The sequence below is a fragment of the Bombina bombina genome, chromosome 1 (assembly GCF_027579735.1).
Source record: "Bombina bombina isolate aBomBom1 chromosome 1, aBomBom1.pri, whole genome shotgun sequence".
Lineage (NCBI taxonomy): Eukaryota > Metazoa > Chordata > Amphibia > Anura > Bombinatoridae > Bombina > Bombina bombina.
Window position 1 is genome coordinate 1447674462 of NC_069499.1, and position 72089 is coordinate 1447746550.

The following is a 72089-nucleotide window of genomic DNA, read 5'->3' on the forward strand; positions in this document are numbered from 1 at the left end:
GTTCTTATACAAAACATTTCTTTAAACAGCCCTAAAAACAGCCCTGACATATGTATTTTTCCAATGTGTCCCTTTATAAAGCGGCAATATGGTCACCCTAATTTATACTGTATATACTGTATATATATATATATATATATATATATACATACACATATTATACTATATATATATATATATACACACACATATTAACACATAAATATATATATATGTATATCTATACTATAATTATCTTTGTAAGCGTCTGTCGACGTCGACAGTAGCACACGCACCCTCACGGCGACAGACAGCTTCAGGAGCTCCAACTCTCAGCTGTAACTTAACAGCTGAGAGCTGGAGCTTCAGGTAACTACCGCATATGGAGCTGGAGTGCAATCGGTGCTCCGTCTCCATATGAGGCCAGATGCCTGATCGTTACAGACAGTGACACTGCAGGGAAGGGGAGGGGAGGCAGTGGGAGTGCCCCAGTTAAAAAAAGTACAGGGGGAGAGAGAAAATAGAAGGGGGAGAGAGCAAAAGAGAGAAGGGGGGAGATAGCAAAAGAGAAGGGGGAGAGAGCAAAAGAGAAGGGGAGAGAGCAAAAGAAAGGGGAGAGGGAGAGCAAATACGAGTGGAGAGGGAGAGCAAAAGAGAGGAGGGAGAGAGCAAAAGAGAGGGGGGTGAACGCAAAAGAGAGGAGGAGAGGGAGAACAAAAGAGAGGGGGGAGAGAGTGCAAAAGAGAGGGGGAGAGAGAGAACAAAAGAGAGGGGAAAGAGAGCGCAAAAAGAGGGGAAGAGAGAGAGAACAAATGAACGCTGGAGAGAGAGCAAAAGAGAGGGGAAAGAGAGGGGAAAGAGAGAGAAAAAGAGAGGAGAGAGAGAGAGCAAAAGAAAGGGGAGAGAGAGAGCAAAATAGAAAGGGGGAGAGAGCAAAAGAGAAAGGGGGAGAGAGCAAAAAAGAAGGGGGAGAGAGCAAAAGAGAAGGGAGGGAGCAAAAAAGAAGGGGGGAGAGAGCAAAAGAGAAGGGGGATAGAGCAAAAGGGAAGGAGGGAGAGAGCAAAAGAGAAGGAGGAGAGAGCAAAAAAAGGGGAGAGAGAGAGCAAAAGAGAGAGGAGAGAGAGTAAATGAGAGGGGGAGGGAGAGCAAAAGAGAGGGGAGGGAGAGCAAAAGAGAGGGGGAGAGAGCAAAAGAGAGGGGGGAGAACGCAAAAGAGAGGAGGAGAGGGAGAACAAAAGAGAGGGGGAGAGAGAGTGCAAAAGAGAGGGGGAGAGAGAGAGCAAAAGGGAGGGGGAGAGCGCAAAAAGAGGGGAAGAGAGAGAGAGAGAAATGAGAGCTGGAGAGAGAGCAAAAGAGAGGGGAAAGAGAGAGAAAAAGAGTGGGGAGAGAGAGAGCAAAAGAGAGGGGAGAGAGAGCAAAATAGAAAGGGGGAGAGAGCAAAATAGAAAGGGGAGAGAGCAAAAGAGAAGGGGGAGAGAGCAAAAGAGAAGGGAGAGAGCAAAACAGAAAGGGGAGAGAGCAAAAAAGAAGGGGGAGAGAGCAAAAAAGAAGGGGGAGAGAGCAAAAGAGAAGGGAGGGAGCAAAAAGAAGGGCGAGAGAGCGCAAAAGAGAGGGGGAGAGAAAGAGAGCAAAAGAGAGCATAAAAGAGAGGGGGAGAGAGCAAAAGAGAGGTAGAGAGAGCAAATGAGAGCTGGAGAGAGAGCAAAAGAGAGTGGAGAGAGATATCAAAAGAGAGGGGGAGAGAGAGGAAATGAGAGGGGAGAGAGAGAGCAAAAGAGAGGGGGAGAGAGATAGAGAGAGAGAGAGCAAATGGGAGCTGGAGAGAGAGTAAAAGAGGGGGATAGAGAGCAAAAGAGAGGGGAGAGAGAGCTAAAGAGAGGGGAAAGAGAGAGCAAAAGAAAGGGGAGAGAGAGAGCAAACGAGAGGGGAGAGGGGGATGATAGAGCAAAAGAAAGGGGGAGAGAGAGAGAGCAAAAGGGGTGGTGCAAGAATCCACCTGGATGGCAGGGTGGTTAAAGAATCCACCTGGATGCAGCGAAAGCTGCATCCAGGTGGATTCTGAAAATGGCAGGGTGGTGAAAGAATCCACATGCATGCAGCGTAAGCTGCATCCAGGTGGATTCTTTTACCACCATGTCATTTTTTGAATCCACCTGGATGCAGCGTAAATGGCAGGGTGGTTCCATCACCACAATAGAACGCCCTTCCAAAAATGGCAGGGTGGTTCCGTCACCACAAAATACTGCCCTCTTTGTAAGCGTCTGTCGACGTCGACAGTAGCACACGCACCCTCACGGCGACAGACAGCTTCAGGAGCTCCAACTCTCAGCTGTAACTTAACAGCTGAGAGCTGGAGCTTCAGGTAACTACCGCATATGGAGCTGGAGTGCAATCGGTGCTCCGTCTCCATATGAGGCCAGATGCCTGATCGTTACAGACAGTGACACTGCAGGGAAGGGGAGGGGAGGCAGTGGGAGTGCCCCAGTTAAAAAAAGTACAGGGGGAGAGAGAAAATAGAAGGGGGAGAGAGCAAAAGAGAGAAGGGGGGAGATAGCAAAAGAGAAGGGGGAGAGAGCAAAAGAGAAGGGGAGAGAGCAAAAGAAAGGGGAGAGGGAGAGCAAATACGAGTGGAGAGGGAGAGCAAAAGAGAGGAGGGAGAGAGCAAAAGAGAGGGGGGTGAACGCAAAAGAGAGGAGGAGAGGGAGAACAAAAGAGAGGGGGGAGAGAGTGCAAAAGAGAGGGGGACCTATTTTGTAACTCTTTTTTTATATAAAAAAAGAGTTACAAAATAGGTTGTTTCTACATCTGTAGCTTAAACAAAAATTAGACTGTCCTTTGGGCAGGCTTATCGACTAGTAAGCATATAAAAGAACAATTACATTAACTGGGCAGTAATGTACATGGCCCTCCAGTCTAAAGCACATAAAGCAAAAAGAGAGCGGCAATAAAGATGCAGGTAAGCAGGATAGAACGCTTGATTGTAGCGAGCACAAAGGCAAAGGACATATATGGCGTATGGTAGACAGGCATGCATCATCAAGCTGCTTGAAGCGATATATTTAAATAATTCCAGACCAGCCGGGTCAACAGGGACACACTGGAAAAGAGATGTAGAGCTTACCAACCCGGCAACCGGCTACGTGACGATCCCCTGGGTGTAGCTAGGCCTCGATTCTCGGTCCACACACCTCCTCCTGAGACTGGTAGATGTGCAATCCTGATAAAATGTTTTTACGTAGCCGCTCACGCTCCTTGCCACTTCGTTAATCACTTTCTCCATTCAAATCTTCCTGCTCTCTGCTGTAGCCAGCTCCCAATATGACAAACGTCCCACCTGACCAGTGAGAACCAATGAAAGTGACTCAATATTATTCCAGAATCTGTAGTCCTTGTGAGGTGCCCGGCAGGGGAGAAAGTTCATGTATACAAAAAGGAACAGCCGGCACTCTCCTGAGTCAGTTAAAAGTCATATATTTATATTGAATCACTTTAATTGGTGCTCTCTTTTTGCTTTATGTGCTTTGGACTGGAGGGCCATGTGCATTACTGCCCAGTTAATGTAATTGTTCTTTTACATTGAATAACAAATTGGATGATTTTGTCTTTACATTAACTGCTGTGCTTCTGCCGGACCCTTTGTTTGCCTTGACCAGCATTATTTTTTAGCTTTATTTGCCTTGTGACTTTGATTCCAGCATTCATTTACCAGAATATCACTTGTTTCTGGACTTTACTTTATTTATAGAAGTATTAGCTTAACACTGTTATCATTATTATCACTCATAACAGATATTCGGCTAGATATTACGAGTTATTACGAGTTTTGCGGTATGAGGGGTGCGTTGCTAACTTGCAGTTTATTGTCACCGCTCACTTCCCTGCAGTGCTGTTATTACAGGTTTTCTGAAACCCGGCGTTAAAAGGCAAGAAGTGAGTGTAGAGCCAAATTTTGCTACAAACTTCACTTCAATACCAGCGCTGCTTAAGTCAGCGGTGAGCTGGTTGTACGTGCTTGTGCACAATTTCCCCATAGACATCAATGGGGAGACCCGGCTGAGAAAAAGTCTAACACCTGCAAAAAAGCAGTGTTTAGCACAGTAACACAGCCCCATTGATTCCTATGGGGAAACACATTTTATGTTTACACCTAACACCCTAATATGAACCCCGAGTCTAAACACCCCTAATCTTACACTTATTAACCCCTAATCTGCCGCCCCAACATCGCCGACACCTACATTATACTTATTAACCCCTAATCTGCCGCTCCGGACACCGCTGCCACCTACATTATACTTATTAACTCCTAATCTGCTGCCCCCAACATCGCTGACACCTACATTATATTTATTAACCCCTAATCTGCTGCCTTCAATGTCGCTGCAACCTACCTACATTTATTAACCCCTAAACCTAACTTAAATATAATTTAAATAAATCTAAATATAATTACTATCATTAACTACATTATTCCTTTTAAAAACTAAATACTTACCTATAAAATAAACCCAAAGCTAGTTACAATATAACTAATAGTTACAGTCTAGCTATCTTATGGTTTATTTTTATTTTACAGGCAAGTTTGTATTTATTTTTAATAGGTAGAATAGTTACTAAATAGTTATTAACCTACCTAATCTGCCTACACTTAATAACTTTAATAACTACCTAGCTAAAATAAATACAAATTTACCTGTAAAATAAAACCTAACCTATGTTACACTAACACCTAACACTACACTAGAATTAAATAAATTAATTTAGCTAAATCACAAAAAAAACCCACTAAATTATAGAGCATAAAAAACAAATCACAGATCTTTAAACGAATTACACCTAATCTAATAGCCCTATCAAAATAAAAAAGCCCCCCCAAAATAAAAAAAAAAACCTAGCCTAAATTAAACTACCAATAGCCCTTAAAAGGGCCTTTTGCGGGGCATTGCCCAAAAGAAATCAGCTCTTTTTCCTGTAAAACAGTAAAACCCACCACCCCCAAACCTAAGATAGATACAATGTAACTATTAGTTATATTGTAGCTATTTTAGGGTTTATTTTATAGGTAAGTATTTAGTTTTAAATAGGAATTATGTAGTTAAAGATAGTAATTTTATTTATATTTATTTAAATTATATTTAAGTTAGGGGGGGTTAGGGTTAGGCTTAGGTTTAGGGGTTAATGTCCGGAGCCGAAGATTAGGGGTTAATAAGTATAATGTAGGTGACGGCGATGTTAGGGGTGGCAGATTAGGGGTTAATATTATTTAACTAGTGTTTGCGAAGCGGGAGTGCAGCGGTTTAGGGGTTAATATCTTTATTCTAGTGGCGGCGATGTCGGGAAAGGCAGATTAGGGGTTAATAATTTTATTTTAGTGTTTGCGATGCGGGAGGGCCTCGGTTTAAGGGTTAATAGGTAGTTTATGGGTGTTAGTGTACTTTTTAGCACTTTAGTTATGAGTTTTATGCTACGGCGTTGTAACATAAAACTCATAACTACTGACTTTAAAATGCATTAGAAATCTTGTCGGTAGAGGGTGTACCGCTCACTTTTTGGCCTCCCAGGACAGACTTGTAATACCAGCGCTATAAAAGTCCCATAGAAAAAAGGGTTTACAAAGTTTACGTAAGTCGTTTTGCGATAAGGCCAAAAAAGTGTGCAGTGCCCCTAAACCTGCAAGACTTGTAATACCAGCGGTAGTAAAAAAGCAATATTAGGACATGTTAACGCTGCTTTTTCAGCTACCGCAAAATTCGTAATCTAGCCGACTGTTATTTAATTTATTTGCTTATTTCTCATATATCTTGCTTATCACTCATATATCTTGCCTGAATCTGTACTTATATTTCAGCGATATAGATGTATAAATGGTAACATATACCCTATAGATATATCTTGCCTGAATTTATGCTTATATTTTAGTGGTATATAGGTATTAACGATAACATACACATTATAGATACATCAGAGGTAATATTTACCGATATATGGATACTTTTACCCTATGGATACATCTTGCCTGAATTTGTGCTTAAATATTAAATGAAATACCAAAGCACTTGGTCAGTCTGCTCTATTTAAATAGTTAAATATTTTAATATATTATTGCTTATGTACTTATTCATTTATCTATGTACATTTATGCCTATTCCTTTTTCTGCCTAAGAGAGTAGGCCTGTTTGACATATGATACACCAGAGTATTCGGTCAGTTTGCAGCATTTAAGTTCAGTCTTTGTGCTTATATTTCAGCGGTATAAACATATTAATAATGATATTAATGATAACATATACATTATAGCTTTATCAGTGGTAACGCTTACCCCTATGTTGATATATATTAAAATGTATTTATTTATTTATGGATGTATATTTATGCCTATGCCGGTTTTCTTCTAAGATCAATGGGGTTCTTTGACACATGAAATATCAGAGTGTTTTATGTATCTTTTTATTTATCTATGTACATCCGTGCCTATGCCTTTTTCTTTCTCTTTCTAAGATAGTTAGGTTATTTGACATATGACATACCTGAGTATCTGGTCAGTTTGCTGTATTTAAGTTCAGAATCTAGTATTCAAGTGTTATACTTCCTCAAGTAAACAGTATTCTAGTATTGTTTGTCTGTTACCCAGCCCTTTCCATTATTTCAGTCTTGTGATTTGTACTCTGTTTTGAACTATTTTGCCTATCCCAATTTTTTACCATAAGTGGTTCTTTTACGTTTTTACCAAATATGTCTCAACAAGGTGCTAATGAGCAGTCTGAATTTTACTCTTTAATCTCAATAACTAATTTGGATGAGCAAGAACTAGATTTTGAGAGAATCTTTAATGAAACCCCTTGGGATTCCAAAATATGGAAAATCTCATGAAGAAAGAAAGAAAATGGGATAAATGGATGTTGGAACGCTATATCCATCTTAGAATCATCCCCAGGGGTTTAAGACTAAGGAAATGTCCCACCTTTAGTACAGAAGACAAGATTTAATAGAAAAGTGGAACAATGCCTTGTCTGATTGTTCATTTAAGTTAATGGAACTAATTATTGAATTCAAGGATGAACAATTGAGACTTGTGAGGGAACAAATAGAAACTTTACAGTTAGAATTGGATTTATGCAAACTTGAGACAAAATACAAGGAGTATGACTTAATTCTTAAAGATACTATCTGATAAAAATATTAATAAAAATATTAATATATTTTTATATAGGGGTTAAAAGGTATATGATATGTGGCAAGGTGACTTGACATTTATATATATTTACAGGGGTTGAAAAAAAATGACCACTTTTTTACCTCCAAATTTTCACACTGTCATATGTAAAAAAACATACACCTAGATTACAAATTTTGCATTGTGCCTTATAATTACAAGACTTGTAATGGCTGCGCTGCTGTTTTAATGCTGAAAATGCCATATTTTCACGTTAAAACAGCAGCGCAGCCATTACAAGTCTTGTCAGCATAGCTGTACCGCACACCTTTTAGCCTGTACCGCACTCGTAAAAATTACGTTTTTTTCATGGGATTCCCATAGCGCCGATATTACGAGTTTTACATACTGGCTAAAAAGCGAGCGTTACAGCTTAAAAACGAGAAGATCTGTACCGCAATCTAAAGTCAGTAGTTATAAGTTTTACGCCAAAAAGCTGTAGCATAAAACTCATAACTAAAGAGTTAAAAAGTACACTAACACCCATAAACTACCTATTAACCCCTAAACCGAGGTCCTCTCGCATAGCAAACAATATAATACATTTATTAACCCCTAATCTGCCGTTCCCGACATCGCCGCCACTAATAAAATGCATTAACCCCTATTCTGATGCTCCCCGACATCGTCGCCACTATAATAAACCTATTAACCCCTAAACCGCCACCCTCCCGCATCGCAAACACTATTTAAATATTATTAACCCCTAATCTGCCGTCTGCCCACACCGCCGCTATAATAAACCTATTAACCCCTAAACCGCAAGCCCCCCACACCAATATAAACTAAAATAAACTATAAACCCCTAAACCGAAAGCCAACACAACAAAATAAACTAAAATAAACGATTAACCCCTAAACCGAAAGCCCTCCACAACAAATTAAACTAAAATAAACTATTAACCCCTAAACTGAAATTCCCCACAACAAATTAAACTAAAATAATCTATTAACCCCTAAACCAAAAGCCCCCCACAACTAAATAAACTAAAATAAACTATTAACCCCTAAACCTAACGACCCCTAACTTTATATTAAAATTACAATTTCCCTATCTTAAATTAAATTAAAACTTACCTGTCAAATTAAAAAATTAATTTTAAACTAACAAATAAACTATTATAATTATTAAACTAAAATTAAACTAACTACCAATTAAATAAAACTAAACTACACATTAAAAAATCCTAACACTACTCTAAAAATTACAAAGTATCTAATTACAAAATAATACTAAGTTAAAAAAATAACAAACACTAAATTATGGAAAATAACAGATGAAATTATCCAAAAAAAAATTACACCCAATCTAATAGCCCTATCAAAATAAAAAGCCCACCCAAAATAAAAGAAAACCCTAGCCTACAATATACTACCAATGGCCCTTAAAAGGGCCTTTTGTGGGGCATTGCCCCAAAGATATCAGCTCTTTTACCTGTAAAAAAAATACAAACACCCCCCAACAGTAAATCCCACCACCCAACCAACCCCCCAAATAAAAAAACTATCTAAAATAACTTAAGCTAACCATTGCCCTGAAAAGGGCATTTGTATGGGCATTGCCCTTAAAAAGGGCATTTAGCTCTTTAACATTGCCCAAACCCTAATCTAAAAAACCTAACACTAACCCCCGACGATCCACTTACAGTTGTTAAAGTCCCACTTGAAGGATCTACCCAGTCGGCGAAGTCATCATCCATGCGGAAAGAAGTCTTTATCCAGGCGGCCTCTTCTATCTTCATCCAGCCGGCAAAGTCATCATCCATGCAGCAAGAAGTCTTAATCCAGGCGGTCTCTTCTATCTTCATTCAGCCGGCGAACTCCTCATCCATGCGGCAAGAAGTCTTCATCCAGGTGGTCTTTTCAATATTCATCCAGCCGGCACGGTGTGGGTCCATCCTGAAAACATCCGGTGCGGAGCATCCTCTTCATACGGTCACCGCCGTATACTTCAATGCAAGTGACGCAATCCAAGATAGTGTCCCTTGCATTCCTATTGGCTGACAGATTTAAATCAGCCAATAGGAATTAGAGCTGCTAAAATCCTATTGGCTGATTGGAACAGCCAGTAGAATGAGAGCTCAATCCTATTGACTGATTTGATCAGCCAATAGAATAAGAGCTCAATCCTATTGGCTGATTGGAACAGCAAATAGGATTTTAGCAGCTCTAATTCCTGTTATTTTGTGTAATGTATATTTTTAGGGGGTGTTTTATTTTTTGTAGCAAAAGAACTGTTTAACTTAAGGGCCCCTCAAAAGGCCATTTTAATTGCCCTTGGTAGCTTGGGAGCTCCTTTTGGAGCTGTTTATCTCAGGGCAATGCCCTACAAAAGGCCTTTTTAAGGGCCCCCAAAAGGCCCTTTTAAGGGTCCTTCATAGTTTGGGGGTGGGGGTTTGTATAGTGTTAGGGGTGTTTGTATTTTTTTGGAGCAAAAGAGCTGTTTAACTCAGGGCAATGCCCTACAAAAGGCCCTTTTAAGGGCCCCCCAAAAGGCCGTTTTAAGGGCCCTAGGTTTTTTTATTCTAGATTAGGCTTTTTTGTTTTGGGGTGGATTTTTTTTAAGGGTATTAGAATAGGAATAATCTTTATGTTTTTGGTTAATTTCATTTGTTTTGGGTTTTTTAAATGGTAGGGTTTTTTTTTATTTTTTTGTAATAGGTTATTTTATTTTTTGTAATGTTAGTTTTTAGTGTAAGGCAGGTTAGGCTTTATTTCACAGATAAATTTGTATTTATTTTAGCTAGGTAGTTAGTAAATATTTAATAACTATTTACTAACTAGTCTACCTAGTTAAAATAAACACAAACTTACCTGTGAAATAAAAATAAAACCTAAGCTACTACAATGTAACTATTAGTTATATTGTAGCTAGCTTAGGTTTTATTTTACAGGTAAGTATTTAGTTTTAACTAGGTATTATTTATTTAATAATTGTAAGATTATTTTAGATCTATTTTAATTTTTTTAAAGTTAGGGGGTGTTAGGGTTAAGGTTAAGTTTAGGGTTAGGGGTTAATAGTTTATTTTAGGTTGTTGTGATGTGGGGTGCTGGCAGTTTAGGGATTAAAAGGTTTATTTAGTTAATAATTAAAATAAATAATAAGGAAAGAGGTGCCGTATGTGTGAATCCATGACAACCAGCATCAAAAGAATGGACAAGTGCAGGGTACTCACAATATAGAAAGGCACTCAGATGTGCCTGTAGTTGCAGGCTGGTATTCACAGCACACCAGATAGCTGTGCAAGGCACTCCAGGGAATCCTAAGGTAGAAGTCTGTATATCTTAGCAGACTGTGGATAGTCAGTCCAGCAGTAAAAGGCTCAGGAGCTAGGTACAAAGAAAAAAAGGGCGCACAAACTGTGTGAATCTGTAAGGACCCAATAGTCAGTTTACAACCAGTGCAGGGTACTCACATTCTGTAGAGGCACTCAAATGTGCCAATAGGGGCAGGCTGGCTTTCACAGCAAACCAGCTGGCTGTGTCAGATATGCAGCAGGATACTCCACAGCAGACAGGATACAGGATCGACAGGTAGCTCAGATGATATAATAATCAACAGAAATGAGGATATATGATAAAAAATGGATTTAATAATAATAAAAACAATTAAAAAATACATATATGACTCATGCATTATGAGTAACAGCATGCAACGCGTTTCTCGGTATACACCGTTTCATCAGGCATGATGCCTGATGAAACGGTGTATACCGAGAAACGCATTGCATGCGAAAGCCTGTGAAAGCCAGCCTGCCCCTATTGGCACATTTGAGTCCCCTCTACAGAATTTGAGTACCCTGCACTGGTTGTAAACTGACTATTGGGTCCTTACAGATTCACACAGTTTGTGCGCCCTCTTTTTCTTTGTATCTAGCTCCTGAGCCTTTTACTGCTGGACTGACTATCCACAGTCTGCTAAGATATACAGACTTCTACCTTAGGATTCCCTGGAGTGCCTTGCACAGCTAGCTGGTGTGCTGTGAATACCAGCCTGCATCTACAGGCACATCTGAGTGCCTTTCTATATTGTGAGTACCCTGCACTTGTCCATTCTTTTGATGCTGGTTGTCACGGATTCACACATACGGCGCCTCTTTCCTTATTATTTATTTTAGATTTGCTGACCTTTGGAGGGTGAAGATCGAGTGCGGCCTAAAGTTCCACAGAATACATACACCAGGAATTATACTGGACTTTCTATCATCTTGTTGCTATTTATCCATGGTTTAGGACTCTGGTTTTTAGAGGTGCATGTATATTCACTTTTGCAATGTTGTAATATATAGAAATTGCTGATTAATACAGGTAATTATATACATATATGTGTGTATGTATATGTATGTATATGTACCCAACATTTGTATTGTAATTTTTTATAAAAACACAGTTGTCAAGTACATATTGCATACCATAGCGCCCCCTATTGGGTTTCATTACCCTGGTTATTATCGTGTTTAGTTAATAATTGTAAGTTTAATTTAGATCTAGTTTATGTTAAAGCTAGGGGTGTTAGGGTTACGTTAGGGTTAGGGTTACGTTAGGGTTAGGGGTTAATAGTTTAATTTAGGTTGTTGTGATGTGGGGGGCTGGCAGTTTAGGGGTCAATAGGTTTATTTAGTGGTAGTTATGTGGGAGGCCAGAGGTTTAGGGGTTAATAGCTTTATTTAGGTGGAAGCGATATTGGGAGTGGTGAAATAGGGGTTAATAACTTTAATATAGTTGCATCGATGTTGGGGTTCGGTGGAATAGGGGTTAACAACTTTAGTATAGTGGCAGCGATATCAGGAGCAGCATATTAGGGGTTAATACCTTTATTTAGGTGGCGGCGATATCAGGAGCGACAGATTAGGGGTTAATAACTGTAGACAGGCTTCGACGATGTCAGGGGCAGCAGATTAAGGGTGTTTAGAATCAATGTTTATGACAGGGTGTTAGTTTTAAACTGTAGTTTATTTTTCCATGTAGACATCAATGGGGCTGCATTACGGAGCTTTTGTTTCTGTAAATGCAGGTGTTAGTCTTTTTTTTTGCCGGCTCTCCCTATTGATGTCTATGGGGGAAGCGTACACAAGCACATTTAACACAGCGCTGCTTTTGTGTGTAGTATGGAGCTCAACGCAGCCATATCGCCTGCACAAGCCGGGTTTTTTTAAACTTGTAATGGCAGCGCTATAGGGGGTTAAATAATGCATCTTTTGTGGCGTTCTTTACTTTCCCTATAGCACTCAAAACTCGTAATCTAGGTGAAAATTTATACTTACCTAAATAAATAAATAAATTTCTTTCATGGGAATTATCATTTCTTACCACTAGGAGGATGCATAGATTCCCAAACCAAACATACAGCTAGATTATGAGTTTTTGCCTTACGACTTTTAACGCTGAAAAAATTGCAATTTCAGTATAATGCCAGTAACGCAGCTATTGGTAGTCGTGTTGGTAAAGCTATAACGCAAGCATTTTAGCCTGTAACGCAAGGTTCATTCCCACTCAAAAAAATTATGTTTTTGCGTGGGATTTTCATAGCGCCGTTATTACAGGTTGTGCCGTGAGCCTAAAAAGCTTGCGTTACAGCCTATACTGACATGATTCATACCGCCATCTTTCATACCACTATCTGAAAGCAGTAGTTATGAGTTTTGCGCCACAAAAATGTTTCACAAAACTCATAACTAAAGTGTTACAAAGTACACTAACACCCATAAACTACCTATTAACCTCTAAACCACCACCCTCCTGCATAAAAAACCTTATATTAAACCTATTAACCCGAATTTGCCACGCACATTGCGACTATTAAATAAATTTATTAACCCCTAATCTGCCGCTCCCGACATTGCCGACACTAATAAAAATTATTAACTCCTATTCCGCCGCTCCCTGACATCACCACCACTATAATAAAGTTATTAACTCCTATTCCGCCACTCCCCGACATTGCCGCCACTATAATAAAGTTATTAACCCCTAAACCTCCGGCCTCCCACATCTCCGTAACTAAAAAAAACTGTTAACCCCTAAACCTCCGGCCTCCCACAGCTCCGCCACTAAATAAACCTATTAACTCCTAAACCGTCCCCCCCCCACATCACAAAACACTAAATTAAACTATTAACTCCTAAACCTAACACCCCCCTAACTTTAAATTAAAATTACAATATAACTATATTTAAATAAATAAAAACTTACCTGTGAAATAAAAATAACCCTAACATTAAACTATAAATTAACCTAACCTTACTATTTAATAAAATAAAAAATACTACCAATCAAAAAATCTAAATTTAAAATTTAAAAAAACCTAACACTACGCAAAACTCGTAATCTAGGTGATAGTGAGGTACAATAAAGGAATAAGAGTCATAAAAGGATCAGGGGAAAAAGGATGTGCTAAAAAAAAGAAACTAACCCTAAAAAACCTAAATGGGGTTTTGTGGACTTTATCAGGTAAGCAGAAATTATGTCGTTTTTATAGGTGGTGAGAGTCCAGAATTAATTAATCCTGGATAATAAAACCCAAGCTGTGGAGTCCACAAGTAATAACATAAAGGGAGAACTTTAAAAACATCTTTTTACACTGAGAAATTAAATCCACACCCCCAATAAAAAAATTCTTAGATGCACATAAAGATGTAAATCAATCAGAAATGAACAAATCAAACTCAAACAACTGCCTGAAGGATGTTTCTATCAAAGATTGCCTCAAAAGAAGCAAAAAGATTACAATTTTTTAAAACTATTCATAGAAGACCAAGTACCTGCTTTGCAAATTTTAAGTCAACTGAAGCCTCATACTTGAAAGCCCAAGAAGTGGCGATTGACCTTGTAGAATGAGCAGTAATCTGTTGCAGTAGAGGCTGACCTCCAGCTAAGAAATAAAAACACAACTAAATGGAGGGCGCTAATTAAAGCAAAACACTCAAAAAACACATATATCAATATATATCTATATATATATCATTTATTTAACAAATGGCTAAAAATAATTTTGCTATCTAAAATGGATGTCTACCTTCAAAGTTGCAGCTTCCAACCAAATAGGCAACCTCTCAATAAAAGTCCAAAACATTGTCCCAAATATCTGAAACTGTTTCACCTAAAAAGATAACTTATTAAAACAGTTTGAGGGATCCAACTCGTATGAAGTTTAGATTATATATTGAGCAACTTGACTTTTGATATTTCTCCTGTATATGGCAAGATCCACTATCACAATGTCAGCAAGTATTCAAAAGGCAGGAATGGTCTCTAACTTCTATCCGCCGCTAGTATTTTACCTCTGTCGCTCCTGTTACTCCCGCCAGTCTATACCTTACACTGCAGCCTGTCCGACTGACCGTTTTTCACGGCCCGTTAGATCTGGCTTTAGATTCAGTTCCAGACTCTTGGCATCTTTATCGAGTGTCCTGGGAACTCCTCACTTGTTCTTCAACTAGCGGTTCTATTGGTCAACTCTCCAAGCAATCCCTAATTGCCTTTTCCTTTTTTTTAAAGTTGAGAAAACTTCAAGAAAAGTATTTGAAGTCACAGTTCTTATATCCACAATATCTCGTTAACGTGTTTCGCCCTATTAAGTGGGCTTTATCAAGATATATTCGCTGTGGATTCCTGTTCCCTATATAGAGCATCAAATGATCCCATTAGTCCTCCTAATCACATGATCATTAAAGGTGGTATAGTTCAATATCAAACTTTTCGTTCTCCCCTTAAGGTGGTCAGTTTGTATAATATAAACTTACAACATCTATGCATAGATAAAAATGGTTGACAATAATTAACACACAATATATATTTCATATTTATAGTGAATATAGCTAAAACGCAGAATTAAAAATATTTTTTTCCAAAAAACACTTTTTAAACATCATATTTAAAAATACATCTCCAAAAGTGCACAAAAATATATATAAAAGATATATGCATAAAAAATATGTATAAAAAATACATATATGTGTGTGCACAATCTATTAATTCAATACACGGGATTCCCCTGTAGGAGATATACTGTATGTACATGATATGAGCACACAGTCTCTCAATCCATTGCACATACAGATATTTTCAGTGTAAATTCCTAAATCTATAGATTGTTCCCATTATATTATGAAACAATCTAGCTTTTTAATCTGACTTCATAAAAGGGTGTTTGAGAATGGGTCTATAAGAGTGGGCTTAAGTCTATACTAAACTGTTTAACCCCTATCCCGCCGCTCCCGGACCCGCCGCCACTAAATAAAGTTATTAACCCCTATCCTGCTGCTCCCGGAGCCCACCGCCACAACTAACTAAAGGTATTAACCCCTAAACCTTTGGCCTCCCACATCACAACCATTTTCTAAACCTATTAACCCCTAAACCGCCAGCCCCCCACATCGCCATAAACTAAATTAAACTATTAACCCCTAAACCTAACATTAATTTAGTTGCGGTGGGCTCCGGGAGCGGCAGGATAGGGGTTAATAATTTTATGTAGGTGGCGGCGGTGTCGGGCGGTAGATTAGGGGTTAATAAGTATAATGTAGGAGGCAGCGGTATAGAGGGCGGTAGATTAGGGGTTAATAGGAATAATGTAGGTGGCGGCGGTGTCGTGCGGCAGATTAAGGGTTAATAAGTATAATGTAGGCGGCGGTGGTGTAGGGGGCGGCAGATAAGGGGTGTTTAGACTTGGGGGTTATGTTAGGGTGTTAGGTGTAAACATAACTTTTATTCTCCCATAGGAATCAATGGGATATCAGGCAGCACATGAGCTTTCGCTGCTTTCAGACTCCCATTGATTCCTATGGCATCCACCGCCTCGAAGGGCGACAGATTGAAAAGCAGGTAAGCTGGGCCGGGATAGTGGCGAGCGTACCTGGTAGGTATTTGTTAACTAGCAAAAGTTGTCAGATAGTGCCAAATGTGCATTCGGAACATCTGTATTGACGTAAGCATCGATCTGTGTCGGACTGAGACCGGTGGATCATATGTTACGTCACAGATTTAAATTTTTGTCGGTCTGTAGGCTTTGATAAATAAGGAGAATCAGGCTTGCGACAATTACGCTGCGAAATTCCAGCGTATTTGCGGTTGACAGCTTGATAAGTAGGCCTCAAAATATCAGATTAGCCCACCTATACAATAGTTTATCCTCATAATTTCCCCCCTCCAGTATCTATTTGCCTTACATACTCCCCAGAATTTCAGATCTTTCTTATTGTTTCCATGTATTTCCCTAAAATGTTTGTATATGCACGTATCTAGATCTCCTCTACATATACAGCTTAGATGCTCTCTTATTCTATACCTCAAAGATCTAGTTGTTTCTCCTATTACTTCTTACATGAGCATTCAATCATATATACTACTCCCTTGTCGCAGCACCTGATCGTATCCCTATAACAAACGTTTCTTTAGTTTGTTCTGAGATAAACTTTTTTGTTTTACTCCATGCTGGCATGCTTTGCACATAAAACAAGGAAAGAAACCCTGTAATTTGTTCCCCCATATATCCTGTTTTTTCATTGTAGATATCGCTCTTTAGAATTCACTTGGGGCTAGTATCCTGGCTTTCATATAAACAATTCTTGGATAGGGGTTCACCTTAACTCCTATAATAGGGTCCTTTTGTACCAAATGCCAGGGGTTCCTCATAATTTTGTTATATGTTGCTACAAAACGGGTATTAATACTGGACTCATCCGCATCTGTATTCTTTTTCTCCTTATCATTTATCAGTTTTTCTCTCCCAGTAAAGAAACCTTTCATAGGATAGTGTTTAATGCATATATTTGTAGGGGGAAAATTATGTTTCTAAACAAAAAAGATCAATTGTTGTGTTAGCTCATAACTATAGATTCATTTTCCAGGTAATCCAGCATAGGTTAAACAGTATTAAGCTCTCCATCCACTCACCCAATTATTGGTGCAATTGTTAAAAAAAAATAAAAAAATGTAATAATCAGTGAATGTCAAACAGCTATTAAACTTTTCTTTACTGTGAATATATATCAGTATAAAAATATGTAGTCATAAGCAGCTAGGAAGCTAGGGAAAAAAAAATTGTGAAAAAAATTCTTAACATCTCTCTGATCTCTCTCTCTCCTCCCTTCTCTCTCTCTATCCCTCTCTCTCTCCCCTCTCTCTCCCTCTCTCCCCCCCCTCTCTCTCTCCTTCCCCTTTCTCTCTCTCTCTCTCTCTCTCTCGCCGCTCTCTCTCTCTCTCTCTTCTCTCCCCTCTATCTCTCTCTCCCACCTCTCACTCTCTCTCTCTCTCTCTCCCTCCTTTCTCTCCCACCTTTCTCTCTCTCTCCCCCCCACCTCTCTCTCTCTCTCTTTCTCTATCTCCCCCCCCTCTCTCACTCCCCTCTCTCTCTTTCTCTCTCTTCTCTCTCTCTTCTCTCTCTCTCTCTCTCTCTCTCTCTCACTCTCTCTCTCTATATATATATTTATATATAATACAATATTTTCTTTTAAAAAAACAAACAAACAAACAAAACAAAAAAGCTTTCACAGGAATAAAATAATAAGAAAATAATAATTGCCTTATATATTTTACAGAACAAATTTTAATCTGTTAAAAATTACAGGGGCTGATTTAATGTCACATTTTGGAAAATTGCAACAAACAAAAAAAAACTCTGTAATGTGGATTATTTTCTGCTCAGACCAGTTATACCTGTATTCAGTTTGTGGAATATGTGTACAGGATCATTATTTTGTGTGTATGGTATCCTTGAATTACTCTTATAGATTACAAGGTAGATTGTTATGGCTATAAAACTGATGGACTTAGTCGTGCTTAAATGTGCTTCAAATAATCTGCATTATGTGTTAGTAGTTTACTTGTGATGGTGAGTTACAGACATGATGTAAGTTAAATACTATCTCTAAACAGGTGCAGCTGTATATAATTACTAATCAGAATCATGCATGTCTGTAATAAGTAATAACCATGAGAAGAGCAACATCAGTAATTTAGTAAGAAATGTACCCTAATATAGAATGAAAAGGAGAACCCCAAATCATACAGTGTTAATAAATGTTTCACTAGAAGAATATTAATGTATTTTCTCTATGCTTATTTTAAGCCATTTGTATTTGACAAAGGATATTTTGATTTCTAAATAAGACTTTAAGATTTACTTAAGAAAGAAGCAAATATATTACAGATATTTTAATTTCCTATTTACAAATACAAACATTTAACATATGAAGTCTAAACTGAATAAAGCTGTGAATTCCTCTGAGTACTACATTGAGTCTCACAAGCTTCGTTAGTGGTTAGGCACATAATGTTCAGTCTCACTAACCCTGTAGACAGTAGCGGACCTACTAAACAGAGGGCTCTGCTGCAAAAAAATATTTATAAAGTAAAAAATATGATAAGAAGCGCTCAAGAGAGCAATAGAGTACTGGAGGAATAAATTTAAAAAACCATTTATTAAACAATAGAATACAAAATAATCAAAGACATCTCTATTGCTCTCTTGAGCGCTTCTTATCATATTTTTTTACTTTCTATACACTTATTTAATTATAAATAGGAAAGGGTTAATTTTGATAGGGAGCTTAAAGAGAACATTTCTGTGCACCCTGTTTTTCTGTTTTTTAGCATAAAAAAAATATTTAGGCCCCTAAAGACAACTAAGGCCTAGATTTAGAGTTTGGCGTTAGCCGTGAAAACCAGCGTTAGAGGCTCCTAACGCTGGTTTTAGGCTACCTCCGGTATTTGGAGTCACTCAAAAAAGGGTCTAACGCTCACTTTTCAGCCGCAACTTTTCCATACCGCAGATCCCCTTACGTAAATTGCGTATCCTATCTTTTCAATGGGATTTTTCTAACTCCGGTATTTAGAGTCGTGTCTGAAGTGAGCGTTAGAAATCTAACGACAAAACTCCAGCCGCAGGAAAAAAGTCAGTAGTTAAGAGCTTTCTGGGCTAACGCCGGTTTATAAAGCTCTTAACTACTGTACTCTAAAGTACACTAACACCCATAAACTACCTATGTACCCCTAAACCGAGGTCCCCCCACATCGCCGCAACTCGATTAAATTTTTTTAACCCCTAATCTGCCGACCGCCAACTACGTTATCCTTATGTACCCCTAATCTGCTGCCCCTAACACCGCCAACCCCTATATTATATTTATTAACCCCTAATCTGCCCCCCACAACGTCGCCGCCAGCTACCTACAATAATTAACCCCTAATCTGCCGACCGCAAAGAGCCGCCACCTACATTATAGCTATGTATCCCTAATCTGCTGCCCCTAACACCGCCGACCCCTATATTATATTTATTAACCCCTAATCTGCCCCCTCAACGTCGCCTCCACCTGCCTACACTTATTAACCCCTAATCTGCCGAGCGGACCGCACCGCTATTATTATAAAGTTATTAACCCCTAATCCGCCTCACTAACCCTATCATAAATAGTATTAACCCCTAATCTGCCCTCCCTAACATCGCCGACACCTAACTTCAAACATTAACCCCTAATCTGCAGACTGGAGCTCACCGCTATTCTAATAAATGTATTAACCCCTAAAGCTAAGTCTAACCCTAACACTAACACCCCCCTAACTTAAATATAATTTTAATCTAACGAAATTAATTAACTCTTATTAAATAAATTATTCCTATTTAAAGCTAAATACTTACCTGTAAAATAAATCCTAATATAGCTACAATATAAATTATAATTACATTGTAGCTATTTTAGGATTAATATTTATTTTACAGGCAACTTTGTAATTATTTTAACCAGGTACAATAGCTATTAAATAGTTAAGAACTATTTAATAGCTACCTAGTTAAAATAATTACAAAATTACCTGTAAAATAAATCCTAACCTAAGTTACTATTAAACCTAAATTCCACACCATCTAACGACAGTGACATGTAACATGACCACTCCTTTTCTATTCATGTTACAGCAAGAATGTGCCACAATATCAGTAACACTTTACAAATGCTAATAGGATGATAAGTAAAAAATGGCCTGGAAGTTTGCTTTTAATCTCAAGAAAATAGACTTTTATCAGAAAAACAGGACTGGCACATGTTAAGTATAGGACCGTTTTTCACTGGAATGATGATAAAAAAGAGCTGCCAATAAACAAAATCACAATAGCTGATTGTGATCACCACTCTAATACTCTACACATCCTTATCCAGAACTTAGCTTCATTGAATTCATGAAGATGTTTTATATAAGTTTTGACTAGATCAGCAGTGGCTCTGGCAACCAGAGTTAGCATGGGGGAGGTTAAAGTTGTGGGTCCTCTGTGGGCCGAGCTGGTCAATCTAGAGACAGGAATGGTCCATTAAGGCAATTCTGGAAATCTTAGGTGGGGCTGGGCAGGAAGAAACACTGATGGGAGGGGCTATTTACTTCTTCCCTCTTAGCATAATGAGGGTGCAATCTAATAGACTGGGGGATTGTTCCCCTGTAGAACCACCACTGGGCTAGTTACAAAATAGTCTTCAGACAAGGGTTGAAATACCATTGGTGTAGCAGGCGCAGTGGCACCAGGGCCCAAGTGCTAGGTGGCCAATAGCAGCCAGTTTGTACATAGGCATATGCAGAATGTGTACAACCTAACCAGCCCTGAACAGTGCTATGAATAGAATGCAGAAAAGTGATACACGGAATGTTTATTATAAAATGTCCCTTTTTCTGAACTTGTATTTTTGCGAGCTCTTTGAAAAATGGCTACATTAAAAAGCTGCAATAGCAGCTTTGGAGCACTTTCAGGCGAGCTTGCAGCTAAGAGTTAAGAAGCAGCGGTCATCATGCTGCTGCTTCTAAACCCACTACACCAACTGTAAAGTGGTGTTTCTCAATCACCCCCAGACTTCTGTGATTGAGAAGATTGACAGCCCCTGCTTGAACACATATGGCCATGTGCAAGCAGGGGGCAGTGTTGCGTATTGTAGCCCACTTGTTGCAATGCCGAGGAGGAGATATCCATCCCTGTCTGTCCAGCCTTTAGTAAATTGAGCCCTACATTTATTTTCCTGAGAACTTGAGCAACACAACCTATTGAAATCCAAAGTTGCCATCTTAACTATATCAACAACCTACCAGGTAGCACTATAGAAAAGGCTTATCAAAAAATTTGAGAGGTTTGGGCATGTTCAAACTTTTTAATAAAGGCACAAAAATATGAAATATTAAATACAAAAATTTTTTGGATGCAGACTATAACCGTTTACCTCCGTTTGCCCATATATATTAGGAATATATTTGTCAACCCAATACTATAAATTATTTAATTAAATTACCATACACTTTTGAAAGAGACCAAAAAGGAACTGAAAGAGTAGTCAGTTCAACCAATATCATGGTGGTGTGGAATCCACACAATCAAGATGACAATATTACCCAGTATCCTGTATGTGGTGTAGGTAACCCACATACACTTTCCTCAGCAGGCTTTAACAAACTTCAGACATGTATAAACATGGTTTTCTGGTAAACCAAAAAGTGCTTGCCTATGATAGATCACTGGATGAAGGAGTATTAGGCTACCCGAGAACTCAGTGTACCACCAGACGATTACGCTTCAAAGATTATTAAATTGGCATAATGTAGAAAGTTTGAAAGCATAAGTCTCTTTAGGCACATACCTCAAGCACACACCTCAAGTTCCTCGGATAGGAGATTAATCATATCCCTATATAAATATGAATTTTCTATATGGTACTTCCTCATAAACCTTGATCCCCACTGACCTTTATCCTTTAATGCTGAGGTCTTAATCCCAAATCACTTGAAAGTAAGGATTTGGCTGACTTTGTCCCTAAAACCCAAAAATGGCAAATTAAAACCCAGATATTACCTGAGACAGGAAGCCGGGCTGAAATATGCAACAATACATCACCTACTGCAGATATCACCTTACAAAACTGTCCTTCTTAGACCCCACAATGTACCACAGAATTAGAAGAGGCTTTGCATATCAAAGCAACACATTGAATGTTTTCCAAATATGCAATCCTTAGTCTCCCCACAGTTCCTTGAGCTTAATTTTAAAATGCTGAGTAGATGGTATCTAAATCCAGCTCACTTGAAGAGTATTTATTAACAATTCCAGAACCTATGTCAGAGAGAGTGCATGGGAACTGGCCAAATTTCACATATATAGTTATGTGAGGACAAAAAAACTTTATGGAGGGAGGTGGAGGGTTTAAGGAAATATTTTATTGGGACTTACGCTATCCTCACTGACAAACCTAGAGTTCCTGTAAAATCCAGCTAAATCTATTCCAAATTGCTATTGGAAATGCACTACAATTCCCACTAGGCAAATGTTGATAAATAGAATTGAAGAACACTAGATGGATATGGATATTACAAGAGGCAAAAGATGTTTTTTTTCTATAATATCAGGTTCATCTGGTATAAATATAAATCCATTGAAGTAAAGGTAGATCTGAGATAGACCCCAACACCATTTTTACAGGTTTTTCTTTTAGACAAATGCACATACACTATTCATAGTATTTTTCATAAGGGTGAAATTGAGCAAGATGAAAACCTTCACCCTCCCTTGTCCTCTTCCTCACTTTCCCACTTCTCCCTCAATCTAACTACCAATTCAATTATATATAAGAGAAATTACATTATCAATATTTTTGGTTAGATCTTGCAGGTCAAGTTCCATCACATTTTATTAAACCAGATGAGTTGTAGCTCAAATCCCAACAATTTAGCACCTACTAATAATATACAGTACCCCTGAGAAATCTGAGGCTATGGTGACTAAGAAAGATAAAAAAGGACAAACAGTATTAGATTTATGATTTATCAACAACAAATTTAATGATATAATTCTAATCGCCTAGATTAAGAGTTTTGCGTTAGAGGCTATGCAGTGCTAATGAGCAGTTTATGCTCACCGCTCACTTACAGACAACGCTGGTATTACGGGTTTTTACAAACCCAGCGTTAACCGCAAAAAAGTGAGCAAAGAGCAAAATTTAGCTCCGCATCTCACCCTAATACCAGCGCTGCTTACGTTAGCGGTGAGCTGGTAAAAAATGCTTGTGCACGATTTCCCCATAGGAAACCCATAGGTGATATTGCAGAACTAGAAAAAGTTCAGAGAAGGGCCACAAAGCTAATAAGGGGATTGGAGAATTTAACCTATGAGGAGAGGCTAGCCAAACTGGTTCTGTTTTCTTTAGAAAAAAGGCGCTTAAGACGTGACATAATTACTTTATATAAATATATTCAAGGCCCATATACAGAGATGGCAGAAGCGCTGTTTATTCCTAGAAAACTGTTCGTGACCAGAGGTCACAATTTAAGGTTGGAGGAAAGGAGATTTAATCTCCTGCAACAGAAACGTTTTTTTTTACTGTAAGAGCAATAAAATTTTGGAACTCATTACCAAAGGAGGTAGTGAATGCCAATACCCTATAAACATTTAAAAATTATTTGGATACATTTCTGTCTATAAACAAAATTCATGGATATGATTTCTAGTTTTAAATGGGTCACCTTTTAGTGGGATTATTTAAGTTTAACTGGAGTTTTCTGTATATATTTTAGATTAGTATAGGTTGAACTCGATGGACTACTATGTATGAATCAATGGGGGAGAGCCGGCTGAAAAAAAGCAGCGTTTAGCTCCTAACGCAGCCCCATTGATTCCTACGGGGAAATACATTTTATGTCTACACCTAACTCCCTAACATGAACCCCGAGTCTAAATGCCCCTAATCTTACACTTATTAACCCCTAATCTGCTGCCCCTGACATCGCCGACACCTACATTATATTATTAACCCCTAATCTGCTGCTCCGGACACCGCTGCCACCTACATTATACTTATGAACCCCTAATCTGCTGCCCCCAACTTCGCCGACACCTACATTATATTTATTAACCCCTAATCTGCAGCCCCCAATGTCGCCGCCGCCTACCTACACTTATTGACCCCTAATCTGCCGCCCCCAATGTTGCCACCACTATATTAAAGTTATTAACCCCTAAACCTAAATCTAACCCTAACACCCCCTAACTTAAATATAATTTAAATAAATCTAAATAAAAATACTATCATTAACTAAATTATTCCTATTTAAAACGAAATACTTACCTATAAAATAAACCCTAAGCTAGCTACAATATAACTAATTAGGGGTTAATAATATTTAACTAGTGTTTGCGAGGCGGGAGTGTGGCGATTTAGGGGTTAATATATTTATTATAGTGGCGGCGATGTCCGGTTCGACAGATTAGGTGTTAAAAATGTTATTATAGTGTTTCGATGTGGGGGGGCCTCGGTTTAGGTGTTAATAGGTATTTTTTGGGTGTTAGTGTACTTTTTAGCAGTTTAGTTAAGAGTTTTATGCTACGGCGTTGTAGTGTAAAACTCTTAACTACCGACTTTAAAATGCGGTACGAGTCTTGACAGGAGAGGGTGTACAGCTCACTTTTTGGAAGACTCGTAATACCGGCGCTATGCAATTGACATAAGTGGATTTGCAGGATTTCCGAGTCTGGCCAAAAAAGTGAGCAGTAGACCTGTACCTGCAAGACTCGTAATACCAGCAGGCGTTAAAAAGCAGCGTTGGGACCTCGCAACTCTTCTTTTTAACCCTAATGCAAGACTCGTAATTTAGGTGTTTGTTTACACAATTTCTTTTACTTTATTTAACAATATATATATGTAAAATACTTAAAAAAAGCTATTTTTAGAAATATGATAGTAGTAAGTGTGCTTGATTTTGAATTAAATGCTTAGCAATATCAGGTTATCACAACTGTTTGCCCACGTCGGATGTAGTACTTATATTACAAATTGAAAGTAAACACGATTGATAAAGCGCGATTGAATTTAACATGTGTCAGGATAGCACAACCTCAGAGCTCTGGTTAACTGTTTCACAAATCAAAAAGGTGTCACAAAACACATCAAAAATACATTACAAAGTACAGTTACATCTATAAAAACACTATCTAATAAAAATTATTTGAAAAAATATTGCACAAAAAACTTATAAGGGCTCAAAGAGATGAGGTCTCAGGTGTTAGAAAAAAAAAAAAGGCTGCAAAGGGCTTTAACATAGAGATACATTCATATACATGACTAAATATGTATAATTATGTGTGTATATGTATTTATATGCATATATATGTATTAACAGACATATATACACATAAAAATATAAATACATATTTACACATATATATTAGTGCACTGGAGCCCTTTGCAGTCAAGTAGCTGCAAACATGTAAAAGCATATTATGCAATATTCATATTTAATAAAGGTTTTAACTATGTATTTACTGTAAATAATTCCCTTTCCAATGTTCTGCACATAGCAGAATATGTTCTTTGTATTTATAAATAGATATTGCTATATATATATCTATACCTATATATAACCATTTATATATAGGTATAGATATAAAGTGTTAGATCACGAGTGGAGCGCAAAGGTTTGCACGCAAGCAATAAGGGGTTTATTGCTAGAAGTTTGCACTTGTCGGGCTTACCGCTGTTATAACGAGTTGAAAGTAAATGTGATCTCTTGAACGCAATTGCGCAACCTCAGAGCACTGGTTAACGCAATTACCGCATCCTCAGAGCACTGGTTAACTGTTTCACAAAACAAAAAAGTGTCACAAAACACATAGAAAAAAAACATTACAAAGTACACTTACACCTATAATAACATTAACTAATAAATTATTAAGAAAACTATTGAACAAAAGGTATAAAGACTCAAAGACATAAAATCTCAGGTGTTAGAAAAAAAGGCAGACAAATGGCTTTAACATAGTTATACATACAAATACATGTCTAAAGGTGTATATGTATGGTTATATACAGTATGTCTATATATGTATACATAAGTATTTCTGTATTTATATGTGTATATCTGTATTTACAGACATATATACACACATATAAATACAGAAATACATAAGTACACATATATAGACATAAATTGAAGTGCATTGGAACCCTTTGCAGTTAGATGAAAACATGAAAAACCATTTTTATGCAATATTTATATTTAACAAAGTGTTTGACTATGTATTTAATATACTTAAATACATAGTCAATGCTGAATATAATGCAGAATATATTTTATGTATTTATAAATAGATATTCCTATATATTTCTGTACATATCTTTACCTACGTATATAAAATCTTGTATATGTAATATATATAAAATCTTGTATATGTATATATATTGTATATGTTCGATGTGAAGAACATTGGAATGTGAAATATTCATATTTTCATGTCGGGTTTGCACACATGAGAATATGTGATCGGCTTAGCATGAGAGTGGGGTGTTTTATTCTACTTTTTTACTCCATTGTCTTCTTTGGGGAAATAAGTTAACACGCACGCAATGTTTGAAGTTTGGCTTTTTTACGCGCATCGGGTTAGCGCGCAAGTGAAAACGTTTTACTTTCAATTCCTATGTGCGCACAAAGTTTACTTCTAGCAGAGTTAGCACGTGAGCAGGAGCAATAAATACAGCTCCATTCATAATCTGACCCTAAGTAATTAAAATAAAAGAAAATAGTTTATGGTACCAATAATTAAATGTGAGTTTGTATCATCTTGGTAAAGATGTATAATAACTATTACTGTACATAAAATAAAGGTATTTTCCATCTTCTCTATAACAAAACCATTTACTAGTGTTTTCACCTGCTCAGATCTTCATATTTACAATTTTCCATGGACAGCTTTTACAGGTGTCAATCAATAATAATAGATAATACAGCGTGAAACCTATTTTCTATGGGTTTAAGAAAAGCATCTAAATTATACAACACACTAGATGATGGTTATTTATAATTTTACAGAGCTAACAACTGAAACTAGCTCCTTAGGCATTTCTTCTGGTCATGGGTGTTGCCTAAAACATATTCTGACTTGTCATTGGTTGAAATTGTACATGATCTCTGTATATAAGGGTTATTTGTGGTTGGAAATAAACTAAACAAAAAGGAGAAGCAAAGATCTCTCAAGAAGAAAAGTACACGTATAAGATGGATCGGAAAAGCTTCATTGTTCTTGGGGCTTGTCTCATCGGACTAGCTACAAGTTTTCCTTTTCAGGTGAGACTTGGAGCAAAAGTTACAAACCTTTTACTTATGTTTAGAGAGCTTATGTTTAGAGAGCTAGTTTGATATTTAAAGGGCCACTAAACCCAAAATCTTTCTTTCATGATTCAGATAGAACATACAAATTTAAACAACATTACAATTTACTTCTATTATTTATTTTGCTTCATTTTTGAGATATCCTTATTTGAAGAAAAAGCAATGCACATGGGTGAGCCAATCACATGAGACTTCTATGTGCAGCAACCAATCAGCAGCTACTGAGCATATCTAGATATGCTTTTCAGCAAAGAATATCAAGAGAATAAAACAAATTAGATAATAGAAGTAAATTAGAAAGATGTTTAAAAATGAATTCTCTTTCTAAATCATGAAAGAAAAGATGTGGGTATCATGGCCCTTTAAGTATGAGCTTTTCCCAAAAAATATTTTTGCGGCATATAAATTTAAAATCAACTAAAAAATATTTATTTTATTGATAAGTTTGATTTGATATACATGTAGTTAGCGAATTCCTTAATTGTGAAACATAATGTTTTCTAGGTGAACCTTCCAGGTTTTAATACACTTGGTAAGTCATTCAATACAATTCAACTCCTTCCAACTTCTAAATTATTATTTTTCTCCCTCTTAATCATTTTCTTATTTGTAAACTTTCTTTTATTAGTATCTCACCATCTATTTTTTTATGTATCTCTTTATAGATATTTTAACACTGTATATAAAATACTTAAAGGGACAGTCAAGTCCAAAAAAATCTTTCATGTTTCAAATAGGGCATGTCATTTTAAACAACTTTCCCATTTACTTTTATCACCAATTTTGCTTTGTTCTTTTTTTATTTTTAGTTGAAAGCTAAACCTAGGAGGTTCATATGCTAATTTCTTAGACCTTGAAGGCCACCTCTAATCTAAATGAATTTTTATAGTGTTTCACTACTAGAGGACATTAGTTCATGTGTTTCATATAGGTAACATTGAGCTCATGCACGTGAATTTACCATGGAGACAGCTCTAATTGGCTAAAATGCAAGTCTGTCAAAAGAACTGAAATAAGGGGGCAGTCTGCTGAGGCTTAGATACAAGGTAATTACAGAGGTAAAACGTGTATTGAATGGTAATTAAGGGATTATCTATCTTTTAAAACAACAAAAATTCTGGTGTTGACTGTCCCTTTAAAATATTATTTTGAAAACTTTATTCTCATTTTATTTAGACAATACTAAAAAGCTGGAAACAGAAACTACTATAAATACAGATAAATTATATACTGTATGTCACATACACTGGGATTCAGACCTTCAAAAATGAAACCACATTTTTTCCATTCTTTGTACTGAAGTATTATGAAATAATTTAATAATTTATATAGTTATGTTTTTACATAATATAAACAGAGTATGAAATATTATAATGAAATAGAAAATGTATGTTCATGCCAGATATGAAAAAGCAGAGAAATTCCAGGTTTTTATTGTTTTAAAAGATAGATAATCCCTTTATTACCCATTCCCCAGTTTTGCATAACCAACACAGTTATATTAATATACTTTTAACCTCTGTGATTATCTTGTATCTAAGCCTCTGCAAACTGCACCTTTATTTCAGTTCTTTTGACAGACTTGCAGTTTAGCCAATCAGTTCCATCTCCCAGATAACTTCACGTGCACAAGTACAGTGTTAGCTATATGAAATACATGAACTAACACCCTCCAGTGGTGAAAAACTGTTAAAATGCATTCTGGAAACAGGTCGCCTTCAAGGTCTAAGAAATTAGCATATGAACCTCCTAGGTTAAGCTTTCAACTAAGAATACCAAGAGAACAAAGCAAAATTGGTGATTAAAGTAAATTGGAAAATTGTTTAAAATTTCATGCTCTATCTGAATCATGAAAGTTTTTTTGGCCTAGACTGTCCCTTTAATGAAAGTTTTAATTTAAAGAGCTGTACAGCTCCCAGAAGGCTGTATGCAAGAATAGCTATAAAAAATGGCTGCAGCATTTTACACAGAAGCTCTCATTTTAAAAGGACACAAACCCCCAATTTATTTGTTCATGATTCAGACAGAGCATTCGATTTTAAACAACTTTTCAATTTACTATTATCATTAAATTGCTTAATTCTATAACACATACCAATGTTCTCAACCACTTTCAAAATATTTTTTATGTCACATTTTTTTTAGAAATCGTCAGTTTTACTTTTACTATGTTGTTTCTAAAGCACTATATAATCTCTTTTAAATGAGGCATCTCATAAAGTGTATGGATATATTTTTCACAGAGAATTCAGGCCATTCTCATATTTAATACTACAAATCTTGTCTCAAATAAGTTAGGAAATACTACACCATGGACCAACGATGTGAAAACCAGAGGGACCGGTGACCACTCATTTGAATGATGAGATTATTTTCTTGGTGCCAATGAGAAGCCTCTTGCTAGGTTGCACTGGGACATAACTCTTTTACTGCCTGTTCTCATTATCAAGCACCATATATTTATATAATTTAGGAGCTATTACTCACCCATATCTAATTTGTGTTAAAAACTGTGACTAATTAAAAGTTTGTTTACAGATGATAAAGAACCCCCATCAGAATCTCTTGATGTTTTTAGCAGAATCTTGGAAAAAAATCAAGGTAACATTTACTTTTGGCAACTCAAATTTAAAGTGAAGAGTAGGATATTAATAATATTATCATTGTATTCAAAATGGTCAAAAACTATCCATAACTGACAAGGAAGAAAGATGTTCAATATAATACAGCAGAATGCTAGAGTGTTTTTCATTGTATGCACAGTATTGTCTCAAATAAGTTAGAAAACACTACACCATGGGCCAACCATGTGAAAACCAGAGGGACCGGTGACCACTCATTTGAATGATGAGATTATTTTGTTGGTGTCAATGAGAAGCCTCTTGCTAGGTTGCAATGAGACATAACTCTTGTACTGCCTGTTGTCATTATCAAGTACCATATATTTATACAATTTACAAGCTATTTCTCACCCATATCTATTTTATGTTTAAGCTGTGACTAATTAAAATGTAATTTACAGATGATAAAGCACCACCATCAGAATCTCCGGATGTTTTTAGCAGAATCTTGGAAAAAAATCAAGGTAACATTTACTTTTGGCAACTCAAATTTAAAGTGAAGAGTAGGATATTAAAGGGATATTCCAGCCAAAATTGAAAACCACATGGGTGCATTTCGGTATTGAACAGAAGCAATTTTGTAATATACATGCATTAGCAAAAATGCTTCTAATCAAAGCTATACCTGTTTCAAAAGTGTATTTAAGTATGCACCATGCATCAGCTTTTTAAACAAAACACTTGTTCGGAGAGCCTAAGGTGCTTATACCATCTGGTAATGACTCAATTCGGTAATTGCTGACATGATAGAAGTCCCACTGAGGATCTGAGCAGCTGCATTTTTTAAAATGTGGGTGCAGTAAAAATATCTATCAATGCTTCACATGCACGTGCAGAGAAAAATGTTAACACTAAAACAGTTATAACTCTTAATAAAAGCAGTTTTGCCAATGCATGTATATTGCAAATATGTTTCTATTCAAAGATGCAATAAATCTACGTGCATTTATATTTTGACTGGAATGTCCCTTTAATAATATTATCATTGTATTCAAAATGGTCAAAAACTATCCATGACTGACAAGGAAGAAAGATGTTCAATATAATACAGCAGAATGCTAGAGTGTTTTTCATTGTATGCACAGTATTGTCTCAATTAAGTTAGAAAACACTACACCATGGGCCAACCATGTGAAAACCAGAGGGACCGATGGCCACTCATTTGAATGATGAGATTATTTTGTTGGTGCCAATCAGAAGCCTCTTGCTAGGTTGCAATGAGACATAACTCTTGTACTGCCTGTTGTCATGATCAAGGACCATATATTTATACAGTTTAGGAGCTATTTCTCACCCATATCTATTTTATGTTTAAGCTGTGACTAATTAAAATGTAATTTACAGATGATAAAGCACCACCATCAGAATCTCCGGATGTTTTTAACAGAATCTTGGAAAAAAATCAAGGTAACATTTATTTTGGCCACTCAAAGTGAAAGTGAAGAGTAGGAAAATAATAATAATTCCACTGTATTCAAAATGGTCAAAACCTATGCATAACTGACATGGAAGAAAGATGTTTAATATAATACAGCAGAATGCTAGAGTGTTTTTCATTCATACACAGTATTGTTTTAAATGTGATGTCTCTGATGTATCAAATAAATACCTCAAGATATAACAAACAGATTCACCAACTTCAAAATGTTAATAGGAGCTCTAAACATATTTATAATGTGTAGACAATCTTAAGCCTCATTTTTATTTGTATTATTTTTTATTCTTAGTTTGGTGTCATATAAAATATTTCTATTGTTCCTATTATAACTAAATTAATATTCTCCTTCATTTATTATTAACATAGTCATAGTCATGAATATATAAAATTCATTTTTCCTATAAATTATTTGGTCTAAAATCATAAACTGAACTAAACATTTATTTCTAAATATAAATGAAAATCCCAAACTCTGAATGCCATGTAACAGTTAATACATCAGATTGCCCAGTAGGACACTTCTTGCTATTCAGATTATGAGCAGTGATTACATAACAAAAATATGCTTAAATGCACAGCACTGGCTGTAGACAGACCAGTGCATCTGTACTGCATGAGGATAGGATAAAAAAATTGTATAACATTTCAATTATAAAAAATTTTTTTAAAGCAATGGCCGACTATTATTGGATGAAAAATATTTTATATACTTTACATTCTACTTAGATTTTACCAACTGATTTATCATTTTTTTTCCTTTTCTTTGGTAAATACAGCCAGTAAAGCGTTAATACAACAGGGTGATATTTTAGTGAAGAAGGGTCGCAATGCTTATAACTGCGCTGACTGCCTTTGGCCTAAATCCTCAGATGGGACAGTTAAAGTGCCTTACAAACTCTCAGCTAGTTATAGTAAGTTACCTATTTAACATCTGACTGATCTATTCTGACTTCTGTTTTCTCAGTCAATCTTGTGTTTTCTTAGGGAGTGATCATAATGTTTCCTTATACAGGTGCCCAGAATATCGCACTCTTAAACTCTGCAATGCAGGAATTTGAAAGCCTAACCTGTGTGCGCTTTTTACCTTGGACAACAGAGAAAGACTTCCTAAATATTCTGGCATCAGATGGGTTTGTACTATAATTATCCAGTGTGTGTAGCACAAATCTAATCATATTACTTTGTGCCTATCTATATATTCTATATATTGGAAAAGCATACATAAACATAAAACAAACACACATAAGACATGTACACTCAGATGAATGTAAAAAACACATTTTTCAATACTCATTTTAATTTATCCAAAAATGATAAACAAGCAGAAAAAACAATGCATGCAACAACAAAATGTTGTTGATTAGTTCACGTTGTTAAAACTGTTACTCTAAAGGCAGATGCGAAAGGCTTTGAGTATGTAACATGAAGGAACAGACATACAGAACTACCATTTATTAGATAGATAAATAGATAGATAGAAATGTGCATTCGGAGCATTTGTTAGTTTCCGAATGCGGAGGAAGGAGGCTGCACACGAGGCATTCAGCTCTTTTGGTAGCGGAATTTCTTCACATAAAAGCGCAACACAGTATGATCTGTGCAAATGCAGATCTTAGGGTGTTGCACTTTCCCTAAAAAGAAATCCGGCTTTGAAAATAACCTAATGCCGTGAGCAGTCGCCTTCTTCTGCATCTGGATACTAACAAAGTAGCTGAATGCACTTGTCTAATACATATTAAGTTAATTCTTATTAACTAATGTATCTTTTGTGATAATGTGTATATACCTGGTTTATCACAAACTGGTTTTCATGTCTTCTCTAGCTGTAGTTCATACATCGGAAGAATAGGAGGCAGTCAGGAACTAAATTTGGATATCAATGGCTGTATGCGGCTTGGGAAAATTGAGCATGAAATGAATCATGCGTTGGGCTTTTTCCATGAACAAAACAGGAGTGACCGTGATGACTATGTTACAATCATGACACAGTACATTTCAGAATGTAAGAAACAAGTTGCTGAATTCTTAAAGATAGAAGTGACATTCTATTTGTCCCACTTACACATGAATGCCTGTTACTAAGAAGTTACATATAACATGTTCTGTTATAAAAAACAAAAAACTTGCATCTAGGTTTAAAAATAAAAGTTATATAAAATTAGCTAAAAGTCAAAATTACCCAGTACCCCTAGGTGTTCCATTTATACATATTTTATACTCCATTTCCATATGGTACCCAAGTTAAAAATCAACAAAAAGTATTTGTACAAATAGCAAATAGTTTCAAATACAATCAATCATGTATATTTGTGTTCTTTATATGGAGTAGACAGATGCTAAGTTACAATGATTATAATAACAATAGATAGATAGATAGATAGATAGATAGATAGATAGATAGATAGATACATACATAGATAGATAGATACATAGATAGATAGATAGATTCACACACATACACACTAATGAGTTGCAATTCTTAAAATGTGAGCTGCTCTCAAAGACTGATTTGATTGCTTATGTTGCAGCATATCTTTATAACTTTGAGAAACTTAACACTAATAACCTTGGAGTGGAATATGACTATGGATCAGTGATGCATTATCCAAGGTAAGACCCATAGCACTATTACATAATTAGTAGTGATATTTGTTTAATTGATCACCATTTAAGGTTATATACATGTATATCCTCTCTGCCTTTTAACTATAAATTAAATCTATACCCCCTTACCTGTTACTGTCCAACAGTGATCCACTCAATTTAATAACAGCCTTTTCCTCTCCGTCTCAGTTATGCCTTCAGTAATACTTCAGGTAAAGATACCATAATACCCAAGGGTAACCCAAATATACCTATTGGGCAAAGAGATGGGCTCAGTCCCCTGGACATTTCCAAGATCAATAAGCTGTATACGTGTGGTAAGTACCCAGTGAGATAAAGCACAATGGGGTATTGTAGCTTAAAATTGTATTTACAAATATCCTTTTAATAAATAAATACAAGGTACATACATTTCTATTTAATATGGCTCTATTTACAAAGAAAAACATGTCAATACCCACATGTTACTATAATGTATAGAACTTTTGTATAGTATCACTAGTCAGCTGTTTCTATTGAGTGCACACAATATACATGGTCAATTTGTTATTTACATATAGGTTTCATCAGCACTTTAGCATATTATTTTTTTTTTATTTTCAATTCAAAAGCTTTTTAGAACACAATGAAGCTTGTACTCACCTAGTGCTGATAACATTTATTTCTAACTCATTTTTAGATGTCTGTAGTAATTTATTTTCTACTATTAATGGGACTGTGACCTCAGCCAACTACCCATCTTCATATCCCAATAATGCCAACTGTGTTTGGTTGATAAGAACCCCATCTGGACAGGTAACTTTAAAGAAAATTCCTTGTATGTGGGCTACAAATTTCTGCCAATTTGGTGATTTTTCCGCTATACTAGCAGATAAATACATTATAGGATAAAAAATACAAAGAACAAACAATTGGATTACCAAACAGATCTGTTTGTTCCTTCCATTTGCCACCAAAAAAGGTGCAGTAAGGAGCAGGAACGTGGTAAAGAAGCTATGTATGTTTGGCTAATTAGCTCCTTAGTTTATAATGATGCACAGGGGGTTTGACCAGTCATGAGTCCTGTCCATTCCTGACATAGTATAACTCACGACTGATGTTAAGAGACAGCCAGTCAGGCAGTAAATGTTGTTTTTAGTCATACAGACTTGTCCAATCAAGTATTAACCTCTTCTGTGGAGGTGGGAGACTAGGGGATGTGCAGCCTTTTTTAATCACTTTAACTAAAAAGGGTCATATGTAAACCACAAAGTCAGGAGATACAGGGAGGTCAAGGTTGGTTACATCAAATCAGTGAGTTATAGGGTAGCTCACAATCTTTTAGATAAACATCAAATTATTTAACTTGCAAAATTTCCCTAGACTTTAATTGTAAATATTTGAGAAAAATCATTAGATAAACTTTTAGAAATAATTGTCATTGACCCCTATATCTTCTGTTGGCATTAAAATAAAAGTTTTTTAATTGTTCAAATTATGTTATGTAAGATTTTTTATGAAAATGGGATATAAATTTCCTATTAACATTGGAAACAACAAAAACTAAACCAAACCAATATTCAGGCAAACTACCCACATGAATGAAATTTAATCAAACAATTTGAAAATATAAAACAAATCTTTCAGACTAAGGGCCAGATTACAAGTGGAGAGTGAAATATCACTATCATAAAAGAGATATTTGTGCTCCACTTTGTAATAACAGCACACATTAATGTGTGCTGGTATTACAAGTTGTCAGCAATGTGAACGCGACCTCTCGTTTGCATTGCTTGGAACCTTTGTGCTCATAAGAGTGCATTTCCATAAGCTCCAATGGGAGCCTTGTTCTGATGCCGTCACCTGATAATTTAGCGCTCCTCTTGTAATCTAACCCTAAACACATTTTGCCAGTGCACATATGAAATATATAATGCATATCTATATATGTATAGAATGCATATGAGAAACCAAGTTGAAAGTAAGCAAGTGTTAAAAAAGTCTTCTATAAATAGAAATATATTTGAATTCCAAATAATTGTGATTAGAAATCTATATCTTAACTTAAAACATAAGTTCCCAAATGTGAAAAATAATCTCTTAATTATATAGGGCCAGATTACAAGTGGAGTGCTAATTTATCGTGCAGCCAAATTTGCCCGTTTGCGGGCACATAATAAATAACCAGCCATTACAAGTGGCTGGGTATTGCTACCGCAAACTTGCGGCATTAATTAGCGCTTATACAATTAACCAGATCCACCAAATCCCCCCCAAAGTTTAGTGTTAGTTTTCTTATTAAAAAAAAAAAAACTGCACTTAGCAGTTTTTGGGGGCTAAAGTCAGGGGCTGTGGGGTGTGGCACTGAAAAGAGCCTTTACATTGCAGTCTATGGGAACTATGTGTTCCTAGTAAATATATATGCTTATATACATATATATTTATGTGTACACAAGTATTATTCAGTTCACAAATGCGATATTTAGTGCCCCACTTGTAATCTGGCCCATAATATTTTACGGTTTGAAATGCAACATTAATATTATATTAAACAACTAGTAAGCTTTTCTCCCTATAATTACATATTTTATTTCAGGTGTTTAATATGACAGCATTTGATTTGAGTGCTTTGTTTATAAACCCATGTTCACTATTTTTTAATATTTAAGTGAATTTTCTCAAAATTCACACACAGACACACACGTGTGCACGTGCATCAGTACATGACATACATTGTGTTTTTATATTTTAGGTTTCCTTACAGTTTAATGCCTTTGATATCCAGTATTCATCAGGATGTGTCTCCGATTATCTGAAGATTTATGATGGTCCCAGTAAGATGTCCCCTGTGTTAGTGGACAGGACTTGTGGCACAGGACTTGTCCCTCTAATGATCTCTTCCTCTAACCAGATGCTTATTGAGTTTGTCAGTGATGGGCAGGGCACAGCCACTGGCTTTAAGGCTTCATACACCTCAGGTACTTATGTTCAAATAATTATGGGAGTTAATTTGGGTTTTTTAGTAATTGGGGAAAAACTTGATTCATAAATATTTGTGAGGGTGTCTATCTTTAAGGCTTATCAGAAAATAAGCACAAAATATTTTTAAACCATTTAAAATACTGTCTTTAATTAACATAATTATAACAGTACAGTGATTCAGCATCTTTAAATGTTGTCCCTAGTCCTCTCTGCCCTGACCAATCAATATCAAATTTGAAATTGACTGAACATCCTTCCTATATATATAATAGGTCTCAGCCAGTCTGCAAAAGCAAATTATCAGACTCTCCCTCCAAATCACCTTGGTGGAGATAAGGAGGACTAGAGAAGACAAAATCTTTTCATACAAAATACAATAATTATACTAATTTAAGAAATACAAATATACATTACATTTTAAATCATTTTATAATTGTCATTGTGGGAATTTAACAAACAAATTACTGATTGCTGCTTGTTCTTATTAACTTTTGTTTTTCTTACAGTTCAATGTGGAGGAGCTTTCTATGCAACAGGAAAGGTCTTCACCTCTCCTGGGTACCCTAACTTCTACCCCTCTAACATGCACTGCTCATATTTAATTAAAGCTCCAGCAGGAAACAAGGTGAGTAATATCTTACAGGAAATAAACTCCAAGAAATTCATTTTTATTTTTACTTTTACAAACCTGCTGTTACTTAGAAGTGTGACAGTGAAAGTTCTATGGTGATAAAAATGCAATAACTACAAAGTATATTGTGTTACAATTGAATAGATTTCAGGTTATCATTTCTTTTCATGCTGTTTAATAACACTAACTACTATCTTATTTCAGTAGAGCAAGAATTATTTGTTTCTTTTTACTCATATCTGCAATAAAACAGTACAAACCCGAGGTGCTGTTTGTTCAGCCCACTCACCGAGCAATTTTATATAACATAACAAGTGCCACAATAGCTTAAAGGGACAGTGGTTTGTTAAATTGGTTTCTCCTTATTATGTTTACAATTAATTGTTATACCAGCTGCAGAGTTTAAAATGTATGGGGAATTGCACCTTTATGTATAATTTTGTATATGAAATAACTTTTAGTGATAACTAAAGCCACAACTCGGGGACATGGGTTGAGCTATCAGGGAAAGCCGTCCTCATTATCTTTTTGTCTAATTATTATTTACACAAGTTCTTCTTATCTTCTTTTTACTGTTTACTTAGAGAGAACAATTGAAAATGAACATTTTGGTACTTCTCTGTCACAGACACCAGTTCTGAGCATTATTTTATCTAAAGCTTTTTATTTACAGGGTTTTGTGTAATATGAACCTAAAGGTACAGCCTACTCAATAATTGTTATTGTTTTGCATACCTTGTATCTAAGCCTCTGCAGACTGCCCACTTATTTCAGTTCTTCCGAAAGACTTGCATTTTAGCCAACCAGTGCTGACTCCTAGATAAATCCACAGGACCACAATTTTATCTACAGGTGAAACTTGAAAAATTAGAATATCATGCAAATGTTAATTTATTTCACTAATGCAACTTAAAAGGTGAAACTAATATATGATATAGACTCATTACATGCAAAGCAAGATAGTTCAAGCCGTGATTTGTCATAATTGTGAGGATTATGGCTTACAGCTCATGAAAACCCCAAATCCCCAATCTGAGAAAATTAGAATAATACATGCAATCAATAAAACAAGGATTGTACATAGAACAATATCGGACCTCTGAAAAGTATAAGCATGCATACTGTATGTACTCAGTACTTGGTTTGGGCCCCTTTTGTAGCAATTACTGCCTCAATGTGGCGTGGCATGGAAGCTATCAGCCTGTGGCACTGCTGAGGTGTTATGGAAGACCAGGATGCTTCAATAACGGCCTTCAGCTCTTCTGCATTGTTCGGTCTCATGTCTCTCATCTTTCTCTTGGCAATGACCCATAGATTCTCTATGGGGTTCAGGTCAGGCGAGTTTGCTGGCCAATCAAGCACAGTAATCCCACGGTCATTAAACCAGGTTTTGGTGCTTTTGGCAGTGTGGACAGGTGCCAAGTCCTGCTGGAAAATGAAGTCAGCATCCCGATAGAGCTCGTCTGTGGAAGGAAGCATGAAGTGCTCCAAAATCTCCTGGTAGAAGGCTGTTTTGACCCTGTACTTAATAAAGCACAGTGGACCAACACCAGCAGATGGCATGGCTCCCCAAATCAACACAGACTGTGGAAACTTCACACTGGACTTCAAGCATCTTGCAGTGTGTTCCTCTCCATTCTTCCTCCATACTCTGGGTCCTTGGTTTCCAAATGAGATGCAAAATTTGCTCTCATCAGAAAAGAGGACTTTAGACCACTGAGCAACAGACCAGGTCTGTTTTTCTTTAGCCCAGGTAAGACGCTTCTGCCGTTGTTTGTTGTTCAGGAGTGGCTTGACAAGAGGAATACGACATTTGAAGCCCATGTCCAGGATCCGTCTGTGTGTGGTGGCTCTTGATGCACTGATTCCAACCTCAGTCCACTCCTTGTGAAAGTCCCCAACACTTTTAAATGGCCTTTTCCTGACAATCCTCTCCAGGCTGCGGTCATCCCTGCTGCTTGTGCACCTTTTTTTCCACACTTTTCCCTTCCACATAATTTTCTATTAATGTGCTTTGATACAGCACTTTGGGAACATCCAACTTCTTTTGCAATTACCTTTTGAGGCTTTCCCTCCTTATGGAGGGTGTCAATGATGGTTTTCTGCACAACTGTCAGGTCAGCAGTCCTTCCCATGATTGTGATTCCTACTGAACCAGACTGAGAGACCATTTAAAGGCTCAGGAACCCTTTGCAGGTGTTATGGCTTAATTAGCTGTTTAGAGTGGGACACTTTGAGCCTAGAATATTGCACCTTTTCACAATATTCAAATTTTCTGAGATTGTGGATTTGAGATTTTCATGAGCTGTAAGCCATAATTATCACAATCATGACAAATCATTGTTTGAACTATCTTGCTTTGCATTTAATGAGTCTATCTCATATATTAGTTTCACCTTTTAAGTTGCATTAGTGAAATGAATGAACTTTTGCACAATATTCAAATTTTTCGAGTTTCACCTGTATATGGCACACATGAACTAGTGCTGTCTAGCTGTGGAAAACTGTCCAAAAGCACTGAGAAAAGAAATTAGCACATGAGTCTACCTAGGTTTAGCTTTCAACAAAGAACACCAAGAGAACAAAGCAAATTTGATAATAAAAGTAAATTGGAAAGCTGTTAAAAATTGCATGTCCTATCTGAAAAGTGAAAGTTTAATTTTGATATACATTTGGCAAAAGCCGCTATTTCAAATGACAAAATTAAAGTGAAGGAGCTATTTGTTAACAATTTAATACACTCCATTAGGTAAAATAGATCATTGGGAACATATTAAAGGGGGGAAAATATTAGTGTACACTGTCCCTTTAACTTGCTACCTATTGCAATAAGCAGTTCAGCAATGCATTGCTAAATTGAAAAGGAAAATCAATTTGAAATTTGTCAGAATAAAATCTACTACTCATTTTAAATTCAGACTAAGTGTTTTTTCATTGTCTTTTACTATGTATTTGTTGGACGGCATTGCCGGACAACGTAGGCTTTTCACTAGCAGCAATGTCAGGCAGAGCCCACTGTATGTAAATAAAAATCTTTGCACAAAGAACGTATTTTAATTCCAAAATGTATTAAACCAATTGCCATAAATATATGCTGTAAATGGAACTGATTATATTTTAAACAGCCAATCGCACTTGTTTATTTTATAAGTTTAATATTAAGATATGAAAAATAAACATAGATTTAATATTTGTTTTATTTTGATTTATTGAGAGACAATTTCATTATAATAATATGTTTTATTATATCCATTTTACAGATCACAATCAGTTTTTCAGACTTCAGTCTTGAGTCCTCAGGTTACTGCAGATATGATTATGTGAAAATCTACGATGGAGACAACACCAGCTCCTCTCTCTTGCGCACGTACTGTGGTCCTGTAAATAACCCATCTGTGATGTCTACTGGAAATGCCATGCTGGTCATCTTCCATAGTGATCAAAGTACTGAGTCTAGAGGTTTCAAGGCGTCCTACACTTTTGGTCAGTATACTATGATGTCCTAGTTTGGCATTTAATTTTTTTAAATATATATATATATAGGAAACAGACTGACTGCACTCACTGGATTTAGCAAACAAAAAAACTGATATTTCATAGATGACATTTCAGGGTGCAAAAATCCCTTCCTCAGTTTTTTTGTTTGCTAAATCCAGTACGTGTGGTCAATCTGTTTCCTGCATTATTCCATTACCTGCACCCTGGTTGGTGTTGTATTTGTTTGTAAGAATGCAGAGGAACCCTCTAATGATACATATATATATATAAATAAACAATACTGATAAGCCTACTAGTTAAGAAGCAGCAGTCTAAGAAATTAAAAAGTGCAAAAAACAAAATGCTTTGTTGTTTTATTATTGCACAATTACTAACCCATGCAAAATTATTAAACACATAGATAGAGTCAGCTTCAGAATAAAACTGTACTACTGAGAGCTAGCTGAACTAATTTGGTTAGCCAATGACAAGAGACAAGTGTATGTAGCCACAGTCATTGCTAACTTCTAGTAGTATAGGACATGTAAAATAACAACACATTTGATAATAGAAGGGTATTTAAAAGTGTATTACAATGATATGCTTTATATGAATCATGCAAGTTTCATTTTGACTTTCATATCCCTTTAAGACTGCTGCATTTTAAGCTTTCTGTCAACTCAGAGGTGGTGGAATTAAATCATTCCAGGTTTGTTACTGTGGGATTTTGGATAAACCCTGCTTTTTTACAACTGGTTGTGCGAGAGCAGGGGGCGGGGCTCTACAAGTACTTGCTTGTGCAATGTTAAATGTGACCAGCAGATGTTCCCTCACTAGAAATAAACACAGAAGCTTATTCATCCATCACTTACTAAATGGTGCTCTATGTCTCAGGAACTCAGTCAAATATCATTAAGATATATTGCTCAATATTTATTTTTAACCATCTGTGTTTAATGTTCACTTACTTTATTTTCCAGGTCTCATTATTTTTAACATCACGACCCCTCATAAATTCTCAGACTAAGAAAAGTCTAACAAATCATTATGATAATTTAAAGCATTTAACTTTACCCTTTCATTTACTGGAAATAAAGTTTTGTTTTATTTTATACAGTGAAAGCATCTTAACGAACGAAGAAAAAGAAAATCTGATGCACATCACATCTTGCAGTTTATATCAACAAAATGTCCACAAAGAAAATAACTAATCAGAATAAAAAATGTTTCACAAATAAATGTATTTTCATGTTCTATTATGATGATTTTAATTTTTTATAGAATATTTCATACTGTCAGTTGTGCAATCTATTACTTCTAAATTGTTTTATTATATTTCATCCTTTTTTCATGATTACTCTATTTCTAATCAAAATAAAATAGTTAATGAAACTTATTAAGGTGTTTGTTTTTTCTTAGCGCTAAGTTTAAGTTTACAAATTTACTTATACAAAAAGCTGTAAGAAATTCCCCAGTGATATCATTGCAGGTAAAATATATTGATACATTAAACAGAGTAAATGTTGGTGTTCTAGGTATTTCTGTTTAAGTCACTATTACACCCTTCAAATGAATATATTTAAATTGCCAATTTTCAATGCAGATTTGACTTGACTGTAAAGGTTTTGGTTTAGAGCATCCTTGCAAAAAACAGTCTCAGCAGCACTAACAGCACAGACAGAAATTATATTTTATACTTTAGATTTTATTAAAATTATCCTCTCAAACCCAATTACAAGCAAAGATTTTTTTTCTGAAAAGCAATTTTGGGGGAGGATTATCATAATGAACTTAACTTTTCAGATGATTTGTTAACAGCAGATAGGAAAGGGTTTGGTGATGGCCAAAACTTGCAAACAAACATACAAAATGAGTTTATCTTAGCTGTTTGAGGAGAGTTTGTAGTGTTATAACAATACAGAGAGTTCATGTTTTCCTTGTTTGAGTTGTTAGACTTGAGATTCTAATTAAACAGGATAAGTGTAGTTTATAGACATACATAAATAGGTACAGCACTCTTTATAGTGAATCAATACAATGTGCATAATCCTGGTCCTATAACTCTAGTAAAGCAACACAAATTTAGTTAAAAATTGGCATTTTACCCTGGATTGGCATTTACAAAGTTTTCTAAAACTGTGTAGTAAACAAGAATTTTTTGAGTTATTACGAGGTGTAAAATAAATACATTTCCTGTATGGCAATATGAGGATTTTTAGACAAGGCCACAGCCAGGACTTTTGCTCCAATCAAATTGTCTTGGAGTTTTATAGAAATGTAAAGCCTCAAAATCATCTTAAAGGGACACTAAGGGAATTTAATTTATGAATCTAAAAAAGAACATTTCAAAATGTATTACATTTATTTTTTGTGTTTTTGTAAAATGGATCGTCCTGTGTTGAGAAAAAACAATTTTTTTGTGTTATGCTTATAAGGTGTCTCAATGTCCACCAATAAAGCAATCAGATCTTATAAACAACCAATGAGCAATCAAGCCTTAAAGGCATGTTAAACAATCTGTTTCATTGTTGTAGTAAAAAAAAAACACTAAGCAGTGGCTTATACATAATAGAAATCATTGCAATGTGTATTATTTGTCATTTTAAACAGATTTGACCTTTTAGTTCTTTTTTTACAGTACATTTGTGCAGTGTCCATTACTTCTTGTCACAGCCCTACAAGGAAAACGGCGCCTGTGCAGGAAGGCTATATACAGCTTGATGTCATTAAACATCTGAAATAACATGAGCTGGTTTAATATAAAAAATAGACTTGATAACAGCCTGGAGTCAGATTTTCTCATGCTCAGCTCTGTCATAATGTAACCTAAGTTGCCAATATGTCAGCTCCCTTATCACACTAAGGGCAGGGGCTACACAGAAAATGTATCATTACTCATTATGCAAGAAAACAAGTAAGTTGTGTCTGGTTTGTTATTTTTACACAATTTGTTTTATGTTTGCTTTGATCTAGCATATGTTTAATATCCATGTAAGGTCCAGTTGTACAAACATGTACTTCCTGTTATCTTAAAAAATAAAATCATTGTTTTTTAAGATAACCTTTTTATTACAAAAAGACCACAGCTTCTCCCCAATAAATTGAAAACATCTAAAATAGACTGTTATACGACGGACATTTGTCCGACTGCTGGGTGGGAATGAGGCTTAAAAATCATGGTTTTAGCTAAAACGTTTAAACGTTTTTTAGCTAAAACATTTTTAATAGTGGACTGGGAATAAAAAATTAATAAACTTGATGGCATTTATTAAAAATAACGTTTTATTTTATTAACAACAAGAACATAAATAGTAAAAGATTGCCCTCTATTGGAATGTTTGGGAATCAAAAAAAGAAAAGACAATTCAATTAACTTATAACATATATATATATATATATAGATATATATATATATATATATATATATATATATATATATATATATATATACACACACACACACACAGTTGTATGCAAAAGTTTAGGCACCCTTGACAATTTCCATGGTTTTCATTTATAAATAATTGGTGTTTGGATCAGCAATTTCATTTTGATCTATCAAATAACTGAAGGACACAGTAATATTTCAGTAGTGAAATGAGGTTTATTGGATTAACAGAAAATGTGCAATATGCATCAAAACGAAAATGAGCCGAGTCAGGAGCCAAAGGGAGTAGTCAGACGAGCCGGGATCAGGAACTAGGAAAACAGCAGAGTCAGGAACAAGCTAGGGATCAGGATCCAGAAGGGACGTCAGACAAGCCAGGTAATACACAGTAACAGGAACACAGGAACTCACAAACAAGTCTGAGACAATGCAAGAGCATACTGAACAAAAGTGATGTCATCACAATTCTGGGACTGCAACCTGTCTCACACTGATGATGTTCACTAGTCTGGCCATAAGAGGGTGTGCAGGTTAGTGAGCAGCATTACATACTCTGTAGCAGATTCAGTGAGAGGTGAGTAAAATAGCAGCCAGCAGCAAATAGCGAACAAAGCAGTGCAAACCCCTGACACAGTACCCTCCCCTCAATGATACTAGTCCATGGAAAGATGTGTCCAAGGACGCTCACCATTAGCAATAGGTTGGAGAAGACCTATGGGAAGACGTTTAGGAGTCTTATTCTGTGCACAGACTAAGCAGGAGGCAACATACACAGCAACATCAGAACGAAGACCTGGCCACCAGAACTGTCGAGTGACAGACCAAATCATTTTGTTTTTGCCCAGGTGACCTGCGGCTTTAGGATAGTGGTAAGTGTGAAATAGTTTAGTTTGAAGATTCTCAGGTACAAAGCACTTAGCACTAGGTTTCTCAGGAGGTGCATTGATTTGTGCAGCCAGGATCTCCACCCCCAAGGGAGAAGTCAAATTAGAACGTATGGTGGCAAAAATATGGTCAGGAGGTAAAACTGGAGTAGGTACAGACTCCTCCTTGGACAGAGGCGAAAATTGTCAAGAGAGGGCATCAGCCCTAAAATTCTTACTACCAGGCAGGTAGGAGACCACATTATTAAACCGAGACAAAAATAGCACCCATCTGGCCTGTCGGACGACAAATGTATTGCTTCGGATAGATAAGTCAAATTCTTCTTCAAGGGAATGCAATATGAAAAACGGACACCAAGCCGGATTTACCGCACGGCTATTGGATAAGAGGTGAAAAAGTCACCTCTTAGCAAAAAGATTTTTAGCCGTGGTCTGCCGTAGCAGCTTAGAACGGCAATTGATTGAAATAAACAAAGGAGCTTTCTACATGAAAGTCCCCTTTATTTGTTTCAATAGTCAATCCTAGCATCTGTAAAATGCTAGGATTGACTTTCGCTTTAAATGTTTCAACTACATCTTCCACTAGCACAAATGCTAATGCTTCTAAGCATGTTATGACCAGTGCATTTTTTTCATCATTATACCATATTTTAAGCCCAAAGATTGTATTTTTCTCCACAGGCTTTGGGAAAAATGGAAAAAGCATCCGTAAATTATTGTATTTTGTAAAAAATTTGTCAAGCAATTTATTGCTGCTCTTTCAAAATCTAGAGTAATTGATAAAGGATATCTGATTTTTTTATTTTATAATACTGAAAATTAAATTATAAGTTTCCTGATTTTTATTTTTTGAAATGCAGTATACTAATGGTATGGTATGATTATCTTCAATTAAAACATGTAGTGTATACAACTGAAAAACTAAAGCAGCTAAGTTAAATGTTCCCTCACAGAGCCAGTGTTGTTGTTTTTTAAAGAAGTTCTAAATTTTTTTAGTATACAGAATGATTAAATTTTCACTTCCGTGCACAATGAAATCTTCTCCTCTGGTTGTTTTTCTTAATTCATCATTTAAAATGTTTCCATTTGGTGTTGTTCGCTATCGACGTATCCTTCTGGCAAGAGTTTCTTTTTTAGGTAGTGCTTCTGCTGCTTCAAGGGAGGAATTAGATGTGCAATTTTGTATTATGCTTGAAGTTACTTCCTCTGAATTGTTAGCAACTTATTTTATTTTTTCAATTGTTTTGTAGTGGTTCACACCTAATTCACTTATAAGGTCTTAAAGCACAGTTATATTGAAATATAAATTCCAAGCACTGAACTTTAAATATTATATCAGTGAAACAGGTCTCATTTCTTACAAATAAAGTTTTGAGTACAATAAAGAAATGGTACTTGAGAAGATAACATTGTTTAAAAATACATTTTATTATACATAAAAATCAGCTTACAGAAGTAATATAAATATAAAATGAAATTCATTTAAATCCAAAGTACACACAGAGTTAAAAGACTATCAGTTTAAACTTGCTTTCAATAACAATTGTTACATACCACTCAAAATGACTTCTTTGCAACCAAATCTTATCCTTAGAAATGCTCTATAATATCCTGTCAGAGTCACCTGCCTCATGTTTACAACAAGGTGTTTTTATAGTTTTTTTATTTGGATGACGTCATCATTTATTGTTTTCTTTTTATATGTATTTTTAGCATTATTTTAACATCAACAAAACTTGTCTAGCTTTTTCTATCTTCAACAATGTGGCCTTGATAATCTGTTATACAAAAGTTTAGACATACGCACTTTAAATTGCAAGGAGCATCCATTTTAGAGCTATAAATTCAAGGTTGAATAAACCTCCATTTTAAATCACATAGCATCTTATGTTAAAACTAGTTAGTTGGTTAGTATGTTTGCAGACAGATAATAAAAACCTTTTATATTGTAAAAGACTTTTGTTTAAACATATAAAAGGATACAGTTATACATTGTACACATTGTAGAAGTAACATATATTTCAATATAGTCATATACTTCATATATTGCAAAATAAGCATATTAAAGATTATATTTTTCACAATTTATGTGAACAGGCTCTTATAACAAGGTACAGTCTTTATGTATAGAAGCTGTACATGATAGATTTAAAAGAAATCTATCATTTATAGTTAGTTATAAGTGTCTTGCTGAAAGAATGTATTTCTTACTGTTGGCATATTTATCAAGTGAATAGCAATATTAATTTGCAATCTAACATTTACATAGCAGCTTTTATTGAGACAAGCATGCTATAAACAAAGTTTATTTGCAAAGTTATGCATTGTTAACTAAAAATTACATTTACAAGCACAGGTGTATCACAGGGTTAATGAAAGCCTGTTACAGTTTTCAGAGATAAAATTCTTGACCCGTGTACACGGGCCAATTTTTTAGGTACCGCGGTTCCAACCCTTGCTCCCTCTCTCTCCCCTCTCTCTTTTGCTCTCTCTCCCCCCCTCTCTTTTGAGTTCTCTCTCTCCCCTTTTTTGCTCTCTCTCTCCCCTCTTGTGCTCTCTCTCCCACCTCTTTTGCTCTCTCTCCCCCACCTCTTTTGCTCTCTCTCCCCTCTTTTGCTCGCTCTCTCTCTTCCCCCCCTCATCTGCTCTCTCCCCCCTCTTGCTCTCTCTCGCCCTCTATTGCTCTCTCTCTCCCCTATTTTGCTCTCTCTCTCCCCCCTCTTTTGCTCTCTCTCTCCCCCCTCTTTTGTGCTCTCTCTCCCCCCTCTCTTTTGCTCTCTCTCCCCCTCTCTTTTGCTCTCTCTCCCCCTCTCTTTTGCTCTCTCTTCCCCTCTCTCTTTTGCTCTCTCTCTCCCCCTTTCTTTTGCTCTCTCTTCCCCTCTTTTGCACTCTCTCTTCTCCTCTTTTGCGCTCTCTCCCCCTTCTCTTTTGCGCTCTCTCCCCCTCTCTTTTGCACTCTCTCTCCCCCTCTTTTGTGCACTCTCTCTCCCCCCTCTCTTTTAAACTCTCTCTCCCCCCCCTCTCTTTTGAGCTCTCTCTCCCCCCCTCTCTTTTGCGCTCTCTCCCCCTCTTTTTTGCGCTCTCTCCCCCTCTCTTTTGTGCTGTCTCCCCCTTGCGCTCTCTCCCCCTCTTTTTTGCGCTCTCTCCCCCTCTTTTTTGCACTCTCTCTCCCTCTTTTGCACTCTGTCTCCCCCTTCTCTTTTGCGCTCTCTCCCCCCTCTTTTGCGCTTTCTTTTAAACTATCCCCCCTCTCTTTTGCGCTCTCTCTCCCCCCTCTCTTTTGCGCGCTCTCTCCCCCCTCTCTTTTGAGCTCTCTCTCTCCCCCTCTTTTGTGCGCTCTCTCTCCCCCTCTCTTGCACTCTCTCCCCCTCTCTTTTGCGCTCTCTCTCCCTCTTTTGCGCTCTCTCTCCCACCTCTCTTTTAAGCTTTCTCTCCCCCCTCTCTTTTGAGCTCTCTCTCTCCCCTCTCTCTCCCCCTCTTTCTCTCCCACTCTCTTGCGCTCTCTCTCCCTCTTTTGCTCTTCCCCCCTCTTCTGCTCACTTTCTTTCTAAATTCTTACCTTCCGGTGCGCTCCAGGGAGGCCACGCCCGCCCTCGTGACTCCACCGCCGGTCATGCCCCCTCGCCACGTCCATCACGTCTGCTGGCCACGCCCCCATCACGGCATGCCCGATGCCGGTCACGCCCCCACCAGGCAGCTTCCGCAGTGCGCACTACTCTGCAGCTGAAGGCCAGGTGTGTTTGTCCGCGCGCAGTCTCTACTGCGCATGACGGCTTCAGACAAACACACTTGGCCATTTATAATATAGGATGGTTTTTAGCCTTCCTCCACAAAAAACTTTCTTTTCACATCTCCAATATGTTAAATTTTCTTTTTTTTCCTACAATGTACGCATAACCTTCATGTAACATTTTTCTTCCTCCTTTACATGTCTTTATTTAAATGTTTGTGTTGTCTTTTTTTCCTCAGTAGTGCACAATATATATTTTAATTTTCAGCTTTTTTAATAATGACAATTAACGTGACTGCGTGATTGTGCTGTTCAGTTGGAAGCAGTGCATTTCGGACATATGTCTGATGGACGGTTTAAAGGTTTACTGTTTAAAATGTCTATTCTGTTTTACTACATGCATCCAGGGGCATGATCAGACTATGAAAGACACATGGGTATTCCTCTGCTTTCTAACAACACAAGAGCAGGGTTGGCACTGAACAAGCATATGGCTGTGCAATAATAAGTGGAGACAGAGGATGCTGCTCATCTGCGGCCTGCTCAACTTAAGCAAGGATTGACATGTCCCCTAGCTGGGAACATTCTACACTGGGGCTCATTGACTGATGACACAATGCTTAAAATGAACATGTATATATGGACCATAAATGATTTATTCTTGTGAGCACCGTTACCATTAATGTGTGTGCGTAATATATATATATATATAAACAAAAAATGCATCAGTATGTGAACATGATTAAGAGTTTCAACAATAAGGTCCTAGTCTGGCTCTTAACACTTCTCAATCACTCTTAATTTGTACCCAATAAAAAGTTAAGCTGCCAATGAAGCATTGTTATTTTGTAGACTCTACGCTACACAATCATGCGCTTGTAATCCGGGCAGAAAGGGGTTTGGCGTTGTCCTACTGGAAAATGCAGGGACATCCCTGGAAAAGAGAACGTCTGGATGGCAGCATATGTTGCTCCAAAATGTATACATATCTTTCTGCATTAATGGTGCCCTCACAGATGTGCAAGTTACCTACGCAGTGGGAACTCACACACCCCCATACCATGACAGATGCTGGCTTTTGGACCTGATAACAGCTTGAATGGTAGTTTTTCTCTTTGGCCTGCAGAACACAACGGCTGTTTTTCCAAAAACTATTTGTAATGTTGACTCGTCGGACCACAAAACACAATTCAACTGTGCTACTGTTCATCTCAGATGAGACTGTGCCCAGACAATTCAACAGCGCTTTTAGATAGTGTTGATGTTTGGCTTCTGTTTTGCATAATAAAGCCTTAACTTGCATTTGTGGTTGCAGCGGGGAAAGGTGTTGACTGACAAAGGTTAATAAACATTAAAGGGACAGTCAACACCAGAATTTTTGTTGTTTTAAAAGATAGATAATCCATAATTACCAATTCCCCAGTTTTGCATAACTAACACAGTTATAATTATACAAGTTTTACCTCTGTAATTACCTTGTATCTAAGCCTCAGCAGACTGCCCCGTTATTTCAGTTCTTTTGACAGAGTTGCATTTCGGCCAATCAGAGCTGACTTTATGGTAAATTCACGTGCATGAGCTCAATGTTATCTATATAAAACACGTGAACTAATGCCCTCTAGTGGTGAAAAATGCATTTAGATTAGAGGCGGCCTTCAAGGTCTAAGAAATTAGCATATGAACCTCCTAGGTTTAGCTTTCAACTAAGAATACCATACATATATTTCTACTAGGGTGACCATATTTTTGCGCTTTAAAAAGGGACACATCTGAATAATACATATGTCAGGGTTCTTATACAAAACATTTCTTTAAACAGCCCTAAAAACAGCCCTGACATATGTATTTTTCCAATGTGTCCCTTTATAAAGCGGCAATATGGTCACCCTAATTTATACTGTATATACTATATATATATATATATATATATATATATACATACACATATTATACTATATATATATATATATATATATATATATATACACACACACATATTAACACATAAATATATATATATGTATATCTATACTATAATTGTCTTTGTAAGCGTCTGTCGACGTCGACAGTAGCACACGCACCCTCACGGCGACAGACAGCTTCAGGAGCTCCAACTCTCAGCTGTAACTTAACAGCTGAGAGCTGGAGCTTCAGGTCACTACCGCATATGGAGCTGGAGTGCAATCGGTGCTCCGTCTCCATATGAGGCCAGATGCCTGATCGTTACAGACAGTGACACTGCAGGGAAGGGGAGGGGAGGCAGTGGGAGTGCCCCAGTTAAAAAAAAGTACAGGGGGAGAGAGAAAATAGAAGGGGGAGAGAGCAAAAGAGAGAAGGGGGGAGATAGCAAAAGAGAAGGGGGAGAGAGCAAAAGAGAAGGGGAGAGAGCAAAAGAAAGGGGAGAGGGAGAACAAATACGAGTGGAGAGGGAGAGCAAAAGAGAGGAGGGAGAGAGAAAAAGAGAGGGGGGGTGAACGCAAAAGAGAGGAGGAGAGGCAGAACAAAAGAGAGGGGGGAGAGAGTGCAAAAGAGAGGGGGAGAGAGAGAACAAAAGAGAGGGGAAAGAGAACGCAAAAAGAGGGGAAGAGAGAGAGAACAAATGAACGCTGGAAAGAGAGCAAAAGAGAGGGGAAAGAGAGAGAAAAAGAGAGGAGAGAGAGAGAGCAAAAGAAAGGGGAGAGAGAGAGCAAAATAGAAAGGGGGAGAGAGCAAAAGAGAAAGGGGGAGAGAGCAAAAAAGAAGGGGGAGAGAGCAAAAGAGAAGGGAGGGAGCAAAAAAGAAGGGGGGGAGAGAGCAAAAGAGAAGGGGGATAGAGCAAAAGGGAAGGAGGGAGAGAGCAAAAGAGAAGGGGGAGAGAGCAAAATAGAGGGGAGAGAGAGAGCAAAAGAGAGAGGAGAGAGAGTAAATGAGAGGGGGAGGGAGAGCAAAAGAGAGGGGAGGGAGAGCAAAAGAGAGGGGGAGTGAGCAAAAGAGAGGGGGGAGAACGCAAAAGAGAGGAGGAGAGGGAGAACAAAAGAGAGGGGGGAGAGAGAGTGCAAAAGAGAGGGGGAGAGAGAGAGCAAAAGGGAGGGGGAGAGCGCAAAAAGAGGGGAAGAGAGAGAGAGAGAAATGAGAGCTGGAGAGAGAGCAAAAGAGAGGGGAGAGAGAGAGAAAAAGAGTGGGGAGAGAGAGAGCAAAAGAGAGGGGAGAGAGAGCAAAATAGAAAGGGGGAGAGAGCAAAATAGAAAGGGGAGAGAGCAAAAGAGAAGGGGGAGAGAGCAAAAGAGAAGGGAGAGAGCAAAACAGAAAGGGGAGAGAGCAAAAAAGAAGGGGGAGAGAGCAAAAAAGAAGGGGGAGAGAGTAAAAGAGAAGGGAGGGAGCAAAAAGAAGGGCGAGAGAGCGCAAAAGAGAGGGGGAGAGAAAGAGAGCAAAGGAGAGCAAAAAAGAGAGGGGGAGAGAGCAAAAGAGAGGGAGAGAGAGCAAATGAGAGCTGGAGAGAGAGCAAAAGAGAGTGGAGAGAGAGAGCAAAAGAGAGGGGGAGAGAGAGCAAATGAGAGGGGAGAGAGAGAGCAAAAGAGAGGGGGAGAGAGATAGAGAGAGAGAGAGCAAATGGGAGCTGGAGAGAGAGTAAAAGAGGGGGATAGAGAGCAAAAGAGAGGGGAGAGAGAGCTAAAGAGAGGGGAAAGAGAGAGCAAAAGAAAGGGGAGAGAGAGAGCAAACGAGAGGGGAGAGGGGGATGATAGAGCAAAAGAAAAGGGGAGAGAGAGAGAGCAAAAGGGGTGGTGCAAGAATCCACCTGGATGGCAGGGTGGTTAAAGAATCCACATGCATGCAGCGTAAGCTGCATCCAGGTGGATTCTTTTACCACCATGTCATTTTTTGAATCCACCTGGATGCAGCGTAAATGGCAGGGTGGTTCCATCACCACAATAGAACGCCCTTCCAAAAATGGCAGGGTGGTTCCGTCACCACAAAATACTGCCCTCTGGGCAGGCTTTCCCACTTATTTATATAAAAAAAGAGTTACAAAATAGGTTGTTTCTACATCTGTAGCTTAAACAAAAATTAGACTGTCCTTTGGGCAGGCTTATCGACTAGTAAGCATATAAAAGAACAATTACATTAACTGGGCAGTAATGCACATGGCCCTCCAGTCTAAAGCACATAAAGCAAAAAGAGAGCGGCAATAAAGATGCAGGTAAGCAGGATAGAACGCTTGATTGTAGCGAGCACAAAGGCAAAGGACATATATGGCGTATGGTAGACAGGCATGCATCATCAAGCTGCTTGAAGCGATATATTTAAATAATTCCAGACCAGCCGGGTCAACAGGGACACACTGGAAAAGAGATGTAGAGCTTACCAACCCGGCAACCGGCTACGTGACGATCCCCTGGGTGTAGCTAGGCCTCGATTCTCGGTCCACACACCTCCTCCTGAGACTGGTAGATGTGCAATCCTGATAAAATGTTTTTACGTAGCCGCTCATGCTCCTTGCCACTTCGTTAATCACTTTCTCCATTCAAATCTTCCTGCTCTCTGCTGTAGCCAGCTCCCAATATGACAAACGTCCCACCTGACCAGTGAGAACCAATGAAAGTGACTCAATATTATTCCAGAATCTGTAGTCCTTGTGAGGTGCCCGGCAGGGGAGAAAGTTCATGTATACAAAAAGGAACAGCCGGCACTCTCCTGAGTCAGTTAAAAGTCATATATTTATATTGAATCACTTTAATTGGTGCTCTCTTTTTGCTTTATGTGCTTTGGACTGGAGGGCCATGTGCATTACTGCCCAGTTAATGTAATTGTTCTTTTACATTGAATAACAAATTGGATGATTTTGTCTTTACATTAACTGCTGTGCTTCTGCCGGACCCTTTGTTTGCCTTGACCAGCATTATTTTTTAGCTTTATTTGCCTTGTGACTTTGATTCCAGCATTCATTTACCAGAATATCACTTGTTTCTGGACTTTACTTTATTTATAGAAGTATTAGCTTAACACTGTTATCATTATTATCACTCATAACAGATATTCGGCTAGATATTACGAGTTATTACGAGTTTTGCGGTATGAGGGGTGCGTTGCTAACTTGCAGTTTATTGTCACCGCTCACTTCCCTGCAGTGCTGTTATTACAGGTTTTCTGAAACCCGGCGTTAAAAGGCAAGAAGTGAGTGTAGAGCCAAATTTTGCTACAAACTTCACTTCAATACCAGCGCTGCTTAAGTCAGCGGTGAGCTGGTTGTACGTGCTTGTGCACAATTTCCCCATAGACATCAATGGGGAGACCCGGCTGAGAAAAAGTCTAACACCTGCAAAAAAGCAGTGTTTAGCACAGTATCACAGCCCCATTGATTCCTATGGGGAAACACATTTTATGTTTACACCTAACACCCTAATATGAACCCCGAGTCTAAACACCCCTAATCTTACACTTATTAACCCCTAATCTGCCGCCCCAACATCGCCGACACCTACATTATACTTATTAACCCCTAATCTGCCGCTCCGGACACCGCTGCCACCTACATTATACTTATTAACTCCTAATCTGCTGCCCCCAACATCGCTGACACCTACATTATATTTATTAACCCCTAATCTGCTGCCTTCAATGTCGCTGCAACCTACCTACATTTATTAACCCCTAAACCTAACTTAAATATAATTTAAATAAATCTAAATATAATTACTATCATTAACAACATTATTCCTTTTAAAAACTAAATACTTACCTATAAAATAAACCCAAAACTAGTTACAATATAACTAATAGTTACAGTCTAGCTATCTTATGGTTTATTTTTATTTTACAGGCAAGTTTGTATTTATTTTTAATAGGTAGAATAGTTACTAAATAGTTATTAACCTACCTAATCTGCCTACACTTAATAACTTTAATAACTACCTAGCTAAAATAAATACAAATTTACCTGTAAAATAAAACCTAACCTATGTTACACTAACACCTAACACTACACTAGAATTAAATAAATTAAATTAGCTAAATCACAAAAAAACCCCACTAAATTATAGAGCATAAAAAACAAATCACAAATCTTTAAACGAATTACACCTAATCTAATAGCCCTATCAAAATAAAAAAAGCCCCCCCAAAATAAAAAAAAAACCCTAGCCTAAATTAAACTACCAATAGCCCTTAAAAGGGCCTTTTGCGGGGCATTGCCCAAAAGAAATCAGCTCTTTTTCCTGTAAAAAAAAAATCCAAACACCCCTCTCCAACAGTAAAACCCACCACCCCCAAACCTAAGCTAGACACAATGTAACTATTAGTTATATTGTAGCTATTTTAGGGTTTATTTTATAGGTAAGTATTTAGTTTTAAATAGGAATTATGTAGTTAAAGATAGTAATTTTATTTATATTTATTTAAATTATATTTAAGTTAGGGGGGGTTAGGGTTAGACTTAGGTTTAGGGGTTAATGTCCGGAGCCGAAGATTAGGGGTTAATAGGTATAATGTAGGTGACGGCGATGTTAGGGGTGGCAGATTAGGGGTTAATATTATTTAACTAGTGTTTGTGAAGCGGGAGTGCAGCGGTTTAGGGGTTAATATCTTTATTCTAGTGGCGGCGATGTCGGGAAAGGCAGATTAGGGGTTAATAATTTTATTTTAGTGTTTGCGATGCGGGAGGGCCTTGGTTTAAGGGTTAATAGGTAGTTTATGGGTGTTAGTGTACTTTTTAGCACTTTAGTTATGAGTTTCATGCTACGGCGTTGTAACATAAAACTCATAACTACTGACTTTAAAATGCATTACAAATCTTGTCGGTAGAGGGTGTACCGCTCACTTTTTGGCCTCCCAGGACAGACTTGTAATACCAGCGCTATAAAAGTCCCATAGAAAAAAGGGTTTACAAAGTTTACGTAAGTCGTTTTGCGATAAGGCCAAAAAAGTGTGCAGTGCCCCTAAACCTGCAAGACTCGTAATACCAGCGGTAGTAAAAAAGCAGTATTAGGACATGTTAACGCTGCTTTTTCAGCTACCGCAAAATTCGTAATCTAGCCGACTGTTATTTAATTTATTTGCTTATTTCTCATATATCTTGCTTATCACTCATATATCTTGCCTGAATCTGTACTTATATTTCAGCGATATAGATGTATAAATGGTAACATATACCCTATAGATATATCTTGCCTGAATTTATGCTTATATTTTAGTGGTATATAGGTATTAACGATAACATACACATTATAGATACATCAGAGGTAATATTTACCGATATATGGATACTTTTACCCTATGGATACATCTTGCCTGAATTTGTGCTTAAATATTAAATGAAATACCAGAGCACTTGGTCAGTCTGCTCTATTTAAATAGTTAAATATTTTAATATATTATTGCTTATGTACTTATTCATTTATCTATGTACATTTATGCCTATTCCTTTTTTCTGCCTAAGAGAGTAGGCCTGTTTGACATATGATACACCAGAGTATTCGGTCAGTTTGCAGCATTTAAGTTCAGTCTTTGTGCTTATATTTCAGCGGTATAAACATATTAATAATGATATTAATGATAACATATACATTATAGCTTTATCAGTGGTAACGCTTACCCCTATGTTGATATATATTAAAATGTATTTATTTATTTATGGATGTATATTTATGCCTATGCCGGTTTTATTCTAAGATCAATGGGGTTCTTTGACACATGAAATATCAGAGTGTTTTATGTATCTTTTTATTTATCTATGTACATCCGTGCCTATGCCTTTTTCTTTCTCTTTCTAAGATAGTTAGGTTATTTGACATATGACATACCTGAGTATCTGGTCAGTTTGCTGTATTTAAGTTCAGAATCTAGTATTCAAGTGTTATACTTCCTCAAGTAAACAGTATTCTAGTATTGTTTGTCTGTTACCCAGCCCTTTCCATTATTTCAGTCTTGTGATTTGTACTCTGTTTTGAACTATTTTGCCTATCCCAATTTTTTACCATAAGTGGTTCTTTTACGTTTTTACCAAATATGTCTCAACAAGGTGCTAATGAGCAGTCTGAATTTTACTCTTTAATCTCAATAACTAATTTGGATGAGCAAGAACTAGATTTTGAGAGAATCTTTAATGAAACCCCTTGGGAGATAGATTCCAAAATATGGAAAATCTCATGAAGAAAGAAAGAAAATGGGATAAATGGATGTTGGAACGCTATATCCATCTTAGAATCATCCCCAGGGGTTTAAGACTAAGGAAATGTCCCACCTTTAGTACAGAAGACAAGATTTAATAGAAAAGTGGAACAATGCCTTGTCTGATTGTTCATTTAAGTTAATGGAACTAATTATTGAATTCAAGGATGAACAATTGAGACTTGTGAGGGAACAAATAGAAACTTTACAGTTAGAATTGGATTTATGCAAACTTGAGACAAAATACAAGGAGTATGACTTAATTCTTAAAGATACTATCTGATAAAAATATTAATAAAAATATTAATATATTTTTATATAGGGGTTAAAAGGTATATGATATGTGGCAAGGTGACTTGACATTTATATATATTTACAGGGGTTGAAAAAAAATGACCACTTTTTTTACCTCCAAATTTTCACACTGTCATATGTAAAAAACATACACCTAGATTACAAATTTTGCATTGCGCCTTATAATTACAAGACTTGTAATGACTGCGCTGCTGTTTTAATGCTGAAAATGCCATATTTTCACGTTAAAACAGCAGCGCAGCCATTACAAGTCTTGTCAGCATAGCTGTACCGCACACCTTTTAGCCTGTACCGCACTCGTAAAAATTACGTTTTTTTCATGGGATTCCCATAGCGCCGATATTACGAGTTTTACATACCGGCTAAAAAGCGAGCGTTACAGCTTAAAAACGAGAAGATCTGTACCGCAATCTAAAGTCAGTAGTTAGAAGTTTTACGCCAAAAAGCTGTAGCATAAAACTCATAACTAAAGAGTTAAAAAGTACACTAACACCCATAAACTACCTATTAACCCCTAAACCGAGGTCCTCTCGCATAGCAAACAATATAATACATTTATTAACCCCTAATCTGCCGTTCCCGACATCGCCGCCACTAATAAAATGCATTAACCCCTATTCTGATGCTCCCCGACATCGTCGCCACTATAATAAACTTATTAACCCCTAAACCGCCACCCTCCCGCATCGCAAACACTATTTAAATATTATTAACCCCTAATCTGCCGTCTGCCCACACCGCCGCTATAATAAACCTATTAACCCCTAAACCGCAAGCCCCCCACACCAATATAAACCAAGATAAACTATAAACCCCTAAACCGAAAGCCAACACAACAAAATAAACTAAAATAAACAATTAACCCCTAAACCGAAAGCCCTCCACAACAAATTAAACTAAAATAAACTATTAACCCCTAAACTGAAATCCCCCACAACAAATTAAACTAAAATAATCTATTAACCCCTAAACCAAAAGCCCCCCACAACTAAATAAACTAAAATAAACTATTAACCCTTAAACCTAACGACCCCTAACTTTATATTAAAATTACAATTTTCCTATCTTAAATTAAATTAAAACTTACCTGTCAAATTAAAAAATTAATTTTAAACTAACAAATAAACTATTATAATTATTAAACTAAAATTAAACTAACTACCAATTAAATAAAACTAAACTACACATTAAAAAATCCTAACACTACTCTAAAAATTACAAAGTATCTAATTACAAAAAAAATACTAAGTTAAAAAAATAACAAACACTAAATTATGGAAAATAACAAATGAAATTATCCAAAAAAAAGAATTACACCCAATCTAATAGCCCTATCAAAATAAAAAGCCCACCCAAAATAAAAGAAAACCCTAGCCTACAATATACTACCAATGGCCCTTAAAAGGGCCTTTTGTGGGGCATTGCCCCAAAGATATCAGCTCTTTTACCTGTAAAAAAAAATACAAACATCCCCCCAACAGTAAATCCCACCACCCAACCAACCCCCCAAATAAAAAAACTATCTAAAATAACTTAAGCTAACCATTGCCCTGAAAAGGGCATTTGTATGGGCATTGCCCTTAAAAAGGGCATTTAGCTCTTTTACATTGCCCAAACCCTAATCTAAAAAACCTAACACTAACCCCCGACGATCCACTTACAGTTGTTAAAGTCCCACTTGAAGGATCTACCCAGTCGGCGAAGTCATCATCCATGCGGAAAGAAGTCTTTATCCAGGCGGCCTCTTCTATCTTCATCCAGCCGGCAAAGTCATCATCCATGCAGCAAGAAGTCTTAATCCAGGCGGTCTCTTCTATCTTCATTCAGCCGGCGAGCTCCTCATCCATGCGGCAAGAAGTCTTCATCCAGGTGGTCTTTTCAATATTCATCCAGCCGGCACGGTGTGGGTCCATCCTGAAAACATCCGGTGCGGAGCATCCTCTTCATATGGTCACCGCCGTATACTGATTCTTCAATGCAAGTGACGCAATCCAAGATAGTGTCCCTTGCATTCCTATTGGCTGACAGATTTAAATCAGCCAATAGGAATTAGAGCTGCTAAAATCCTATTGGCTGATTGGAACAGCCAGTAGAATGAGAGCTCAATCCTATTGACTGATTTGATCAGCCAATAGAATAAGAGCTCAATCCTATTGGCTGATTGGAACAGCAAATAGGATTTTAGCAGCTCTAATTCCTGTTATTTTGTGTAATGTATATTTTTAGGGGGTGTTTTATTTTTTGTAGCGAAAGAGCTGTTTAACTTAAGGGCCCCTCAAAAGGCCATTTTAATTGCCCTTGGTAGTTTGGGAGCTCCTTTTGGAGCTGTTTATCTCAGGGCAATGCCCTACAAAAGGACTTTTTAATGGCCCCCAAAAGGCCCTTTTAAGGGCCCTTCATAGTTTGGTTGTGGGGGTTTGTATAGTGTTAGGGGTGTTTGTATTTTTTTGGAGCAAAAGAGCTGTTTAACTCAGGGCAATGCCCTACAAAAGGCCCTTTTAAGGGCCCCCAAAAGGCCATTTTAAGGGCCCTAGGTTTTTTTATTCTAGATTAGGCTTTTTTATTTTGGGGTGGATTTTTTTTAAGGGTATTAGAATAGGAATAATCTTTATGTTTTTGGTTAATTTCATTTGTTTTGGGTTTTTTAAATGGTAGGGTATTTTTTTATTTTTTGTAATAGGTTATTTTATTTTTTGTAATGTTTGTTTTTAGTGTAAGGCAGGTTAGGCTTTATTTCACAGTTAAATTTGTATTTATTTTAGCTAGGTAGTTAGTAAATATTTAATAACTATTTACTAACTAGTCTACCTAGTTAAAATAAACACAAACTTACCTGTGAAATAAAAATAAAACCTAAGCTACTACAATGTAACTATTAGTTATATTGTAGCTAGCTTAGGTTTTATTTTACAGGTAAGTATTTAGTTTTAACTAGGTATTATTTATTTAATAATTGTAAGATTATTTTAGATCTATTTTAATTATTTTAAAGTTAGGGGGTGTTAGGGTTAAGGTTAAGTTTAGGGTTAGGGGTTAATAGCTTATTTTAGGTTGTTGTGATGTGGGGTGCTGGCAGTTTAGGGATTAAAAGGTTTATTTAGTTAATAATTAAAATAAATAATAAGGAAAGAGGTGCCGTATGTGTGAATCCATGACAACCAGCATCAAAAGAATGGACAAGTGCAGGGTTCTCACAATATAGAAAGGCACTCAGATGTGCCTGTAGTTGCAGGCTGGTATTCACAGCACACCAGCTAGCTGTGCAAGGCACTCCAGGGAATCCTAAGGTAGAAGTCTGTATATCTTAGCAGACTGTGGATAGTCAGTCCAGCAGTAAAAGGCTCAGGAGCTAGGTACAAAGAAAAAAAGGGCGCACAAACTGTGTGAATCTTTAAGGACCCAATAGTCAGTTTACAACCAGTGCAGGGTACTCACATTCTGTAGAGGCACTCAAATGTGCCAATAGGGGCAGGCTGGCTTTCACAGCAAACCAGCTGGCTGTGTCAGATATGCAGCAGGATACTCCACAGCAGACAGGATACAGGATCGACAGGTACCTTAGATGATATAATAATCAACAGAAATGAGGATATATGATAAAAAATGGATTTAATAATAATAAAAACAATTAAAAAATACATATATCACTCATGCATTATGAGTAACAGCATGCAACGCGTTTCTCGGTATACACCGTTTCATCAGGCATGATGCCTGATGAAACGGTGTATACTGAGAAACGCATTGCATGCGAAAGCCTGTGAAAGCCAGCCTGCCCCTATTGGCACATTTGAGTCCCTCTACAGAATGTGAGTACCCTGCACTGGTTGTAAACTGACTATTGGGTCCTTACAGATTCACACAGTTTGTGCGCCCTATTTTTCTTTGTACCTAGCTCCTGAGCCTTTTACTGCTGGACTGACTATCCACAGTCTGCTAAGATATACAGACTTCTACCTTAGGATTCCCTGGAGTGCCTTGCACAGCTAGCTGGTGTGCTGTGAATACCAGCCTGCATCTACAGGCACATCTGAGTGCCTTTCTATATTGTGAGTACCCTGCACTTGTCCATTCTTTTGATGCTGGTTGTCACGGATTCACACATACGGCGCCTCTTTCCTTATTATTTATTTTAGATTTGCTGACCTTTGGAGGGTGAAGATCGAGTGCGGCCTAAAGTTCCACAGAATACATACACCAGGAATTATACTGGACTTTCTATCATCTTGTTGCTATTTATCCATGGTTTGGGACTCTGGTTTTTAGAGGTGCATGTATATTCACTTTTGCAATGTTGTAATATATAGAAATTGCTGATTAATACAGGTAATTATATACATATATGTGTGTATGTATATGTATGTATATGTACCCAACATTTGTATTTTAATTTTTTATAAAAACACAGTTGTCAAGTACATATTGCATACCATAGCGCCCCCTATTGGGTTTCATTACCCTGGTTATTATCGTGTTTAGTTAATAATTGTAAGTTTAATTTAGATCTAGTTTATGTTAAAGCTAGGGGGTGTTAGGGTTACGTTAGGGTTAGGGGTTAATAGTTTAATTTAGGTTGTTGTGATGTGGGGGGCTGGCAGTTTAGGGGTTAATAGGTTTATTTAGTGGTAGTTATGTGGGAGGCCAGAGGTTTAGGGGTTAATAGCTTTATTTAGGTGGCAGCGATATTGGGAGTGGTGAAATAGGGGTTAATAACTTTAATATAGTTGCATCGATGTTGGGGTTCGGTGGAATAGGGGGTTAACAACTTTAGTATAGTGGCAGCGATATCAGGAGCAGCATATTAGGGGTTAATACCTTTATTTAGGTGGCGGCGATATCAGGAGCGACAGAATAGGGGTTAATAACTGTAGACAGGCTTCGACGATGTCAGGGGCAGCAGATTAAGGGTGTTTAGAATCAATGTTTATGTCAGGGTGTTAGTTTTAAACTGTAGTTTATTTTTCCATGTAGACATCAATGGGGCTGCATTACGGAGCTTTTGTTTCTGTAAATGCAGGTGTTAGACTTTTTTTTTGCCGGCTCTCCCTATTGATGTCTATGGGGGAAGCGTACACAAGCACATTTAACACAGCACTGCTTTTGTGTGTAGTATGGAGCTCAACGCAGCCATATCGCCCGCACAAGCCGGGTTTTTTTAAACTTGTAATGGCAGTGCTATAGGGGGTTAAAACGCATCTTTTGTGGCGTTCTTTACTTTCCCTATAGCACTCAAAACTCGTAATCTAGGTGAAAATTTATACTTACCTAAATAAATAAATACATTTCTTTCATGGGAATTATCATTTCTTACCACTAGGAGGATGCATAGATTCCCAAACCAAACATACAGCTAGATTATGAGTTTTTGCCTTACGACTTTTAACGCTGAAAAAATTGCAATTTCAGTATAATGCCAGTAACGCAGCTATTGGTAGTCGTGTTGGTAAAGCTATAACGCAAGCATTTTAGCCTGTAACGCAAGGTTCATTCCCACTCAAAAAAATTATGTTTTTGCGTGGGATTTTCATAGCGCCGTTATTACAGGTTGTGCCGTGAGCATAAAAAGCTTGCGTTACAGCCTATACTGACATGATTCATACCGCCATCTTTCATACCACTATCTGAAAGCAGTAGTTATGAGTTTTGCGCCACAAAAATGTTTCACAAAACTCATAACTAAAGTGTTACAAAGTACACTAACACCCATAAACTACCTATTAACCTCTAAACCACCACCCTCCTGCATAAAAAACCTTATATTAAACCTATTAACTCCGAATTTGCCATGCACATCGCGACTATTAAATAAATTTATCAACCCCTTATCTGCTGCTCCCGACATTGCCGACACTAATAAAAATTATTAACTCCTATTCCGCCGCTCCCTGACATCACCACCACTATAATAAAGTTATTAACTCCTATTCCGCCACTCCCCGACATTGCCGCCACTATAATAAAGTTATTAACCCCTAAACCTCCGGCCTCCCACATCTTTGTAACTAAAAAAACCTGTTAACCCCTAAACCTCCGGCCTCCCACAGCTCCGCCACTAAATAAACCTATTAACTCCTAAACCGTCGTCCCCCCACATCACAAAACACTAAATTAAACTATTAACTCCTAAACCTAACACCCCCCTAACTTTAAATTAAAATTACAATATAACTATATTTAAATAAATAAAAACTTACCTGTGAAATAAAAATAACCCTAACATTAAACTATAAATTAACCTAACCTTACTATTTAATAAAATAAAAAATACTACCAATCAAAAAATCTAAATTTAAAATTTAAAAAAACCTGACACTACGCAAAACTCGTAATCTAGGTGATAGTGAGGTACAATAAAGGAATAAGAGTCATAAAAGGATCAGGGGAAAAAGGATGTGCTAAAAAAAAGAAACTAACCCTAAAAAACCTAAATGGGGTTTTGTGGACTTTATCAGGTAAGCAGAAATGATGTAGTTTTTATAGGTGGTGAGAGTCCAGAATTAATTAATCCTGGATAATAAAACCCAGGCTGTGGAGTCCACAAGTAATAACATAAAGGGAGAACTTCAAAAACATCTTTTTACACTGAGAAATTAAATCCACACCCCCAATAAAAAAATTCTTAAATGCACGTAAAGATGTAAATCAATCAGAAATGAACAAATCAAACTCAAACAACTGCCTGAAGGATGTTTCTACCAAAGATTGCCTCAAAAGAAGCAAAAAGATTAAAATTTTGTAAAACTATTCATAGAAGACCAAGTACCTGCTTTGCAAATTTTAAGTCAACTGAAGCCTCATACTTGAAAGCCCAAGAAGTGGCGATTGACCTTGTAGAATGAGCAGTAATCTGTTGCAGTAGAGGCTGACCTCCAGCTAAGAAATAAAAACACAGCTAAATGGAGGGCGCTAATTAAAGCAAAACACTAAAAAAACACATATATCAATATATATCTATATATATATAATTTATTTAACAAATGGCTAAAAATAATTTTGCTATCTAAAATGGATGTCTACCTTCAAAGTTGCAGCTTCCAACCATATAGGCAACCTCTCAATAAAAGTCCAAAACATTGTCCCAAATATCTGAAACTGTTTCACCTAAAAAGATAACTTATTAAAACAGTTTGAGGGATCCAACTCGTATGAAGTTTAGATTATATATTGAGCAACTTGACTTTTGATATTTCTCCTGTATATGGCAAGATCCACTATCACAATGTCAGCAAGTATTCAAAAGGCAGGAATGGTCTCTAACTTCTATCCGCCGCTAGTATTTTACCTCTGTCGCTCCTGTTACTCCCCGCCAGTCTAAACCTTACACTGCAGCCTGTCCGACTGACCGTTTTTCACGGCCCGTTAGATCTGGCTTTAGATTCAGTTCCAGACTCTTGGCATCTTTATCGAGTGTCCTGGGAACTCCTCACTTGTTCTTCAACTAGCGGTTCTATTGGTCAACTCTCCAAGCAATCCCTAATTGCCTTTTCCTTTTTTTTAAAGTTGAGAAAACTTCAAGAAAAGTATTTGAAGTCACAGTTCTTATATCCACAATATCTCGTTAACGTGTTTCGCCCTATTAAGTGGGCTTTATCAAGATATATTCGCTGTGGATTCCTGTTCCCTATATAGAGCATCAAATGATCCCATTAGTCCTCCTAATCACATGATCATTAAAGGTGGTATAGTTCAATATCAAACTTCTTTTTTCTCCCCTTAAGGTGGTCAGTTTGTATAATATAAACTTACAACATCTATGCATAGATAAAAAATGGTTGACAATAATTAACACACAATATATATTTCATATTTATAGTGAATATAGCTAAAACGCAGAATTAAAAATATTTTTTTCCAAAAAAACACTTTTTAAACATCATATTTAAAAATACATCTCCAAAAGTGCACAAAAATATATATAAAAAGATATATGCATAAAAAATATGTATAAAAAATACATATATGTGTGTGCACAATCTATTAATTCAATACAAGGGATTCCCCTGTAGGAGATATACTGTATGTACATGATATGAGCACACAGTCTCTCAATCCATTGCACATACAGATATTTTCAGTGTAAATTCCTAAATCTATCCATTCCATTATATTATGAAACAATCTAGCTTTTTAATCTGACTTCATAAAAGGGTGTTTGAGAATGGGTCTATAAGAGTGGGCTTAAGTCTATACTAAACTGTTTAACCCCTATCCCGCCGCTCCCGGACCCCGCCGCCACTAAATAAAGTTATTAACCCCTATCCCGCTGCTCCCGGAGCCCACCGCCACAACTAACTAAAGGTATTAACCCCTAAACCTTTGGCCTCCCACATCACAACCACTTTCTAAACCTATTAACCCCTAAACCGCCAGCCCCCCACATCGCCATAAACTAAATTAAACTAATTAACCCCCCAAACCTAACATTAATTTAGTTGCGGTGGGCTCCGGGCTTTTATGTAGGTGGCGGCGGTGGGGGCGGTAGATTAGGGGTTAATAAGTATAATGTAGGTGGCGGTGGTATAGGGGGCGGTAGATTAGGGGTTAATAGGAATAATGTAGGTGGCGGCGGTGTTGTGCGGCAGATTAAGGGTTAATAAGTATAATGTAGGCGGGCGGTGGTGTAAGGGGTGTTTAGACTCAGGGGTTATGTTAGGGTGTTAGGTGTAAACATAACTTTTATTCTCCCATAGGAATCAATGGGATATCAGGCAGCACATGAGCTTTCGCTGCTTTCAGACTCCCATTGATTCCTATGGCATCCACCGCCTCGAAGGGCGACAGATTGAAAAGCAGGTAAGCTGGGCCGGAATAGTGGCGAGCGTACCTGGTAGGTATTTGTTAACTAGCAAAAGTTGTCAGATAGTGCCAAATGTGCATTCGGAACATCTGTATTGACGTAAGCATCGATCTGTGTCGGACTGAGACCGGTGGATCATATGTTACGTCACAGATTTCAATTTTTGTCGGTCTGTAGGCTTTGATAAATAAGGAGAATCAGGCTCGCGACAATTACGCTGCAAAATTCCAGCGTATTTGCGGTTGACAGCTTGATAAGTAGGCCTCAAAATATCAGATTAGCCTCCCTATACAATAGTTTATCCTCATAATTTCCCCCCTCCAGTATTTATTTGCCTTACATACTCCCAGAATTTCAGATTTTTCTTATTGTTTCCATGTATTTCCCTAAAATGTTTGTATATGCACGTATCTAGATCTCCTCTACATATACAGCTTAGATGCTCTCTTATTCTATACCTCAAAGATCTAGTTGTTTCTCCTATTACTTCTTACATGAGCATTCAATCATATATACTACTCCCTTGTCGCAGCACCTGATCGTATCCCTATAACAAACGTTTCTTTAGTTTGTTCTGAGATAAACTTTTTTGTTTTACTCCATGCTGGCATGCTTTGCACATAAAACAAGGAAAGAAACCCTGTAATTTGTTCCCCCATATATCCTGTTTTTTCATTGTAGATATCGCTCTTTTGAATTCACTTGGGGCTAGTATCCTGGCTTTCATATAAACAATTCTTGGATAGGGGTTCACCTTAACTCCTATAATAGGGTCCTTTTGTACCAAATGCCAGGGGTTCCTCATAATTTTCCTCCACTGTTATATGTTGCTACAAAACGGGTATTAATACTGGACTCATCCGCATCTGTATTCTTTTTCTCCTTATCATTTATCAGTTTTTCTCTCCCAGTAAAGAAACCTTTCATAGGATAGTGTTTAATGCATATATTTGTAGGGGGAAAATTATGTTTCTAAACAAAAAAGATCAATTGTTGTGTTAGCTCATAACTATAGATTCATTTTTCCAGGTAATCCAGCATAGGTTTAAACAGTATTAAGCTCTCATCCACTCACCCAATTATTGGTGCAATTGTTAAAAAAAAAAAAAAATGTAATAATCAGTGAATGGCAAACAGCTATTAAACTTTTCTTTACTGTGAATATATATCAGTATAAAAATATGTAGTCATAAGCAGCTAGGAAGCTAGGGAAAAAAATTGTGAAAAAAATTCTTAACATCTCTCTGATCTCTCTCTCTCTCCTCCCTTCTCTCTCTCTATCCCTCTCTCTCCCCTCTCTCTCTCTCCCCTCTCTCCCCCCCTCTCTTTCTCTCCTTCCCCTTTCTCTCTCTCTCTCTCTCTCTCTCTCGCCCCCGCTCTCTCTCTCTCTCTCTCTCTCTCCCCTCTATCTCTCTCTCCCCCCCCTCTCACTCTCTCTCTCTCTCTCTCCCTCCTTTCTCTCCCACCTTTCTCTCCCTCTCCCCCCCACCTCTCTCTCTCTCTCTTTCTCTATCTCCCCCCCCCTCTCTCACTCCCCTCTCTCTCTTTCTCTCTCTTTCTCTCTCTCTTCTCTCTCTCTCTCTCTCTCTCTCTCTCTATATATATATATATATATATATATATATTTATATATAATACAATATTTTCTTTTAAAAAAAACAAACAAACAAACAAAACAAAAATGCTTTCACAGGAATAAAATAATAAGAAAATAATAATTGCCTTATATATTTTACAGAACAAATTTTAATTATTTTGTGTGTATGGTATCCTTGAATTACTCTTATAGATTGATTACAAGGTAGATTGTTATGGCTATAAAACTGATGGGACTTAGTCATGCTTAAATGTGCTTCAAATAATCTGCATTATGTGTTAGTAGTTTACTTGTGATGGTGAGTTACAGACATGATGTAAGTTAAATACTATCTCTAAACAGGTGCAGCTGTATATAATTACTAATCAGAATCATGCATGTCTGTAATAAGTAATAACCATGAGAAGAGCAACATCAGTAATTTAGTAAGAAATGTACCCTAATATAGAATGAAAAGGAGAACCCCCAGTTCACTAGAAGAATATTAATGTATTTTCTCTATGCTTATTTTAAGCCATTTGTATTTGACAAAGGATATTTTGATTTCTAAATAAGACTTTAAGATTTACTTAAGAAAGAAGCAAATATATTACAGATATTTTAATTTCCTATTTACAAATACAAACATTTAACATATGAAAGTCTAAATTGAATAAAGCTGTGAATTCCTCTGAGTACTACATTGAGTCTCACAAGCTTCGTTAGTGGTTAGGCACATAATGTTCAGTCTCACTAACCCTGTAGACAGTAGCGGACCTACTAAACAGAGGGCTCTGCTGCAAAAAAATATTTATAAAGTAAAAAATATGATAAGAAGCGCTCAAGAGAGCAATAGAGTACTGGAGGAATAAATTTAAAAAACCATTTATTAAACAATAGAATACAAAATAATCAAAGACATCTCTATTGCTCTCTTGAGCGCTTCTTATCATATTTTTTTACTTTCTATACACTTATTTAATTATAAATAGGAAAGGGTTAATTTTGATAGGGAGCTTAAAGAGGACATTTCTGTGCACCCTGTTTTTCTGTTTTTTAGCATAAAAAAAATATTTAGGCCCCTAAAGACAACTAAGGCCTAGATTTAGAGTTTGGCGTTAGCCCGTGAAAACCAGCGTTAGAGGCTCCTAACGCTGGTTTTAGGCTACCTCCGGTATTTGGAATCACTCAAAAAAGGGTCTAACGCTCACTTTTCAGCCGCGACTTTTCCATACCGCAGATCCCCTTACGTAAATTGCGTATCCTATTTTTTCAATGGGATTTTTCTAACTCCGGTATTTAGAGTCGTGTCTGAAGTGAGCGTTAGAAATCTACGACAAAACTCCAGCCGCAGGAAAAAAAGTCAGTAGTTAGGCTAACGCCGGTTTATTAAGCTCTTAACTACTCTACTCTAAAGTACACTAACACCCATAAACTACCTATGTACCCTAAACCGAGGTCCCCCCCACATCGCCGCAACTCGATTAAATTTTTTTAACCCCTAATCTGCTGACCGCCAACTACGTTATCCTTATGTACCCCTAATCTGCTGCCCCTAACACCGCCGACCCCTATATTATATTTATTAACCCCTAATCTGCCCCCCACAACGTCGCCGCCAGTTACCCTACAATAATTAACCCCTAATCTGCCGACCGCAAAGAGCCGCCACCTACATTATAGCTATGTACCCCTAATCTGCTGCCCCTAACACCGCCGACCCCTATATTATATTTATTAACCCCTAATCTGCCCCCCTCAACGTCGCCTCCACCTGCCTACACTTATTAACCCCTAATCTGCCGAGCGGACCGCACCGCTATTATTATAAAGTTATTAACCCCTAATCCGCCTCACTAACCCTATAATAAATAGTATTAACCCCTAATCTGCCCTCCCTAACATCGCCGACACCTAACTTCAAACATTAACCCCTAATCTAATAAATGTATTAACCCTAAAGCTAAGTCTAACCCGAACACTAACACCCCCCTAACTTAAATATAATTTTAATCTAACGAAATTAATTAACTCTTATTAAATAAATTATTCCCTATTTAAAGCTAAATAACTTACCTGTAAAATAAATCCTATATAGCTACAATATAAATTATAATTACATTGTAGCAATTTTAGGATTAATATTTATTTTACAGGCAACTTTGTAATTATTTTAACCAGGTACAATAGCTATTAATAGTTAAGAACTATTTAATAGCTACCTAGTTAAAATAATTACAAAATTACCTGTAAAATAAATCCTAACCTAAGTTACAATTAAACCTAAACCTATACTATAATTAAATTAATTAATAAAATACCTATAATTACCTACAATTAAACCTAACACTACACTATCAATACATTAATTAATACATATCTACAAATAACTACAATGAAATAAACTAACTAAAGTACAAAAATAAAAAAGAACTAAGTTACAAAAAAATAAAACAATATTTACAAACATAAGAAAAATATTACAACATTTTAAACTAATTACACCTACTCTAAGCCCCCTAATAAAATAACAAAGATCCCCCCAAAATAAAAAATGCCCCTACCCTATTCTAAATTACTAAAGTTCAAAGCTCTTTTACCTTACCAGCCCTGAACAGGGCCCTTTGCGGGGCATGCCCCAAGAAGTTCAGCTCTTTTGCCTGTAAAAAAATACATACAATACCCCCCCCGACCACCATTACAACCCACCACCCACATACCCCTAATCTAACCCAACCCCCCCTTAAATAAACCTAACACTAAGCCCATGAAGATCATCCTACCTTGTCTTCACCTCCCAGGTAATCACCGATCGTCCCCTGGCTCCCAAATCTTCATCCCAACCCAAGCGGGGGTGGCGATCCATCATCGGTGGCTGAAGAGGTCTAGAAGAGGCTCAAAGTCTTTCATCCTATCCGGGAAAAGAGGCGATCCGGACCGGCAACCCATCTTGATCCAAGCGGCATCTTCTATCTTCATCCGATGACGACCCCCCGGCTCCATCCTGAAGACCTCCACCGCGGACCCATCTTCCTTCCGGCGACGTCCAACTCTGAAGAATGACGGTTCCTTTAAGGGACGTCATCCAAGATGGCGTCCCTCGAATTCCGATTGGCTGATAGGATTCTATCAGCCAATCGGAATTAAGGTAGAATATTCTGATTGGCTGATGGAATCAGCAATCAGAATCAAGTTCAATCCGATTGGCTGATCCCAATCAGCCAATCAGATTGAGCTTGCATTCTATTGGCTGATCGGAACAGCCAATAGAATGCGAGCTCAATCTGATTGGCTGATTGGATTTTTCTCTCTCTCACCATGCTAACACAGGTTCTAGGGTCTAGTTAGTCATGGGGATTACAAGTGCTAGTCTGCATGACTGAAGATATTGGAAATATATGATGATGTTTTATTGTGATTTTTAATTTTTGTTTATTAGAAAAGCACTTTTTTAAAAGTCATTGGACTTTTTCTAACAAGTGGAGCTTTGAATAAATCATCAAGATTGTTGAAGATAATGCTATAAACATTTTTTTAGTGTTATATACATAAATATATATATGTATTTTTATTTCCACAATGGATTCACATATGTTTTGTTGTTCATTACACAAGTTTTTGCTATGAATAGAATGCAGAAAAGTGATACACAGAATGTTTATTATAAAATGTCCCTTTTTCTGAACTTGTATTTTTGCGAGCTCTTTGAAAAATGGCTACATTAAAAAGCTGCAATAGCAGCTTTGGAGCACTTTCAGGCGAGCTTGCAGCTAGAGTTAAGAAGCAGCGGTCATCATGCTGCTGCTTCCTAAACCCACTACACCCAACTGTAAAGTGGTGTTTCTCAATCACCCCCAGACTTCTGTGATTGAGAAGATTGAAAGACCCTGCTTGAACACAATTGGCCATGTGCAAGCAGGGGGCAGTGTTGGTATTGTACGCCCACTTGTTGCAATGCCGAGGAGGAGATATCCATCCCTTGTCTGTCCAGCCCTTTAGTACAATGAGCCGCTACATTTATTTTCCTAGAGAACAGAGCAACACAACACTATGAAATCCAAAGTTGCCATCTTAAACTCCTATCAACAACCTACCAGGTAGCCCTATAGAAACGGCTTATCAAAAAATTTGAGAGGTTTGGGCATGTTCAAACTTTTTAATAAAGGCACAAAAATATGAAATATTAAATACAAATTTGTTGGATGC

At 37.0% G+C, this 72089-nt stretch overlaps 1 protein-coding gene and 1 pseudogene across 1 annotated transcript; both read left to right on the top strand.

Moving 5' to 3' along the window:
- Nucleotides 1–21518: 21518 nt before the first annotated feature.
- LOC128666302 (embryonic protein UVS.2-like) lies at nt 21519–41080 on the top strand. Its single transcript, XM_053720802.1, has 11 exons — nt 21519–21582; nt 29858–29920; nt 32155–32289; nt 32391–32508; nt 33202–33380; nt 33907–33988; nt 34172–34299; nt 34662–34777; nt 36714–36939; nt 37450–37568; nt 40835–41080. The coding sequence occupies exons 1-11, from the start codon at nt 21519–21521 to the stop codon at nt 41078–41080; spliced, it is 1476 nt and encodes a 491-aa protein (XP_053576777.1).
- Nucleotides 41081–71678: 30598 nt separating this feature from the next.
- LOC128666308 (embryonic protein UVS.2-like) overlaps nt 71679–72089 on the top strand; it is a 19931-nt pseudogene continuing 19520 nt past the window's right edge.

What these genes read in the sequence shown, in the direction of transcription:
- LOC128666302 (XM_053720802.1), top strand. Translation starts at nt 21,519, where the DNA reads ATGGTGGTGTGGAATCCACACAATCAAGATGACAATATTACCCAGTAT. An exon ending in AATATTCTGGCATCAGATGG is followed by an intron (nt 32,509 to 33,201) that starts GTTTGTACTATA and finishes TGTCTTCTCTAG; the next exon opens with CTGTAGTTCATACATCGGAA. An exon ending in AAGCTCCAGCAGGAAACAAG is followed by an intron (nt 37,569 to 40,834) that starts GTGAGTAATATC and finishes TCCATTTTACAG; the next exon opens with ATCACAATCAGTTTTTCAGA.